The sequence below is a fragment of the Bombus pyrosoma genome, linkage group LG8 (assembly GCF_014825855.1).
Source record: "Bombus pyrosoma isolate SC7728 linkage group LG8, ASM1482585v1, whole genome shotgun sequence".
NCBI classification, from domain to species: Eukaryota; Metazoa; Arthropoda; class Insecta; order Hymenoptera; family Apidae; genus Bombus; species Bombus pyrosoma.
Window position 1 is genome coordinate 2,322,861 of NC_057777.1, and position 72,089 is coordinate 2,394,949.

At 37.7% G+C, this 72,089-nt stretch overlaps 1 protein-coding gene across 4 annotated transcripts; it reads left to right on the forward strand.

Moving 5' to 3' along the window:
* Positions 1-643: 643 nt before the first annotated feature.
* Positions 644-59,230, forward strand: LOC122570200 (ras-specific guanine nucleotide-releasing factor 1-like). 4 transcript variants are annotated; one of them, XM_043732220.1, is made up of 27 exons: positions 644-3,175; positions 6,436-6,658; positions 8,522-8,652; positions 9,348-9,464; positions 32,325-32,431; positions 34,381-34,528; positions 35,520-35,827; positions 38,023-38,252; positions 38,413-38,609; positions 40,049-40,174; positions 40,306-40,408; positions 42,086-42,337; positions 42,754-42,814; positions 42,901-43,036; positions 43,269-43,651; positions 43,819-43,928; positions 44,043-44,162; positions 44,882-45,103; positions 46,213-46,392; positions 46,499-46,812; positions 47,120-47,247; positions 48,432-48,452; positions 50,370-50,748; positions 50,860-50,957; positions 51,125-51,407; positions 51,488-51,685; positions 51,856-59,230. In XM_043732220.1, the coding sequence occupies exons 2-27, from the start codon at positions 6,631-6,633 to the stop codon at positions 52,072-52,074; spliced, it is 4,599 nt and encodes a 1,532-aa protein (XP_043588155.1). In that variant the 5' UTR covers positions 644-3,175; positions 6,436-6,630; the 3' UTR covers positions 52,075-59,230. The 4 variants fall into 4 exon arrangements, with proteins under 4 accessions (XP_043588155.1, XP_043588156.1, XP_043588154.1 ...); XM_043732221.1 differs by lacking the exon at positions 42,754-42,814 and having other exon boundaries at positions 645-3,175; positions 42,876-43,036; XM_043732222.1 differs by lacking the exons at positions 644-3,175; positions 6,436-6,658 and adding an exon at positions 8,187-8,359.
* Positions 59,231-72,089: the final 12,859 nt, after the last annotated feature.

The following is a 72,089-nucleotide window of genomic DNA, read 5'->3' on the forward strand; positions in this document are numbered from 1 at the left end:
AAAAAAGAAAGAATTCATACTCTTTTATATCAACCAACATTTTGAAAGTTCAAGGTAATTTGTATTTGAATTATATCAGATATTACGAACGATATTAATTCAAAAGTCTTGCAATAATTTCAAATTCTAATACGATACCTAATACTATTTTCTAAGGAAATTATAACAATTTATAAGGAGAAAAGATCTAAAAATAATCACAATATATCTCACGATACGCAACGTTAAAGCAAACGTGCTTATCGTTTCATCATAACACATCAATGCGTGAATGATTCTAATGCAACCATATTAAGAGCCTCAATCGAAATGTGAGCAGCTCAATAGCTTCGTAGGATCATATATCAATGGTACATGATCAGTGATCAGCTCTGTGCAACTTTGCCAGTTGCACCGGATGAAATGTGTTTCCAACGTTACGGTGAAAGAGTTTTAGATACTTCATAAAGGTAATACTACTGAGGAAACGCAACGATTATTCATTAACGCAACGCTAATGAAGAACGTAATTAAGCAAATAACCCATGGTAACCGAAATACAAAGTTTCTCTTTGACGTAACCAACGATGAAATTCCCCGAGGATGCGAAATTGCCGACGGCGTAATTAATTTTTCCGTGTGTTGTAGAGACGTTTTCCCCGGTTTGAAATCGTGAACTTGGTCGTTCGAACCGACAAAGCAAAAATCTGTTGGAGTCAGGCGGGCGCGTTCGAGATTCCTTGAATGAGTCCGTCGAAGGATGTTCGGTTAGACCTCCTCCTGATGCGGCGACCCGACGTGATCTGGATCGTTGTTGGTATCGCAAGGAGGGGAAGATCGGCACGTTGCGTCGCGTCGTGGAACGGGGGATGCGAGACACGGATATTTAGGAGAGTCGAGTTGTCGGGATGATAGTTATGCAGGGTTGGATACCAGAATTTCGGAGCCTCGAGCTAATTTCTCTGCCTGGTCGTCATTATCACAGGGTGACTCGATTCACCTTATCAGCGGAAAGGATATCGAATGGAAAAAGATTGAACGCGGAGCTTTACACAGGAGGTTCGAAGGGTTGGCGAGGATTATCGGGATATTCCGGAGACGAGTAACTCGATCAATGAATATCTCCTTTTTCCTATCCTCGCCGATATTGATATAGGGTGACTAACTGGCTTTTTGTTTATGAAGAAATTGTAGGGTCTGTTGCGTTCTTTCCTTTGTCAGATATCGTGCAATTTTCAGAGTGGAGTTCCGTTTGATCGCGCGGCTTAAGAAATTAAAGTAGAGCAAGTTTCGTCGCGCGATAACGAGCTTCTTTCTGGAAACCTGGTTATAATATAGAATAGTATAAAAAGTAGCGTTAGATATCAGCGGTTTTTATTAAAATTCGATCGGGTAACGGCAATTTTAGGAAAAGGTGTATTCAACGCGAAAGCGGTTATTTACTGCTTCAGTATCGTGTAGCATCTTAGTCTTATCCTGCTTTAGAATCATGCCACCATTAACGCGGTACTTTCCTTCTAGGGACACCCTATAAATTAAAATAGGCCATCCTACATGGACGCGGTAATCGAGAAAATGTAACGAAGGTTTGACGTATGAAGGAAGTATCAAAGCCTAAGAGATACAAGCATTAAAGTTACTCTCACGTATATTAAGCTAGCGCATCCCGAAAACAATGCAAACATTCTTTTAAAGTTCACCGATTTTCATTTCTTTGTTCCATTTGCCGTGTTAACTTCATTTAGTGCTCAATATCGTGAAAGCGAAGGAAAGGTGGTAAATGAATATGTCTTCAAAATTCTCTGACGTTTCACAACATTCTTCTCGTTATTCCCAGTTACGCGCTAATGATATTTTTCATATCCGATCGCTTTCATTTATTTTTCCAGTGTTTTGCTGCTTTCGAGTAATAACACTCGTTTCTTTCGCCGAACGAAAATCTTGGAAAATATCTACATGGAATTCGCAGCATATACACGTCGCAAGTAACGTAGCTGTTTCATGTTTGTAAGAAATCGTTTGGTGATTACCATTCATTTTAAAACGTATCAGACATCATTTATCAAAATCCTTGCACGATAAATATTCAAAATTTATGTCTCCTTATACACGATAAATCGGTACACCCAGTTCCTGATACGAACACTTTATCAGAAAGATTCTTCTTCGCATCTTCATATGCATAATTCAATTAAAACATACATATACATATACATATATATTTCTGAACCTTGACAACGTATAAAGTATGGTATAATGTTAAAAGTCTGCTCTCGAATGTCCATAGATTTTCGCAACTATTTCGAACGTTGTAAAAAAATATCCGACCCATGCCGTTGGCAATAATAATTCTGCGACGTATGCCTCGAAGAATGGTTGGTCGAACCTTATAAAATATGTTTTCTAGACGAACCCATAGCGAGAGATATAAATGGATGAAATCCGCAGATCGATTTGGATGGGTAATCGGTCGATTCTTTTCCATTTTTAGGAAAAGGGGCAGAAGGAAATCGATGGAACGATAGAAAAAGGGTAGAAAGATGGAATGACCAATGGCCGAATGATATTGCAACGTTGGAACGAGCATTGATTCACCAATTCCGGCGCGACGTCGGTCGTATTGAACTTGATCCCATTTCTTGCAGCCCAATTAGCCCACATATAGATCCGCCCATGCCGTGTCGTGTGGGGTGGCTTTCAGCGGGAGTGTGCGCAGTGACAGGTAAGCGCGCAGCTTCTGGGGTTGGAGAAAAGGCAGAGCAGAGGAGGCAGCCCCGTGAACCCGTGGCGATGCCTCAGGATAGGCACGTCGCGACTCCCGATGCCGAAACATCCTCGACCATGTCGGGTGCCGGTAACGGGCCACCAGTTTCCACGTTCTTGTTCGTACAACGGCCGTCCTCATCCTGGTCACCTGGCCCGACCTCGTTACTGCTGCTCGCCGGACCAACTCGATTAATAATCGTTTAATCGGTCCTCGCACCTTCTCTCCAGCCGACCAGAGACACGCTCGTTCGCGCCGGATCCGCCTCGACGCTGCCGCCGCATCCTCGGACATCCGTGGCCGAGGGAATACATATATATTTAGAGAGGCAGACTACTGTGGAGGGGGGACTGTGAATCTGGAGCACGAACAGGTGGTGCAACATCAGTCGAGAACTGGAGAGGATAGATATATCGGGGGAAGAAGTAACAGGTACTGTGTCACCAAAATCGCTACGCTATACTATACTTCCCTCTTCCTTCGTTTCTTCTTCTCTTTCTCTCCTTTCTTCAATTTCTTCTTCTCGTTTTATTCTTGATTTATGATTCTTTTTTCTTTTTTGGTCATCGATTCGTTTGGAAAGTACGATGCGGTTCGAACGGTGCGAATTGCGCGCGATTAATCCGCTGAAGCATCGTTTGCCGCAGCGAGCGCCTCTTTCGTTTGATGCGGTTGTATTACGGCGTCGCGTCGTCGAGTGGATGCTGCCGCATGGTTATTCCCAATGAGTAGTATACCGAAAAGGAAGCTGTATCCTTTGATACGGCTGTCGGTATGTCGCAGGGTGTTCCGTTACACTTCGGCGTTCCATAAACGTTATCTATTCGAGTTGGAACGTGTTTGATCTTAGACATTCGCGAAGCGTATACGCACGTACTTCACGAGTTTCAGAGTTGAAATCGAACAATACCAAGAGTCACGTATAAAGACTACGTTTTTAGTCTAGCGACTTATGTCTCGGTGGATTTTTTTTTTTTTTTTTTTTGTAAATAGTCGTGTAGATTTTAATGCGGGAGACGAACATGATTTAATGCACGGTCAGTTAGCAACGTTATTTGTTACATCGCAAAATGTGGAGTTAGATAAAAGTTGAAATAATAAGTTTTGAAAAATATCACGTAAGATTTCACGCAAAATTTGAATCTATCCAGTTACTTTTTCTATTCATACGAAGAGATGTGATCTTCGCCAAACTTCCACATTTTATTTATACTGACACATATAGAGGAACACAGATACATATCTCGATTTTACGCTAAGTTTCGTCAAATTATAAAGTTACAATCGTCGGACAAAAATATAGTCCTCCGCAGATTCGGATGGAAATTTTTTGATTTCGAATGATAAAAATCACAGGATAACGAAAGTTTAAAATACTGTCTCCAAGCAACGCGCACATATGTATGTATATACGCGTATGTAGATATGTAAATACGTATGGACGTAGCGAACGATAGTGTAATATCCGGCCTGAAGCAAATCTCGTTTGTGAAACGGAACGTAAAACTCTGGACCGCGTGTCGACAGCAAAAGATAATGATGCGCGTGTAATGAAATTCCATGAATCACAGGACGCGAGCGTGTGGATTTTCTGACAAATAAATGAATATTCCGATAAATAAAAAACCGTTAATCCAATACGTGGACATTTCATTCGTTTCCCACATCGAATAGCGTTAAACGACGACGACGACGACGAGCAATGTGAAATTTTTAGTTGGCTCTGGAAAACAGCAGATGAGAGTTTTAAAATAAACATTCCTCTGTTTTAATTATTTAGGCGTCTCGCTATAGAGGCGACTGCGTTTTTAATCGGGTGTCTAACAGATTCTATCACGATACAATTAATTGAAACGATTAAACGCTAATGAACTGTCGAGTTTTTATCTAACGCCACTAATATTCTCTTTGGAAAAAAGATTTTTCTGGACATTGTGTCGTGTCTGAGTGTTATTTGATCGAATAAAAGTAAATACATTTATTATGGTAATAAGAGAAAATGGAAGCTGGAAAAACTAAAAAATTCGGCCGAGATTGAATTATAGAAGTTCTTTCTGAATTATTATAGAAGAAATATTACGCAGTGATATCGTCATTAATAAATATAAGCTTAATCTACAAAATAAAATATAATGATTTAAATGTATCATTTGTAATATTGTTATATGATGTTGTTATATGACGAATAATGGGAAATCCTGCCGTGTATGCGCAATAATACTAAATCCAGTTTATTAAAATAAAGGTTTAATTAATTGTAAATATTTAATTACGCGCAAGTATACATATATTTGTTTATATTGTAATTACTTGCCGTCAATGACAATTATATAAAGAAATATTGCTCCGCTGATAATATTTCGATATAAATATACGATATGAAATAATTGACGTATTAGACAAAATTGCATTTACATGTACTTTACATAACGTTTGAATATATTAAGCAATGTTTATGAAACGTGTTACACTACATTAGAAAGTACACATTAGATTAAGCTGTGAGCAATCGTCTCGCGTGTCTTTTTATACTTTTTGCGCGTAAGAAATAGAAGAGTAAACAACCTTGAGGCTACATATTTCTTTGTTATAATTTTTAGATTTATCCTTATACCGTGTAATTATTTTGACACGTTACACCGCAGTATTTCACGTTTCGCAAGATTCAGCCTTACGCATAAATTTCTTGCATCTTAAATCGCGAATGAAATTATGAATTCAGCTATAAATAAACTAAACGTAAGTTGCTATAACTTCAAAGAAAGTTTCGACTAAGAGTACTTATGCGACGTCCATTTACCCAACTGTATGTACGTGCTTGCAGAACCAACGTTAGATATTCTTGAAAAGTTATGTACAATCAACCGCGGATCTGCCTCACACTGTCTAAACACTCAAATTTTATGCGATTTTTCACATACGATTAATTATGCATTCGGTTTTAAAATATTCTGTGGTTTCTATCATTACGTTCGTACGCGTATCACAGACCTAGAAAAACAATGATATCGATGGATAGGAAGTTACTGTTATCAAAATACCGTTCCTCGTGCGCAAACTGTCTTAGATAACATACGAATGCTATTATTCGCGTATTTTGTTTCACAAGCTCGAACATAGAGAAAAAGCAATGGAAGATAGAACTGTAGAGAGGTAGAAGGTATGAAACGCGCACAAGATAAAAGCGTTAATACGAACGTCGAAAGTTCGATATAGGACAAATAAGATTTTACAAATAAGATTTTTACATGCAATTTATGCGATAGTCGTATATTTTTCTTCTTTGTTTGATAACACGGTATGATTAATCCTGTTATAACATATTGCTCGATATATTAATTAGAAGATGACGTATTTATTTAGAATGAAGCTGCACTTCACGTTAATTTGAAACGGATAAATAAATACACCGATTGCTAGTTCAATTTGTTTGAAATAAAAGTAAGAAAGAAAAAGTTGTTAAGGAGACGCATTACCATACTAGTTATAAAATTCATGGCCTGTTCTATTATTACTTTCATTTTGAAACTTCCTTTAAAACTTGATTGTAATCTATTTTACCTATCGGACCATTCTATACGTATACATGATATTGAAAAAGGAGTAGAACAACAAGTTATTATAAAGTGTACGTAAGTTTCTGATAATTCAAGAAGTTGAACAGTTTCTTTTCTCCTACTTGCCTTGTTTAGAACCGTGGTGGGACGCGTTGTTGAAGAGGCTGAAGAAATTGGAGTTCCTAAGATACTTATACCACGATAAACGTCCGTGCGCAACATCGCGACAGCACGGTGCTATTTTCTACGTCACCCTATACAAGGTATTCTGGACAATCAATATTTATCGCGTGGATCGTCGAAAAGAAGCTTCGCCAACGACCTGTGATCATGCTCAGCCCAAAGATGCAAAGAACTGGTAAGTTGCGAGCGAAGCCATTGCTATTTTCAACATTCTCGACTCAATTTATGCGTCGGTCGATATGTCTTTCGAAAGCATTCGTTGCAACTCGACCGGAACCCTTTTAAAATATAGCAGTCTGATAAAACACGAATATTAAACTGAAAAATTTGTTTCGGTTGAATATTTAACATAGAACACGCGCGATTCGTTTGACAGATATTCGAAATCAGCTTTTCGGAAACAAAAATTGGCGCAAAAAGTCCATGGCTTCGTGGCTCTTGTTTACTAAAAAATAATTCGTTACACTTTCAAACAAAAAAAAAAAAAAAAAAGCCGTGCATGTGACGATTCGGTCAAACGTTTTCGTTTCCTGCTGCCTCGAAATTTTACAAATTCGTCAAAAATACTATTTTACGTACATCGGATTACAAGAAGAAATACGATCAAGTCCCTTTGTTTTCGCCAGTTTTCTATTTTTTCAACTTCAAAGGGTAACTCCTGTTTCACGTTTCCACGGCTTTTGGTTAACGAATGCTTAGCGATTTTTCACGTAAAGGGTGAAGACGCGTTAGAAAATAATTTTCACCTGTTTCGGAATCAATTCGGTGAAATATCATTCGTCGATTTAAATAAAGCAATTGCCAGAGAAGCGAGAATAACTTCTCGTCGAACGAAGAAGTATACTTGCAGGTCTACCGAAAGCAACTTGCCATGATGGATGACTTCTGTAAAAATCACATCTGTCTGTCGACTCACTTTCACACACGAGAAAACTTTTCCTTCGCTTGTACCGTAATAGTTTCGGTTGAAGTTGTGCTGCAACAAATCTCGGTGTTTTTCAGATTTCAGTGGATCGAGAACGTGCAAGACACGCGTCTCGGAATATCCTTAACTTTACGATGGATTGCTCGTTGAAAGATCGGCCAGAAGGGATCGCCGTTAGATCTTTCTCGTTAATTGCTTCCACGTTTGTAAAGTTTGTTTCAACAGAGATATTTGATTTAGGATACTAGGGAACATTAGAAAATCGCATACTTTCGTCTCGACTGCAAATTCCAAATTTCAAACTTCAAATCTTTTCTTTCGATGCTTCTATAGGTGAAAAAAATTGTATCTAGAATATTTTACCAACGATCCTGATTTGTTCAAAGTATGATATAGTGTTACTACCGCGGATGTAGGAACAGGAACAGCGAACATTCCATGGCGCATGGAATTCGATATTCAACGTTAGTGCGTGAAAACTTGTCACAAGTTTGTATGCCGCGTGTTAATTCGATGCAAGAATATTCAGATTACGCGCATGAGTGATAGACCTATTTCAAACTCTACGCCAATTTAACCCATACGAACATTTGCGTTATCGAATAACGCTATTCACATTCATATTAACAACTTCTAGTCGCTGTAAATTCTACCGAGCCATTTGCATCTGTTTTTACAGGAAATTAGTGACGTCAAACTTTCTCACGGAAGCATTATTTATGCTAGAATACGCGCAACGGATGCATTATTTAAAAGAACGCACAAGAATTAACGACTGGTCGTTTTGCATTTTCTACTAATCGTGTAATTTTCCACGTATCTTCTTGCGAAAACGCGATGAAAAGTTTGAAATTACGAGAAGTTTAATCGTAAAATGCAAAAAGTTGGTGGCAGAGAAGATCGACGAGGGCGAAGCGTTTTTCCAAGTAAACTGTCTCGTTGAGTCGACCGGTAACGTGGCGAATAAATTCATCAGAGAAGAAAAATGACACGATAACTAGGCAGCATCAGAACGCGTACAACGCGACTGAGAACGTTGCGTTCGAACGGCTAAATTACGGATTCGGCTACAATTCCTACCATTTCACGTGTGATATTTGTTGTGTGTTTCAGTGAGGGTGAACGACTCGCAGCTCATCATGCTCTCGGAAAAAGCTCATTACGATCACTCGTTCACTGGATATTTGCACAAACGAACCGCCGACTCGGCCAAGTGGCAATTACGATGGTTCGTTTTGTATCAGGTGAGTGACACATACGTCGATTTTCGTGTTGATCATCCTTTCGAAACTTCGTATTTAAGGGGAAAAATCCGCGACGTGGTCGTCTTTTTGTTCCGGTTCTTTGAACGAATCAGAGAAACTGTTCGTGTGGAAGTTGCATGCGCGTGCACGTAACGATACAGTTTTCCACGATAACTGGTGGTTTAGCGCGATAAGTAGCTATACCAGCGTATCCGAAACTAATTTGGACAATCTGCCTGGCTGAGAAATTTTGCATATATTAATATTTGTATATAAAAAATATATAAAAAGGTAATTAATACATATATTAATTTTCCTTTTACGTACCATCGCTTTTAGGTAAATACAATTGCAAATTTCGTAGAAACGAAACTTTTCGTTTAAATGCAGTTTCAACAATGTTTCCTATCTTTTCCTTTTTTTTTTTTTTTTTCGTTCTTTTCCGTGGTCCGTATATTCCGCTTCGTTAAAACGTAACAACAAACATAGTTTTTCGAAGCTTCAACTCGTGTTATCGTATAAGTACTTTTACATTTACCCTATAGAAACTGTTGCGCGTAACACGCAAATGAAATTTTCACGTCATCAGGCGAGCTCTTTTTCCCTCGCTTCGAGAAATAGTCGAAAGTTCGCTTTTAAATTTAATGTCGTTATATTTCGTTCTAGACGTATGACGATGGCTATATATGTTACAGAATTTGCTATTCTACTACGAAAATGAAAGCTGCTCGAGGCCCAGCGGTGTTGTTTTGTTGGAGGGTTGCTACTGCGATCGCCTCATTACCGCCAAAGGCAAAGAGCCAGATAAACAGGTAAGTGTATACCGCTTTTACTAGCTGTGCAGTGTCAGCACTGTCTGCGTGGCTCAGTTACACGCGTATTATTCGCAATACGAACCTACTTCCCGACATTTTCTTTGAACAATGATGTACAACGTGCTGGGTTATTAATCTCTGTTCTGCACGAGCAAACATGTAGAAGGGTATTTCGAACATTTTAACAACGCGTATCGTTTTCATTTCATTTTCCCCGCGTCTCGAATTTCTCATAAAAATCTCATATTCGTAATATAGTACGTAAAATTTCCCCCCGTTCTTAAACTGACACGATAGGCAGAGGCGTAACGATATAGTCTCGCATCGACGACCAACTATCGTAGCGAGAAACTGTGCGCCTAGCTACACGTAGCTAATTCCATTTGTCCTTTCCCCCAAAGTACAGATAATTTCGCTGTTCCTTTGAAGATTACCGAGACCGGCTGTCATTATGCTTTAAGCTTAAACCCATGCATTTCGCGTGCACGCACGGAATTGGGGTCAAGTATCGTGCAAAACGAGCCACGTGTAAGTGGAGTACGCTTTTAGAAAAACTCGTGGACGCAAACCCTGGTGCACGAGATTCGGGTTCGCGGCCCTTTGTCATCGCATTAACGTGACCTCACTTGTCGACTTGTGCATTCACGCAGAGTCGATTGAGCAGAGACGATGCGTCATTGTGCAATTTACGCGACCTTTAGTGTATCAAAATTACGCGTATAACTTCCGATACACGATTTAACTCGTTTTACGTTTAAGCGGTTGCGTTTTAAGCGGCACTGTTCTAGACTCGCCGGATAATTGCGCAACGATGATAAAATAATCGCGAGAACGATAACATTGATATTTAGAAAAGAGAGAATTTATAGACAGCTAGGATCGGCGGAATCGGTGCCTGGATGCAACGACAGGTCGAACAATGGACAGACGTGAATAAGTAGAGTACATAGCACGATCTATAGCAGCCACTGAGATAAAGAGCCGTGTTCTCGATAACCTGATATCTGATGACATATCTCCAACGACAACGGTATACCAATGTAGGATATTCGTTAATTATACTGTCTGATAATTTTGGAATAGACGTTTGGAAGAAACTACGAACATTCGCATCGTGTAGCAGAATGATACCTTCCTTCTCGCTATTCCCGAACGTTATCGATGAAAATGCCGTTTCATGCTTGAATTTGTTTAAAGATTAATCTTTCCGCTCACTTTTCACATACTGCGATGGAATTTGCGAATACGTTGCACGATATCTTTTATCCTTACATAAATATACATGTAATGCATAAATTAAATACGATAAAATGTATATGTTGTATTTCTGTAGCGTGAGAATGAATCGGTGAAAATATCAGGTAGGGAGTAGGAGCAACCATGAATATTTTGTTCGGCAGATCTCCCTTTGTCACGGTACTACCATCGTGAAAGTACTTTCCGACGGTCGTTTTACGGTACCCTGTTATTTGAAAGTTAGGTTGCGATTTACGAAAAAGGGATGCTCGCTGCAGAGTATGTTGGAAACTGATTGATACGATTCGTTTTACGTGACTGTTTTGCATACTGCGTTTCTTCTGTCCATTGTATTTGTTCGGGACAACATTGGAATTTCGAATGCGATTTGGTTGGCTTGTATAGAACAATGTAACAACTGTTTCTTCTCTCGTGCCGTCGTAAGAAATAAACGAGAGGTCATTGTTGACAGAAAGTTGGAAAGCATTGTCTCTGTTCGAGGAACGTAATAAATTTTGCAAAGACTCGATTAATCTTGAACAAGTTGTTGCTAATTATTAAAACGCAATCTTGGTCTTTAAAGTGTGTTAATAATTTATAAGGCAGCTAGTTCACGATATTACGATAGGGACGTTTATTCGATAATTCTTTCGTTATTAAATAATTCTCTCGTTATAAAATAATTCTTTAATTATTCACGTTACGTTCTCGTATTTATCAAGGGCGATACGAAAGAGAAAACAATACGAAAAAAAGCTTATTATCGTCAAAGTTACATATTTATTTTCATTTATACCGGATAAAGCACTCTCTGACTACGCGCTTATGATTGTAAACTAATTGCACATGACGTATTAATGCGTAAGCCGATCTATCGATTTATTCAAAGGTCGCTCGACCTCACCGGGTCAATCCTTTTTTTATTTTCCTTTTTCGACATGCGTTGTACGATATTTTCATCTTTAAAGGACGATTACGAACTTAGCGAATCTCTCGCGACGCTTATCATCACACCGTTGTTACACTTTTTATGTTACACTGTTTCGTGAGCACGAACGTATTTGCATATCGTACCTTATAAAGTTCATATCCTGTATTTTTACAGCTACTGACATCACTCAATTTAATTAAAATTGGCAATATTTCGTGCAAAATTTACCACCTAAATAACCAGACTGCTATATAATAACTGTTCTTTATTAAATCGGCCGCTCATCCTATCAATCACTTTATCGCGAGATCGTCGTAAGAACGAAAATCTAACGATACTCTATGAGTAATTGAGTATTAATTAATTAAGCAACTGTGCTAGAATTATATTTGTTTCGTGTCATTCGCTTAATGATAACTGTACGTAAGTAGAATATTCGGGAAAAAGTCGTACCGCCATGCAGAAAGCGAAACGAAACAGTCGACGTATTTAGGATCTTTGATCGTCACGACAAATGTCGTTTAACTTGTTCAAATAATCAACGTATCTGCGAGTTTGAGTCGGCGAACAAACGGGTCCTTCCCTAACTATAACGTAACACCTGTTTGGCTGTTAACCATTCTCGTGACTGAGCGATCGAATTCCTGGAGCAGCGTTCTTCGAGTCCAATAGTAATTTAACTTCGATGCATCTGTGGTGATGATCACAACAAGGACTTCTCGTTGCTTCCTGACGCAACTCTGAAATCCGCTTTCAAAGAATAAAATATCGAGGGAATAACTTGCTTCGATGTACAATGTATATATGTATGTATATACCATGATCGTTGCCTTCAGCCACTAGAGATCGAAGTGTAAATTAATCTCTCACCTCAAACAAGTCCGTTTCGAGGTGGAAAAAGTTTGAAGGGTACTACTGCTGGGCGATAATTGAAAACACAGATTCAATTTCTGACGAAATTCTGTTCCGAACAAAGTTTGAAACGTTTTAAGGTTTCACAGTTTGATCCTGTGAACTGCTTTGAATTGACATTGGATTTTTAACGCTATTTAGTAGTCCTTTTTTGGTTGTTGTAGTTGTCATGTGTTGCACAGAGGCAAAGTCTGTCGTAGCAATTTCTTTTTTTGTAGAGAATATTTTAAAACCAATTCTTATGAAATATCGCCGTTGTTAGATGATCCAAGCTAGAAACTTTCGTCGATCTATCGATCCATGTATTTCATATCAGTGGAGAAGCTATGGCAAACAAGTTGCACTTCGTTCGATTAACAAACGAATTGCATTGCTATCTTTGAACGAACGAGTTCCATTCCAAGCATCGATCAACTCATCTGCATTTTAAGCTGCAAACTAAACACGTATTTACGGATAAAACAAATAATCAATTTTTAACGCGTGACACAAAGAAATGAATGTCGACTTGGGAACAATTTTATATGAAAGTAGAGAGCTGTTATACGTACCTACGATAAAGGAAACAAACGTCACTCAACTAATGGCTAACGGGATATATTTTAACGATAATTAATAGCAGGAGAAACCGATGTAAATTGAGGATGTAAAATATTGGGATGGGATACGAGAACCGCAACGAAGATTAACGCGGTGTCATGGAATAAAAGGAGATGACGAAGCTTGTAAAATTCATGAAATGAAATACGACGAACGAACAGAAGCAGAGTAACAGTGGAAATTGGTAAATTATTTTGCGATTGTCGAGCAAAGTACCAGACAACAAGTTTTGTTTCCATATGTAAAAATGTGAAAATTTCAAAAGTGTAGATGTGCGTGCTCGTGATGTGTGCGTGTGAGAGAGAAAGAAAAAAGAGAAATAATTGAGAAAGAAGATACGGCAATAGTCTTTGTCCAGCCATAAATAGGATTTATTTAATAGATCGTTTTATTTCGATAAATCTCCTCGAAGCTCTTTGATCGAACTGGAATTACCACTTAGTTTAGCGTTGGTGTGCGCGAATTCCGTTTGCTCGACGAGCTTTGAGAGGTTCCTTTCAAACGGAGGATCCTCGCATCCTCCACCGAGGAATCAATTGCAGCCGTTAGCCTTGACGTGACGAGCGTTCACGAAACAATGACTACGGCGAACATCGTCGTTCTTACGTCGAAGTGCTCGTCCCGTTTTAGCGTACCATTGTCTCACGGCTAGCATTGTATCCGTTTTACTTAGTCTCGAAAGGTGGTTGAAACTACTCTCTCGATTTCGTCTTCATCTTTCCATCCTGGCTGTAACGTTTACGATGGGATCGGAATGGATATTGCGCGTTTCCTTTGAATTGCGAAATCTGACGATTTATAGTTTAAACACTGCAATCTTTGTTCTTCGCAGAAGCGGGTTTCATACTTTCCATCGATACATTTTTATTATATGTTAATAGCAGTTGTGATAGCAGCAAGTACTAACGAAAATTGTATGTGGAGCCTGTCTTGTCTCGAATTTAGCAATTATGTAGCCTATTATCATATATACATAGTTTTGCGCAAAATTCTGTTGGTAAATGAGCTCGTCATTTGTCCGAGTGTTCATACAGAGTTTATAACAACTTTGTTAACGAGTTTAGATTCTATCGGTAGTTAATACGACCTCCTATCGAGGCAACCCATCAAATTTTCGAATTGCCAACCTCGGTTACAATGGCGTTCAGAAGTTGCTGGCTTCAAGATTAAAGTAGAGAAATGAGAGTAACAGAATGGCAATAATCGATTGATATGATATCAGCTGACCTACTCTCTATACGATCCGTCTAATATCTCTTTTAATAACTGCATTGTATTCAGATTGCCATGCTGTTTACTATACGTTTAATTCCGTCTCTACGTGACACTGCAAAATACAGCTGTCCGCATCTCCACTCTGTATTTACCCTTGGAGCGCAAATTAATTAAACGTCTGCTCGAAAGCAGCTGCCGCAAGACTCGCAAAACCCGAGGAAAAGGTCTGTGAAAAAATTGCGAAACAAAAATACAGCTGCTTTGGCGGTGCACGGCCTTCCCTTTTTCGCGTTGCTGTACAAGTTCTATCAGCGGTTTACTCTCTCCATCTTGTACATCGGATCTAAAACTTGTCATCTATTATACTTCGTTAACGTCGGCTGTTCTTTCGACGCACGAATACGCCAGAGAATTATGAACTTGTTTTTATTCTCGTCCATTGCTGTTTCATTCGATCTGATGGAAATCAAGTTACGCCTGATGCGCAGCTGTGCGTTTGGATGCGCTAAAACGTTAAATGGAATTTAATATTCATCGGCGTTTGTTGCAGTAGCATCGGTAAAAATCACTTTTACAACTCGTTCATGAACAGGTATACGCGAGCATATTTGAATCGATAGCAATCGAATTAATTTTACATGGCTGATAAATAGCATTATTATTCGTTGATACGACAAATGAAAACTTCATAAATACTGTATCAACTTCGTTGTCGATAATAGTCGGAAAGCAGTGGAAAAGGGCGTGTAAAACATCGGTAGATGCGGATGGATTTTCTTTCGCGGTGCTGTATTTATCGAGGACGACGCTTTAAATATCGGAAGATAACTCGATCAACCAAGCTGATGACCTCGATACGTGGAATTTATGAGGCACTATGGAACAGGTACCAATAACAAAAACTAACCAATATTCTCTTTGTAGACATCTCGAAAAATGTACTGTGTATTCTGTAACGATACTTTCGTTCCTCATTTTTTGATAATAAGTTTAGTAATTTTCTATGCTGTAAGAACAAGAGATATCCGGCGCTCATTTCTGCGAGAGATCGCGGCTTGCGACTACTTTTATTTGTTTTGTAAATACGTATTTTTACGTATTTTAATTTTTACGAAGATTTCAAGTGAATAATCGAGCAACGGAATCGTGCTACAAAAATACCTTTCAATCGTCAGTGTTTGATTTGACCGTGGAATTTTTAATATTTTTAATAACAACGACAGTGTCTTAGTATCTGCATCTATTTTATTCGTTTATTAATTATTCGCTAGGAATCTAATATTCGTAAGCAACTAATGGAGATAAAAGGAGAAGGGAAGGAGAAGAATAACGCGTTTCTCGTCTCATGGTCTACTCGTGAATCCATCGGTAAGACTGGCAGGCTTTTGTTTCGGAAGCCGAGTTGGCAAAAGCCAGGTCAAACGATCGTACATACATATTTGATACAGACATATTTTGTACGAACGAAATATTATAGTTTTAATGTACATCCCTTTGGCAGCGAGTGTACTCGGTATAATATAGTCACTAACTACTCGCTATAAAGGCGACTATACATCTATGCACGTTTTTGGGCTGCACGTTAGAAATACGTGATTCGTAAAAATCATTTCACGGATACCAAAAGAAGTTGAAAAGATACCGAGACGCGTGCATATACATACGTTACGTACATATACACATACGTACAATATACATAAACATTGGGAAAATTATTCTCTTAAAAGCAGTGGAGAAACAAACATATGGTACATACGTACTTATACCGACTTTGAGTGATTTCCACATTTTGCAAATTTTCCCTTCGTTTGTATGAATTCGCGAGTACCGTAGCACGTGAATACACGATCTTTTTAATAAATGATGCTCTTCAACGAATGACGTGGGATGAATATTTTCATTTGATCATGTCGCGGGGCTGAAGATACGGAGATACGTATTTTCGATCAAAAGAGATTGCTTTCTGGAATTCACAAACAGCGCAACAATTTCTGTTAAAACGAACAACTTTTTCTATAAAAAAAAAACGGCTTCTCGTTGACGGTATAGTTTAATTATTGCAGACCTAATTTTAATATATCTCCTCGATATCTCGTATCTATCTTTAATATATAATTCGTAATTTTTATTATATTCCAGCGTGGAATTGATCTTTTCTACGGGTCACGATGGCTATAGTTGCTGTATGTTATTATAGACGGATGTAAATGTGTTTCACAGTTTCAGAAATCCTAAGGTACAGATAATTATGATACACAACTTATTCGTGAATAAACAAAGGACAGTATTCGTGTTGTTTATTTAATATTCCGTTTGCGGGTTCGCGTTCGTTAGCCTATTTAGTATTCACAAAGAGGAAAGACAATTATTTCCATCTTGCAATGTCACGTGCCGTAAAATGTATTTGTTTCTCGTTCGCAAAGCTACTTTTTATAGAGTGGAGCAGCTTACGTTATTGAAAGATAACTAGAGTGATAAATGAACAGTTTCTACTGGCAACGATTTCATTGCAGTTCGTACGTTCATACGTGAAATTGCTAGCAATTAAAATATAAAAATTTCATATCGTACCATTTGATTTTTACGTCGCTGTTCGAACACGTTTGTTTTTTTCTTTTTTTTTTTTTTTTTATTCTGCCTTTGAATCGCTTCTCCGACTTAATCGAGCGATTTAATCAATTTCGTTTATAACATTAATTCAAGCATTCTCAAAATATGGAAATTATATGTAAGCTTATATTTTAAACATAATAATCATGCTAACAATATAAATATGCAAACAACGGCTCATCAGCAAGCTTACCGTTGCTAATAACAATGCGTGTGGATATCGATCGTCCTTTCGAAGCGGTGCAAAAGGAAGTCGGTAACAATTTTTTATTTTTAAATATCGAAAGTACAGGGAAGGTATATCAAGATATTAGATTTCTCGTGAAAGTCGCCGATATTAATAAGTAAATTTTATTGCCATTTCATCACCTGACAAATAACATTTTGAAACGCCTTAAGAAATACGAGCGATAAATACTCTTTTAAATCATATTCCTGAATTATTTATTGCTACATAAATATATATATATACATATAGCAGGATGAGAAGAAGAGTAAATATATACACGGATTTCCTATTATATACATATTTGGAATAAAAGGCGATACCTGTTTCATACAAACTTTATCGAACAATAAATTTGCCAGGTCTGTGACGCGCGTTCAGCCTGGCAGGCTGAAAAAAATTCCTCTATCGATCTTGGAGCAGTACCTTTCCTATCCGTTCTTATAAGATACACAGATATAACCATTGGATAGCGAATGCGGATACCGCGATAATGTATCACGTATGCACAGGCGCCGCAGCGTTCTCGTACGATGCTGAGAAATTTTACAACAGGGGAAAATCGATAGATTTCGTTAAAGCGATACTATTGCGTTCCTACGAAGAAAATTATGGTAGTGGTTGCACTCGATGAATGGCTAATCAGAATACTCGTTGCCGAGTATTTTGTTTTACAAAGATAATCCATTTCCCATCTGTCTGCGATATATTTATGCTTAGAAAGTTGTCGTGTTACTTTCCTTGATTTGTAACAACGCTTCTGACTTGTCGTCAATCTGCTAAGTTCCAGCATGGGTTTGAACGACTGCCTGGCTGTTGTTCGAGAAATTTGTTCCGCATCTGTTATGGTTGTTACACACGACAGATGGAAACGGGACAATCGATGGCTTTACGATTTACCTTTGACCTTACGCTCAGTAAACTTTCTATATAAAAACAGATGAAATGGAAAAAGATTCCGTACAGGTTGCTACTTTTCATACGCAGGTATCTCTCTTCGATCATGCGTGAAATTTCATTGTTACCGTGTCACGAACAGAGCTTCTTGTATCGTTCTGTACAGCTTGCTTCTTGATCCTCGTAATAGGAAGAATCTCGAACTCGCGAGGAAAGGGTTTTAGTTTCGCCATGCTTTGCAATAATTACTAAACTTTATGTTACTTGTTGTTTGTAACATTGACCGATTACCTCAAAGCTTTCTAACGTGTTTAACTTATCCCTTGGTTTATATCGCGGAGGCTGACCTAATTGGCAAATCAGCGACGCTGTTAGCCTTTGGACAGTCCAGCTAGTCTGGCAAGATATCTGGAAAGTCAGCTAAATGGAGGTGCGGGTCGCAAGCCAAGAGGCAGAGTTCCATGTCCATTGATTGCCAATGCGCCAGGCTACAAATTTATTACACACGGTTCTTGTTATTATCGAGCGACTGCCCAATAATTTATCTGGCAGGCCATAAAGCGCATAATTAGGACTGCACTTGTGACTTTAGTGAGAGAGCAAAGATTACAAAATTCACGAAAACAGTAAATAGTTTATTTGCGTTACGGAAAGTTGCGAGGAACGTTTAATTTGTTGCCGAGATTATTATCGTTATTATTATTATTTAGTCGCATTACAGACTTTGTAGAGTTACACGCTATTGCATTTCGTGATATTTGCATATTTATTTACTTCGATGGTCATCGCCGACTAATGTAAATATAATATCTGCTGTTTACATAATAAGTTCTAATAAGTTCGACGAACTGTTAACGTTCAAAAGCAATATTATTATGTTAATATGATAACATTTTGAAATATCGTAGTCCGTTGCAAAATTGCTACAAATTGAAATTGATTCGAACGCTATATATATATATGAAGTCTATAAAAAATACCATGAGGTAGATAAATTAGATGGAAGAGAATTATTATACGATATTACTATACACGGATAGAAACATCGTAATAAAAATATGGAACGTGAAAATTTAATACGGCTTCTTCCTCCATTTTGATATAAAATTTCTCTGTTCCGCTATATTCTATCTTTTAAAAATATAAGGTCATTTCGTTTGATCATAATTACTCCCATAAATGGTAGTATAAAAAGAAGCAGTATAAAAAGAACTCAAAATCACCGTACCGATAGGAAAGATAAATATAAAGAACGTAGTGTCATGTACTACAATGCGCTTGAAAAAGATTGGCTTTCAAGAAATAAATCCACCGTTTATAATAATAGTATTAATCGTTGCGTACGATATTTCGTTAATTCGAAGAAACTAACAATTTAGGAAAACCGAAATGATTAAATTGCTTGATTAAATCTACCTAATACCTTTATGGGAAACGTATCGTATATCAACGTTGTATACAGTGTAGTATTGAACCGAAGCCAGCTGTGGTGTCACTGGGAAAACTAGAGCCAACCTAATGAAAATTTTGCTGAAATTTCGTTCCAAAATTCCTAATTAATTAAACTTGTCGCAAATTCTGTCATTACAAAGTTACGAATAAACAGTGAATGATATTAATTGTCGTGCAGTCAGGCAGAAGTCAAATTATTACAGACGAATAATTATAGTTTCTACGGAATATGATGAATATGATTTGTAATAGATTTAGTTAGCGTCTGCCACGATATACGAAGTTTCAATTTACATTATAAAACAAAAACTTTGAGTCATTCAATTACCATAAGACGTCTTCCAATGCTGCAATTTTAGTTTTTACAATAACGCAGCATATTCTTCGCCATACTATTTGTTGTGTTTCGCTTTTAATATTTTAATTAAAACTCTCGAGTTTCTAAAGCAATATTCTTTCAACGTTAAGGTTACTGCCTTTCTTAATTTATATCTTATCAAAAGTTTGTACGCGCGCGCACGAATAGAAGGTACTTCTTTATTAACTCTTGATTGTAGTATTAAAGGTTGCTTGGAAAGACAACGTTATTAAACAAGTAGATTTATATATTCCATCTTTTTCATTTTAAGCATTAATTCGCGCAACTTAATCGAACGGTCAAAGAGGAAGGAAAATTGCTGTACAAAGTGGTAACGTCGTTTCCGCTTCTACCAAACTATTAATTTTATTATATCGATTGATATTAATTTGATTTAATATTATGTTTCCAGCCACGAACGTGTGGCAAAATACAACTTCGGAGGAAAATCATCGGAAAAGAAGCAAAAATTCGGTGACTCGACGTAACGAAATAATTTTTTCGACGCGGTAACGGAAAATAATCTGTATGGAAAAATGGTGGATAGAGGCGAGGTCGAATTAACGGGGATAGATCAAGTTACTTTTAACTTGCCGTTTATTCGTCGTATCTAGCTGCTACATTTCATTATGTATGAATACAACCCAATATATTTTGTAAATACCGTTCTGTTGTATAAATATCGAAATATCCACAAATTTCTTACGACGTAATCGTTAAATTGCATAGAAAGTATAATGTGCAAACCATGTCACGCGGTGAAAATAATAGAAGAAGGGTTAAAGGTGATGGCCTGTAATACGTTTTAAGAGCACAGTGTACACGTAAAAGTCTACCTTCGATTTAGACTTTTCTCGCATGTTTTACTTCTTACTTGTTTCTTCCTGGCTTTTAATATGCTTTTTTTACGCCATTATTTAGCCACTGGTATCGAGCAGTATATAAATATTTCAGTATGAAATAAATAATACGTAATATATTCATGAAAATAACTATATTTCTTTAAAATTTATTTTTATATGTAATTTGATTTATAGGGGAAATCGGACAAACTAATTTCTTCACAGTTGTAATTTCGAACGTAAATAGAATCGATTAGCGTCGATCGAATATTTTGTTCTTCCTTTTTCGCAGACTTTCCAGTCGTTCAAATACTTCATATACATATACGTATATCTCTCTAATTATATATAGACACTTGTTCTTAAGTATTATGCTCCAGAAATATCACCCTTAATAAAAGCCTTAAGATTGAGGGAAAAATTATACTTAGATTCGTATTGATGTAAAAATATATTAGTAAGGTAAAGGGATAAAAATATTAGAAGGAGGGTTCATGTTCGTTGGCGGAATTAATTTCGTACGTTTTGTTTTAACCGTTTGGTTAAATAATTACTATTCTTCTCTCCTTTGTTATTCTCTTGTTGCTTGCAGCCACGGATGTGTTATTTTAATATCAGGTTCTTTCGACGCGCAAACACCACATCTAAATTGAATGCGAAATTTGGTGGTAAATGTGAAACTATCGAACCGACTAATGAAAATATTTTTACATCGTTTACGTTTAATTTCAAATGTTGCAATAACCGCGCTAGGTTTCAAGGTATTGGAATTTGGTTGCCGCAGCAGAGACCACGTCGAGAAATTTATTTCTACGTTTTATAGAAAATAAGTCCAATATCTTGAAATCGTTCGTGCATTTATATAACAACTTGGTAAGAATTTTGTTTTCTACGCGGAAACATTCTGATCCGCTTGACAAATATTCGCGTTTCCTTCCGACGCTGAACACGGAAAACGTTTCTAATAAAATTATTATAAATCAACTAACATCGTTGGAAAGTATTTTCAGGGGAAAAAAACGAACGATCGCGAAACATTAAAAATTTATAATGCGTTTACAACGAACGAATAAGTTCGGAATAATAACGCAGGGATAAACGACGTTTATCCAGTATCATTCCAGTCGATCGACGACAATTGTATCGCGAATACCGTATACATAGTCGCTTAATTAAAATTCGCATCTTCCTACGCACGAATATCGTGGCAAGGAATTTGAATCGCATTGAATACCTGCCACTTGTCCACGTCGAAATTCTCACTCGTATACAATTTCAATTTCCACGCGGTTGGTATCCTCAGATGCATCGGATCGCTTTTTAACGCTCGATATCGAATGAATGCGAGCCGCGAATTGTATTATGCGTTTCAATCTCGCGACCATTAATCCGATTCGCTTCTATTATACGGCGGATATTTTACGAAACAGGGTAAACGGTATCCGTTTTTGATTCGCGTATGCGAATTAATCGTAGGTATAGTTTTTCTCTGGCTGTTGCTATTTCAATAGAACCTTTGATAAAATTGTGTAACAGAGGAACGAACGTATCCGATGTTTCCGTGTGTTTTGCCCGATGTAATCCATATGGGATGAGTCGTGAAATTGAAAGAGATCGTATCACTCGTTTTCATGGAAAATAGAACAAATGATGGAACAGGAAACATCGTGCTACTGAAATAGGTTATTAGCTACTCGGATGACCCTGTTGACGTATAATTTTACGATCCACCGCGAAGCTTCATCTATTTGAAAAAGATTTAGCGGCTTGTAATACGATATCGGAATTGCTGAAGTTCACGAGAGGAATTTAACGTTCGAGCGCAATCTGTCGCTAAAGCTTTCTTTTTTTGCGGTTTACGATTCGACAGGATTATACGAGGAAGTTCAAAGTAAACATCCCAAGTTCGATATCGAATGCCTCGAGTGCCTTTGCGTTCGACAAAGCGATCTTTGTCATCGGCTTCATAATTTATTCCCGGATTATCGGGACATAAAGCGTTTGAAATTTTCACCAAGAAACGACATATGATATTCGCGAAGGAATCTCACGTTACGATATTTTCCAATTACACGGTTTAAAATAGCGTAAAAAATTTCTGATTTATCTAATGGATCTTTTAGAAACGCACGTATTCTCACCTTTTATTCGGTCCCGCGAAAAAGGATAAGAAAAACGTAGAAAATCAACGTGCCTCGAGTCCAATCGCATCGCTGTAAAATTTCTAGCGGTTCTCCGGTCAGATATATCCTTAAATCACTACAAAATTCTAGATTCTCAATAAAGTTCTGTTTTTATGAACCAAGGCCGGCATATTATGCCGCTAAAACAGCTCGTTTCATTCCCTCTTGTTCACGTTCCTTTCATTTCTTTTTCTCGGTCTGTTACTCGTTTCCCTCTGCTTTTTGCTTGCTTTATATTTCATGCGCGCTGCCTGCGTTTCCCTCTGGTTTTCCCTTGTTCGCTCGTTTCTTCGTGTGCAATGCCGGCCCGAGAGGCCACGGAAGCGTAGTGCCAGTCGGCGTAGCATCAGAAGGGATAAATCGATTTTGTTTCGAGCTAAAAATAAGCTTCTCATGGGAGCTCATCTCGCGAAACTGGCGCGCAGTTTCTTCACTTACGCTTATCTCTTATCACACCTACAGGACGTCGGGGATCATCAAGGCGTTCGTATCAGCCGCAGCCGGTCAATAGTTTCCTCCTGTCCGTGGACTCGCACGCCCAACGATTACGATACAAACCGATTCTCAATTTTTCTCGGCAATCTCGTTTAATAATTAATTGCGCGGATTAACTGATCGCTTGTACCGTGCGCCGTCTTCAACAATCAGTCGCTCGTTAATATGCCGATTATGTAAACCGCACAATTTTGTCACGCCACCTCGTGCTTCAACGCTAGTATTTACCTAGCGGCTTGTAACGTACGTAGATGTTGGTCTTGTTCGATTAAACAACCGAAGTTTACCCTTTGAAAACTCATAATCGACGCGACTTGAGAAAACTTTTAGATTGTCAAACTTTCTTTGCCAGATAAAAATAATACGCGCTTTTAATATCACCGCGCGAACTAACGATTTCCATTATCTTCCACGGATTCCTCATTTCTACCGTGTCATCTTCAATAAGAATAGAAATGAAATACAGAAATAGAACACGACGCATAAAGGTAACTTAAACTGTTTGCGAAAGTTGAGCGACGGTTTATAAAATACTAGCAATCTTTTTAACATTCCACGGATTGCGTACACGCAGCGATTGCTATTATAAATTACACTGCGCATGTAAAATAAAAGCTTGGAAATTTTATCGTATTTGCTTGGCAACGTGGATATGGTCGTTTATTTCGAAAGTTTGCATTCGGTTAACTCTTGTGGCGGTAACAAAGAGAAAATTGCTTCATTCGCGGAATTCCACTAATACGTATCATGTAATGAAGGGAATAATCTGCATAAATTAATTTTATATCGAAGCGGTTTAGTAGACGTTCATTACAGAAGCTTTAAATGGCATAACATTGAGCGGCGTTCCGTAAGTCGTTGCAATTGTGGCTACGGTACAGTTCTACGAATGAGAGAAGTTGTGTAGTTTAGTTTCTAATTAAGTATACTTTATCGTCATTAATTTACCACCATTGTCGAAATGCATCTGCTAATTCGTAGCTAATAATTACGTAATCTTCTCTTCCACCTATCTCTCTTTACATATTTTCTTCGTTAAATCATCGAGATCGAGAAAGGTTTTTCTCTTTCGATAAGAAATCGAGGATGGAATCAGGCACGACGCGACGCCTCCGCTAAATTTATGACTGACGCAATATGCGTAGAAAATATATGTATGTAGTATCGAAAAAAGGGTGGTATACGCTTCGTCTATTATATATTTAAGGTATAAACTAAGAATCGCAAGAGTGCCGGAGAAGAGAGAAATAAGGAGAGAGAGAGAGAGAGAGAGAGAGAGAAAGAGAGAGAGAGAGAGAAAGAGAGAGAGAGAGAGAGAGTGTGTGTGTGTGTGTATAAGTAAGAGTGTATGCCTTGGTGACGTCAAAGCTAAATGAGTAAAGGAGTGGGAGAAAGATGCGAGGGTTGAGGGTCAGCAATTTTTGACCTGAGAAGTCAGAAGTTGGGAACCCAGCGTTAGGGTAAGACGTACGAAGATATTGTAGTCAATTTTTGTATTGGGTATTGCTTGTACGGATAGAACTAAACTTAATTTCAAATAAACCATCCTTTCTTGTCCTTGCTCTAGACCATATTTTGATACTACATGTATAATCGTACATCTTAAAAAATATTTTAAGCACGAAAATAACATTTCACGTGCTCCTTTGTGACAGATTATGAGAAGGTTATAAATAGTAACGGTGTATATGAAACCGGCAATGGCGTTGTTTTTCACAAGAGAATTTTCAAGTGACAAAGGCTTACAACAGGTCACGGGATATTTTTAGTGCTCGGTGAAGTTATTCCAAAGAAAATAAAAGTGTCGTAATACCCTTGAATATTATTATCGATTAATAATTATTATTGAATAAAAAAAGAACCACTGGCACGATATTCTTCGTAAATAAAGTTCACGTAGTTAATTCGTTCCTTTTCCCGCAGATTAACTCTCGATCGTTCGTTTTTCATTGAAAAATTTCAAGCGAATCCCCGTCAAATCGTTTGTCCGTTTTAACGTAAACGATGCAAGTTGATAGATCGTTACGAACGAATTGATAAGACTCCAACTCGGCATCGAAGCCGAACCAACCGACGCCTGTGGTACAGCGACACGTCTTCTTCAGGCATCTTCAAGATCATCTTAAGACATCAAAAGCAAAGGCACTTTCAGCGGAATCAAGAGCTCTTCCATCGAAACGTTTACTGTTAACCCGTTTTGTTTCGATTTCATTCGTATATTATGCCAGGTAGATTACAGTTGTACGTATTGGCAATTCCGTATTCGGATCAATAATGATAAGTGGCATCGGCAATCCCCGTGAAACGCGAACGTCTCAGAGCCGACGTGGCTTCATAACGTCGATTAACTTATTCCCCTGTGACTTTCTGCTTAACAACGGACGATGCATCGGCATGTGAATCGAGTCTCGGATAGTATTAGCGTTTCTAGTTTCTACCGAACGATCTTGTTAGTATTCATTGTTTCGTGACGTGGTGCTGTTATGCTTGACGACGTGATCATCGATTCGATGCGCATCGAAATGTTTCGATAAACGCAACGCGCTACAACGTAATAAATTAATTACGTCGATTAATTCGTTTCTCGTGTACAAGCAGATGTAATTCTTAGAAAATTACGATACGTTATATCGATAAATCATCGGTACGTACGAATCCTATTGAAATTTTCGTTTTTACGAAATAATTACGTTACCAGAATTTCGGATACATAGCGCAAATCTATTTTTTTTTTCGAGAAAACACATACACACGGAATTTTTAAATACAGCCAATTTAATTTATTTATAATTTATAATTCGTTAAAGTAGGAATAATTAAGCGAGAAACGAAAAGTTTGTTTGACAGTTACTTCGTAAAATTCAAAAGCAAAATGCGTACTTCGTTAATTTCTTTGATCATTTTTAACGATTTTCGCTCGTTTAATGGCTTTCAACGAAACGATTATCCATGAACTTTCTTTCTTGTCTTTTTGCGCTATCTATAATTTCAGTTTGCCCAGTATCTTCATATAAAAAAAAAAAAACGATCGTTGGGATTAAACGTTTGCAAGCGTTTCGATAAAACATTGATTTTGCGTAAACCGTCTAAATCTTTCATAAAGATATTTCATTTGTTCCAATATTTCGAACCTGTGTATTATTGATTTGTATTCGCGGCTAAGGATTCATATATCTTCCATTAGGTTGTCCGAAAAGTGTCTTTCCTTTACAGACACGTCCTTTGCAACGACGCATCTTTATACAAACATGAAACCTAATCTATCGAACGTTGTGATCTTTACCTTGATAGAACAAAATGGATCATACGTAATTCGATAAAATAATATAAAACGGAAAATATTGTGCGTCCATTATTTCCTCATAAAACGAAAGATACTTTTCGAACGACCTAATGTTTATAAATTATTATTGTTATTTTACATCAGGTACATGTACGCTACCATTATTTTTCATACATACTTGCGTGTATTTGTTTGAAATGGACATATATTGAATTAGCACGGATAATGTTTTCATTTATACGAAGAATGAAAGATTCGATCGATGTGTTTAACGTTTCCTATATTGGACGTCGTTAAACGTAACAGTTTATCGATTAGAAATAGATTTTCATATTAATTAGTATGATGCGTTATAAACGATTTTACATCTCGAAAGTTTGTCATTGAAATCGACGTTTGAACACGATTTCTGCGTCATCGAAGCATAATAACGTGCAGAAATTAACGCGCGCTAATTTACGCAATTCACACAATACGCAGAGTAATTTAGCGCGAAATATTCGAAGTGAATATCATCGGAACGAAACGGGATATAGAAATACGGTGTTTCAAAAGTTTCGTACGTTCGTAAAGACCGTGTTTCGTTATTTCGCTTATATAGTTCGCGGAATGTGAAATATTTCTACACAGAAATAGCTCGTATTGATTCGTTTGCCTATACAAAAGCGCAAAACAAATTGCTCAAAGCCATTGAAATTATTCGCAGTACCTTTTCCTCGACTTTAGATCTGAAAATAAATTGACATGTCCTACGTGTTTCGTTTTCCCTGCTGTAACGATAGGTGCGTACTGTTGCACGTTCCACGTGTATACAAAATGTCACCGAGTATGTGTGCGCAAGATTAACGATACTCGCTGGAATATCTACGATTTCGATCGTTACGTTAGAGCGAGAAAAAATAAGCGTGGAAGAAATAGAGGAAAAGGTTCGTCAGACGATTTATCGATACCGTCACTCGTCCTACGTCTGACCGAAGCTAATCTCTTCTACTTGAAACGACCCGATGCTTCCTTGTCGTTTCGCTGATTTTCCTTCGATTAATAGACGTTGAGATTAAGTAAGCCGTGACGATATAAGTAAACGATTCATCTTGAAAAAGAACTCGCACGATATTCCTCTCAGCAGGTGCGTTGGCAGGTTGGCAGGTTCGTGGCAGAACTCGTCTCCGCAGCATCAATTCTTTATATCGTCGGCATAAACAACGTCCCTAGGAAGTTGTTCTTTCCACCAGCTAGGGAGCTGTTTTCCTCCTCGCTTCCGTTAAATATTTACACTCGACGTCCGTTCCAATTTCATCCGGCTGTACGAGTGCCTGGCCCGTATCTGGATTTGTACTTCGTACACTATACTTCTGTATTTGTTCAGTCGGATTCGACGGCTGAAAAGGTATGATTAGCTCATCGAGACGGAAAACTGCTGCCCCTACGTATCGCTGCCTCGTTCGCTTCCGATTTTCTTCGATACCAATACACGCAGGAGAGGATAACGTCTAGCCGATATTTCGTAGTTTAAAAACAGAAAAACGTACGTATGCTGTGAAATCTGTGCTGGATTTAGTACGCGCTAGAATTAAAACAGATCAAACGAAGCTGATAGTTTATATTTCTATTTCCACGTATCGTCCACCGTAAAATCTGTCTTCGTTGCTGTACCTTCGCATTCTTTTTATTTGTCCAGTTGCGTTTCGTGGTTAACCAAGCGGCGGTGAAAAAAAGAATACAGTATTTTCGTTGGAATCTGGAGTACCTTTCGCGCATGAATTTAAATTAGCCACAGAAACAGGCTGAAATATTAATCCGGGAATACTCGCGAAAATTCTACGAACGAAGAAACACCGCTGGTCACAAAGATATTTCACAAATCGAGAAAGCGTTCTCAGAACCTATGCATAAAAGGAATAATCTGTTGTCATTCTTTCTTATGCTCGAAAGAAATAATAATAAAAACATTGTCATATCGCGAGATTAATTATTTCGTGTTTTTCATCATTAAGAGACAGGGAAGGTGTCCCTTTATAATTGGCCAGGGATTTAGCTCGTTTTGTTCGCGAGTCAATTCTGGCTCCCAGTCACGGGTAACAAGATACTCGCATAGCTAGCAATCAAAGTAATCACTTTTTCTTGTAAAGTGGATACAGATGATCCAGCAGGTAGGTACCTTCCGCTATCGAATTTCGTCAGATCTGATTCGTTCTGTGACAATTTCTGACTTCGTCGGATGGAGGAATTAAACGGTTAAGACGACATGGTCAGATTATAATAGTCGATGAAAGTTAGAGTCTCGTTTAATGGCATTGAGCAACGAATACCATACGATCGGATATCGAATAATTAAAAATTATCCGCTCAAGGGAACAAAGGTTTTTATATTCATGATAAAACCTTGCTTGCTGATGCGCTTTGTAGGATAATTTTATTAGAAAAGTCATAGCCGGGGAACATTTTTCAGAGAAAATAAAGCGTTTAACGTTAATACCCTTAATAATAATAATCCTTCACCGAGAAAAGACGATATTCGCGAAAGAATTTTGCCAAACTTTGCGTTCTTACTAATATACTTAATGCAATTAGAAGTTGAACGATATTATAAAAGTTGGACGAATTGAACGTTGCAAAGGGAGCGATAATTCGAGAACTATTTTCTCGTACCAACATATCGCATGTACGCAGAACGTAATTAGACGAATGAAAAGATAACGAAACAAGCAGAACGACGCGAATTAGGCTAACAAATGAGAAAGGTAGGATAGAAACACAGAATGGCCTTGGCCGCATATCCCCTGCAGAGTATCAAAGTTAAAGGGTGTGGTTGGAGGCTGACTTTAATCCACGTTGGCCAAAGGAACATTAATTCCCTAGCGATGATTACTATTAATAGTCTCTCTTTCGTCGAAACGACGGTATACCTACTCGCATATTCGCGCGTTGTTTGTCCTGAATTTCGATTGAATCGTGACCTCACAGCTTAGACAAACTTCGAACGATGCTCTACATATACATTTACAATTCCTCGTACATTTGACTAGTAAATTGGTGGATATATCACGCGTCGAACGCTTTCCCACTGTTCTGCGATTTCGACGAAAAATCGTTCGGTTCCTTTACCTTATCGTACAGCTAGGTGTGATCGACGATCGTTCGAACTTGCAATCCCACGCTGAAACGAAATTATGATAGATTGCCAAGACATGGAACAAATTATTTCCATTTGCCCGAGGATTTCTGTGATAGACCTAGCTGACTTTAAAACGGAGAGCAATTAGCACGACCTAAATATAAATGGAGCAAGAAAAGTTGGCGTTTGAACGATTTTGACGTTAATGAGAAACATTATTCGACTAATGCTACGTTTCTAAAGCCTCGCGTGCGAATAAAAAATTAGGAAACATTCGATATTTATTTTCTTTCGTACCGTTAGCTTGTATCGTATCATGCGATCACGTTTCGAAGATAAACGCGTAATTATTTTCGCGAAGGCAGAACGTGAGAAATTATGAATTTCAAGCTATACGAAATCATGGCGAAGCCGTGTGAGGCTTTCCGCTAAAGATTATGTAAAGCAGAACAGATCTTTGAGGCGGGTAACGCATGAATAAACTGCGGCAGTCTGAGAATTTCGTGGAGAAACAGGAGAGCGGCGAAAACACTGACGTAATAGGTCAAGTGAGACAGAAAAGGGATTATTTCCGCTCTTCTCTAGGGATCCTATCATAAAACTTCCCTACCTTAATTGGCATCGCAAAAAAAAAAAGAAAAAAATTGAAACTCGAGCACCGGGCGGAAAGGCGAGAGCCAAGAATCGTTTTCTCCCCCGAGAGAAACTTTCGTAGCTGAGTCGGCGGCAAATTGTCTGTAAGTAACGTCTAATATGCGTCCTCGTGGTGGAGAAAGTACGTGCTTGACAACCGCTTGATGGATTACTGGCGTCCCGTTGGCTCGCCTTGTACACAGGACCGTAATCGACTCGATAATAAGAACTTCTGGTTCCGATGTTTTTCTCTGTCGAGATATACCGATGTCGACGACAGATCTCTCAAAGATTTATTAAACGTCTCTCTTTTTCATCACTTTGTTTCGACGCTCTCGATCATTTCGGCAATCTTTTACGCAAACTTATCGCGCTACCTTTGTATTCGTTCTTTCCATTGAAACGTACCATTTTTTAAGCAGCGAACGTATTTGTCGTGGGTTTCACAGATGTTCGGTTAAGTCGTACGTGTACGGAGGAAACGAAACACGATGAAGGACGTGTCGCAACATGGAACGTATGGAAACACGATTTCGCAGTGTGAGAAATTAGAAGGTCGAGGCAGAAAGTGTCGAGCGATACTCAAAGTCGAGACAGTAGCAACAAAACTGCTGTGCGTGCGGCGCGAGAATCGAAACGCAGTAAAATTTGTGTAAAGCGGACTAAATTCTTCGTGCAACGCAACGCTACTCGTCGCATCGACAGATCTACGCTTTCGTTTATTGATAACATTCGCTTTTGTATTAATAATACGCTTCTCGCGTATAAAACGCATAATCTGCTCGTAACATGTCGTAAAATATTTCCTTTCCACCAGAGTACCACGTTCTCATCTTCGTGCGTCTTCATGAAATTATTATTACCGTTAGAATAATTCAGTATGTTTCGTAAAAGCTTTTCATTTCGTACAAGGAATATCGTTTTATTTGTACGCGTAAATACGGTTTGGAATTGAAAGCCTATTTGTTTCGATATTCGATACGAACAACCAAGCAACAAATTCGAAATCTCTCTCGCGAAGAATTTCCCATCTTTGCATCTTCTAACCACAGTTTCTCGAATTAATCAAGAATTCCGTCGACATCGATTTCGTCGACCTAAATAGTTGCATTAGTTGAATCTACATTATTGCACGTGTCACTGAAAGTTGGAGCGGCTTCGAGTTTTGAACGCTCTGTCAGCATAATTTCATTGCAACTGGCCGTACACATCTTCGATCGTTGACAAACACATTGTACGGTTCACTCGTTGTCGACCTCGGACCGGAGGTTTCGTTTACAATAGGCCACATGCTCTCTCGTGCGTCCGCTCTCTCGTGTAGATCGTACGCTCGACAACGTACCCGCAGTACGATGTCGCGGGTTATAATAAAACGCTTGAGTCAATACGGCGAAATGTACAATTACGAGTACCTGATCGGTCGGAATGTGTTTAACGCCTGACTCGTCATGGCGCATATTTTATTACGCCCGCATCTCTGCCTTTTGTATATTTGTTTCTGGTTCGTTAAAACTGTTCGATGAATTTCCGAGGTTCGAAGCTGCCACGCAACGACCCTATCCATCACTATGGTCGCCGTTGGAACGATTTATATTAAAACACGGTTTCTTCCAGATTTTTGTCGATCTATTGGCGAATAATAAACGAGTAAGCTATCAACTTGAAACCTGTTTAGCAGCGTAAACCCGTTGTTTGCTTCGGACGAGATTTTCTTTCAAGTTCATACGCCCGTTTTCGTAATTAACCGTATCACTGACAACGAGTATAGCGAATAAGTTAATTTTACAGGAACATCGCCATAAACGCGTCATTCCACGGATACGAAATGGAATTTGATTAATTATGCTTTTGCTACACGATATGTTTCAGCACTGTTTCGCGATATCCTATAGAAGGGAGAATCAACGATCATACGAGCTAAAAGCGGCTACAGAGTCAGACTGCAAAACGTGGATCGAAGCTATACGAGAAGCTAGGTAACTATATACTGTGTGTGTAATTTATAGGACGAAATGAGCGTGATTAAAACGATGATATCTTCGCATAGTTCGGGTCCAAGGTCTTTAAAATATCAAAAGAAGCGGAGCTTAACAATATGAAAAGAGTGGAGAAATAAATCATAAAATAACTTCTTGCGCCTTGTCCTTTCTCGTATTTTGTAAAATAGCAATATGATTACTTTAATTTTTTTTATTTCCATAGCTCGCACGGCTGCCATAGATTTTTAGATCGTGGTTGGCTTGTCTGTTCTTTTTCACGTTAGTGCCTTAATGGTTTTGCCTATGTGACAAACGTGATCGCGCTGGCAATGCCTCCAGGTGTGTCAAACGACCATAACGTTCTCTACGTGCGTCACTAACATCGCATGTTGTTCATCGTCCGTTCTTTTTTCTTTTGCCAAAGCAAACGGGCAACCAACCGTTGCCCCTGATCCTTCTTTTATCGATTCCCAACTATTATTAACAAAATTTGAACGAAACTTCAACGATCAGAATCGGGTTTTCCTGTATTTTAACATAAAAGTAATTTTATCCGTGTTCGAATAGGATCAAGTAAGATCTGAAATGGATAGAGAGCTGGAAAAAACGTTCAGGCTTATATTTTAATATTGTTCTCCCTTATCGAAGCCGACTTTTATAATCCTTGCAAAGGATACGTACGAAAAGGATATCTTCTTCCTTAGATCAACGTGGACTTATATTACCAACATATATATATATATTATATACAATACGTACGTTTGCTCTTTTGAGTTATTGGTTTCTCTGATTACTGGCATTTTACATTTTACGACTCGGCACGATGTAATGTTACTCGTATTACGTCCGCCAATAGCATGTTTTTGGGATGCTACCGAGTTTGTTGTTTGTCATCGCGTGAAAGGACTAGTGGCTATCGATTAAATTTCAGTCGGTAGGGGAATTGGAGTTATTTGCACTTGTACTAATAAAAATCGTTTGTTCCAATCGAGATATATGATACGGAAAGATATTTAAATAGAAAATGTCGACAACTTTCATTTTCATCGGAAATTTTAATATATTCTAAGCCATCGGTGCATACGAAGAAGAATAAAATGAAATTACACAATGGACATATAAAAGAAACAAACCATTTAATAGCGTACATAGAACGCTTAGACTCTGTTGTCTGATCAATTTCGGTTCGATACTACTTGAAACGACTGCACGCTTTTCTAAAGTGATTCTTAACTCGTCAATGTGTCAAGCTCGTTTACACTTGTACTGTCTACAGTCACTCGCAAATTCTTTGCAAATTTGAGATTGAACGAGTTTTTTAAAATCGTGCCAAACGTCTTGAAGCTTCTGCAGATTTTAGGAGAATTAGCTTACTAAATGAGGTATAAAAGAAATTTGAGAAAAATTGCAATTGGAATGAATACTATTTTAAGCATACGATAAGAAAGTTAAAGAATGCGACGTTTGCTTTTTCCTTTCGCGATTGCGAACAATTGCAATTTTTTCAAAAATATTTTTATGCGTCATATGGCAAGCTCTAATCCTCCTAACTTTTAAATAAAAACCGATCCGTTTGGTCCGATTTTAAAAAAGCTTGAGAGGGTTGCAACAGTTTCACGAGTCACTGTAGTATCTAAAATCGGCTTTAACAAGATGTACAATAACAAGTCAGATGGAATGCCATTCTAAAACTACTACATATAAATATCGTAAAAAATATTGCAAAGACGAACAACGCTAGCTTCCTACTTGCAATTTCATAGTTTAACATCTGCTATAGCTGTACGTTGTTCATCTGACTAAATCTACCAAGGCTTATGATAATCAGAATTGTATTAAAATCTTTTGCTTGGCTGGAATTACGATGAATTTTGACCTAATTAAAACGTAAGCACGGAGGCAGACGTGTGTATCTGTTCCACTGGCAACTTGATTATTGATTGCAGTTTCAACAGATTGCTGTTGCAAAAGGAGGAGCTCGAGCAGAAGCATTTGCACCTGTTGCAGATTGTCGAGTCCGAGAAGACGGCTAAGTGGCAGTACACACAGCAATGCGAGGAGCTCGCATCAGAGATAAAGAAGCTCCGAGGGGAGGTATGTTAAACACTAGCTTCGCCTAATTTTCAAGTAATGGAATTTGAGCTAAGATTATTCGAATTAGTTAGGAAATTTGCCCCGAAGGGTGTTGTCACGATTCTTTGTAATGTGACACGATGTGAAAAACGTCAATTTGCATAACAACTAAAACGACTGGATACGTGCTTATTTTCTACATAATACAAACGATACGACAAAAGAGACAAAATTGTTCACATTGTTGCAACTATGACGGAAACGTAGTTACTCTCGAAAGATTATTGTCACATTCGTGGACAGGTTCCTGGGTTTCGTTACGGTTTAACAATGACGGCTATGGGAAACGTCGTAAACGTTTCCTAAACTCCGATCGTCCCTTGCGACAACAGTATTTCGTGAGATAAGGATGGTTCGTTATGGTTACGGTCTGCTATGGGATAAGCTTTCGTTAAAACTTTCTCCGATGTTGTAACAACGAATCTAATTTCGCATACAAAATGAATTACCTTTTTTCCAAGAAACAAAGCACTACGAAGAAGGTATTAACAGTGATGACAATTGGAATGAAAAATGTATATATACATCATATACGGTATAATCTCACCTTTACATTAATTTAATTAACTGATATCTATTCCTCTCCGAGTATACGCATATAAAGATCGTCAGAAGAATAGGTAGCTCGATGTTACAAAAATTCCTTGACCTGAAAAGTCCCGTATATTAAATACGAGAATGTCCATTCTAATTTATATCTGAAAATAAAAAAAGAAGAGATTCACGTATTCGTATCATAATGAAAATTCTACTTTGTCAGTTCCTTTTTAATTAAATCGGTATAGTACATTTCAGTATTCGTCTATTAAAGCGATTTAAGGGCATATCACGTATTATACGTGATATTGCGACGTAATCTAACTCGACACATCCGATAACTTCGAAGAAGGAGTTTTTGAAAGTTTCTCTCACTTTATTCTTACGTTATCTTGTGTGATTCGTGTTCATGCAGCTGTGCGCCCTGAAGAAAGAGTTAAGGCCTGCAGCTTCGTCGTATCCAGGAAGACCGGGAGTTCAAAGGACCATGTCCCAAGGCACTGGCAGTTTATACATGTCGGGATCCTCTTTTGGATACGAGGCGCATGGTTCGGGAATTTCAGCGTTTGGATTACGAGATATCAGCGAGGGCTCGATCGAGATGCAGAAAATTAAAAAGGTTCAAAGCTTCTTCAGGGGTTGGCTGTGCCGCAGGCGTTGGAAGCAGATCGTCGAGCAGTACATTAAAAGCCCTCATGCTGAGAGCATGCGTAAGCGGAACAGGTAGGAATTACTGTCCTTATTCGTTCAATCTTTAGCATAAACACATAACAATCACCTAAGATAGCAACGGTGCTGAAAGCTTTCTCGAATCTAATTACGATTATTAGATCAAATTCTTAGAATGTGAAAACGTTAAATATTTTTGTAAAGACGGCGATGGAAGATGGAACGGGGGATAAATTCAAATGGGATTAATATAGCGTCCTATCCTGTAGTATCTTAAACATTAACGCTATCTTACAGGGAACAGGTGTGAGTTAGTTCCAATTAATTAATTGATTTAACTTTGTCCATGTTGGTTGTACGATTATTATACGTAATGTGTATATATACATTGATCTCGAAACAGGTGTACATTGAAATTGATTTACTTGCAAATAAATAGCCTGTCGAGTAATCGAAACAACCGTATATTGTATCGATAACAATTACGCTTTAATAAGGATAATACGACGCGTGTGTATCTGTGAAATGTCAGCGATAATATTTGTGGAATATTAAATGATATTTAATTACTAAATAGTGGTTTAACGCGACGTTGATTATGCAACATTGTTCGTTTCGAAAAGTAGTTAGACGAAACGTTTATTACCGTACATGTTTGTCGCTATCGAACTTGTTACGTTTGTTTCGTGTTGCTCGTGTATTCTCATTCGATTAAATACTCTCCCGAGACGTGCATTCGCTTAATAAATGTTTGATCGAGGAAAAGAATAGAACAAACAGAGGCAGCACTCTGTCCCTCGAGGTGCCACAGCAAAAACAATTTCAGATAGCAAACTTTGCTTCGATAAATAATATAGAGCATTATTTGCCTGGTAGAATTTTGTACTTAGTACGCTTCAGTTTCATTATTAATTAGTCATCCAGACAATTCCCGCGGTTTTTGCTGTAATTTTAATCCCGTATACGCAGACATATTTGAAACATTATGCAAAAGTAGCGAAATGAGACGATACGTTGTTAAATAATCATTTTCGGCTACCTTATTTAAACCGTGATCAAACAGCTGAGTTTAATCTAAAACTATTACTTATCGTCGGAATAATTTTATACTAAATTACACCTGTTTGTGTTTAGTTCGGATTTGGTGTGGGAGCACGGAAAGATGAACAAAGCTTTGTATAAATTATATAAAAGCCATTAAACATATCCTAAATTCCTGTTAGACTTACTTTCTCAAAGGCACTTTGAAATTGACCTTGTTGGTATTCATCTTCTACCACAACATCGTACACGTACATATACATGTACCTTTGCGCTTGTCTGCTGCCACATTCTCTCTGCGTTCCTCTGCTTCGCTCATTCAAACCAGGTAAACTTTGCACCTATTCCCAGAAAATGTTGGGACGCGCTCGTCTAGGATCACCAAGTGCATTCTTTCTTTACATCCGGCTCTGTATTCACGTTAGTCTACTAAGTATCCTTCTTGCCACACATAGAAACATTGTAAACATAGAAACTTTGCTACTGATTACTACACGTTTGTACCAACTAAAGACGCGAAGAAACAGAAATAAGCTAAACTATGTATATTCGCGTTTAATTTCAAACGTCTGTTGCACTCGGTGCTAGGATTTGACGATTACGTTATAACATATATCGATCGAAGGAGGAATAATTACGATCTAGCTTTTCGCTTCTATATTTTCTAACGTTGCGATTTTACCTACGACTCGCTAAAAGCCACTAACGTACGCAATATTAGGTAGCTTTGATTTCTCTTTTGTCATTCAGAATGACATCTCGGTGTGATATAAACATCGAAAACATTGTTAGTTAGTTACGACGTGAAACGATAATCGCCAGAGCACGAAGCGACAGTAATTTTAGTTTCACGTGAAACACGAAGATTCATTGGCGAACGCTGCGTCATTTCCTTCCAGGCATATTGGAAGTAATGATCTCTCGAGGCGGAAACTCATTAGCTTTGAGTGGGAGGCCGATTCGCTAATTGTACTATGCCTTCAACGTGCAGCTGCGATAATTATCCCAACAACTAATTAGAGGCAAAATGAAATTAATATCCTTGACTGTTCTTCAACCTAGCGGGCTAAATTATCATAAGTGGAAATATTCGTTCATATATTCGATTAATTCAAAATATGCGTGTTCCGTTTCCCCGTGTATTTATCCTTTGCTTTGTCTAGCAGGGAGTTGGCCAGAAGACAAAACGGATTTTCTTAATATTTCAGCTTAGTGTTTCAAATGGTGGAAGCCGAAGAAGAATATACGGAACAGATGGAGATATTAGTAAGCTGTTTCTTGAGGCCTTTTAAGATGGCTGCCAGTTCAAAGAAACCCCCTTGTAGTCACGAGGATGTGAATAGCATATTTTTGAATAGCGAAACAGTGTTGTTCCTTCATCAGATCTTCCTGAAGGGTCTCACTTCTCGTATGGAGAGCTGGCCCACTTTAGTTTTAGGTACGTAATTTCATTTTTATTAAACCATTCGATAACGTAACATCTTACAATCTTATGAGATTATGTAATAACATGGAAGAATCAGAGTGTTCATTATTATTATAATTCATTAAAATGTTGCTGTGCTAGCGATAGAAAGAATCATGCTCGGTGATTTCAGGCGATTTGTTCGACATGTTACTACCAATGTTGTCAATTTATCAAGAATACGTGAGGAACCACCATTACAGTCTTCAAGTGTTGACTGAATGCAAGCAATCGTCACCTTCGTTCGCTGCATTGCTCACTAGATTGGAGAACAAGACTGCTTGCGGAGGACGTTCACTGGAGACCTTTTTAACGTATCCTATGCATCAGGTACGTCACATTGTTATTATTCAATTTGTTTCAATAAACAAATTGATTAAACGTCGATTAACAGCGGTAAAATTTGAAAATCTATCCGTCACTTATCGACAGCGATTAATTGAGCTTTTAATTAATGGCTTTTATTTTGATTTATGTATACAACATGCCTGGAGAAATATTTCCTGTTTTCTATTTCATCGGCCGATATTTGCGTCACGTATTGCGCAGCTATTGACCAATTAACGATAAAAGAGTGTAATAATGTTACGAACAGTTTCCGACTAGTTGCGATCACCGGTCATAGATCTAGAAAATTCTGCGTGATCAGCAAAATTGTGGCCCGTACGTAAAAGACTACTCGATGTGGAAATTTCATTTCGCGACAAAATAGGTTTCATTTCTTTTTCAGCTTTTCGTTCAAGCGTTGGTGATTAAACGGTGCTGCGTCGCGCGTCGTCTTATTTTTCTCTTATAATGCATGTAAATTTTTGTCACCGTGTGCTCGTTACGGTATCTGTAAATTGTAATTACGCGCGGAGAAGTTTATTTTTACTAACAACGTAAAAAAATGCTAGGGGTTAACATTTATTATTAATGGCTGAATTGTTTCGTTACTTTATAAATCAATATATACATAGAAACTGCGCCGGCCACTTTCCCACGCAGCGCACATGAAAAACAAATTTTTAAATATTTTGAAGGTAAATCTATTTAGAGAGATTTTACGTATTAGTATATTCCAAATTTTTCCTTATTTCTTCTACGCTAGTCCTTTTTTGCAGCATGCTGTCTTATCATTTTTTAATAAATATTCCACAAGTAATTTCCATTATCGCACTTGAATTATATACGTAGTGTAATACGTCCTTTCTTTTTTTTTGTTTCGTTCTTTTCAAGGATTATACGCGCTTTATACCGTATTATCGCAACAACTCTTCATAGGATAAGAAGAAAAATCTCATTAAGTATTTTTTTATACGCGACGAATGAAAAAACGGCAAGAGAAGTTAGGAGTAAAAGAGAACAGTACAGAAGAGGGACAATGAGGAGTACCAAGATATTCTAACATTCGTACGAATATGACCTTACCTCAAATGCGATTAATCGGATTAAAGAGAATTATCTGCAGTCTCGTGCATAATACACGATGTAGTTAAATTTTGCAAAGCGATAAGCGATTGCCATCGTTGAAAATGAATACCGCAATCACATTTTCAAGGCCTTGTTTCATACGTGTTTTGCGTTTAAATACGATTAACCACGTTTTAGGTAATACCATCCTAGAAATTGCCTGATACGTGCATTAATATTGTAATTTATCTCTGAAAATCCAATAGAATTGATCGATGAATTCTACTGCCAGCGACTAACGTTAAATTGGATATTAATTAAAATAATTTCGAGGATAATAAGGTGACCGGACATCATTTTCTGCATATATTTTTCAGATTCCAAGATACATTATTACGCTGCACGAATTATTGGCCCACACCCCTTACGATCACGTTGAACGAAAAAGTTTACAAAATGCGAGGCAACAATTGGAATATTTATCGAGACAAATGCACGACGAGGTACTAATCGTATATTCGATTAAACTGTTGGTTAATCATTCCAGAGCAACATATTTTGATTGCTTAATTCCGTAACATAGTATTAACTATTGATTATTGATAGAGGATTTAATATGTTCACGTTATTTCAGGTCAGTGAAACAGAAAATTTACGAAAAAACTTGGCCGTGGAACGAATGATCGTAGAGGGCTGCGATATTTTACTCGACGTCAATCAAGTGTTCGTCAGACAGGGTGAGCGACATTACTCATTTCCTCTATGCATCTAATTTTTATGGTAGTGCGAATATCTGTGGGAAGGATGGAAGAAGTTGCGAATTAGCTACTTTCAATTTTGTCGATCGATAATTTCCACCTTCGAATTAGTATACGATTGATATGGTCGATCGGATGATAACTAAAAACGTATCTAAATTTGACTATTTCATCGCTACTGTAGTTCGTTACAAGCACGTCGTACGTACATTTTTCCTTTATTTCGGTTACTGGTATCACGGATTGCTTGACCGAGTAGAAATTTACATTTTCCTTTGCCAATGACGTCGGTAACGAGATCCTATCGAAGCTTCGCTTTCTCTTTACCTTGAACCGAGAAAATCGATGGAAAATTCTTCGACGCAGTCGGTAAAGTCAACTCGGTCGAGTTGGCTACACGTGAACGTCTCGTCGAACGTTTTACCGGAATGTCCATGAGAAATGAAAATTCGGAGTACGTGGCGCAAGCGCGTCCCTACGTGCCCCAGAATCGATGGGGTTGTATATTCGTATGCACGTGATCTACGCCGAAACTGCTGGATCATGCGCAACAAGTATCGTCAGGGCCGTCTTAGGAATGGCAAAAATTGCTTAGAAACATTTTCAAGATATTTAGAGTTTTCAGTCTTCTTTAGAGATGTTCCCCAAACAACGTGCTTGATAGGGCACAAGTGCAGACACGTTTTGAGGTAGAACGCGACTCTCGTCACTTGGATCGTCTCTTGGATCACTTTCACGTCCGAATGAAAGATCATGCAAATTACTTGCTATATCTGTAAAACGATATTCGTTGAAAAATTTTCACGCTCTAGTGCATGGTATTTTCGTTCTGCACGAGTACACGTTCGCGTAAATTGGAATTCTCTTCGAGTAGGATGGATCGTTTGTTAACACAGCCCTGATCCCTCGTGTTTCATATCGCATCACATGGCTACCACGCAAACGTCCTTCCGTCTTTATAGCGTGCAGGAAAAGCCCCACCCGCCGATAGTTTTCTCCTGACATTCGTATCGGCAAAATTGTACATTTTCTACGTTTGTAATAACGCTGAAAGGAATTAGAGAAGGAAATTGTAGCTTCTAGAACTACCGACTGATAATTTGAAAGTTGTATCATGGGGTTAGCAGGACGAGAGTCAAATATATGTGTATATATATATATATATATACGAGCACATACGAGCACATACGAGCTCCATTTTGCAGTTCGATTGGTGAACAATTCAGCGTGTGTTGAAAATGTGATCACGTAAATTCTATCAAGAGGTGACTCGTAGTTTTTGGTGGTATTGTCGAAATAACGGGGACCAAGGAAGTGTACAAATGATAGTATTAGGGATCAAGGATATTCAGATACATCGAAAATACTGGTGGATAATTTCCTGCCTTTTGTTGTTGTTGTTCTATGCCGACTTATCAACAAAATAACTCATATACGTATCGAATCGAACAAGGTACGAGTAAATAACAAACTTTCGTGATTATTTTCCAGGCAATGGTATTTTGCTAAAATTAATTATATACATTTACGTATATACATTTGAAAATATTATTGCGCGCAAAGCTTTTGAACAAATTAATTTACCGATTCCTGATATTTCGTCCATTCTTCGATAAAAGCTTCTTTCCTATTAACTTACTGTTTTATATTTTTCAGGTACGCTCATCCAAATCTTAGATAAACCAAAAGGGGCTCGAAGTAGATTGAGCGCGACGTTTGGAGGCAAAGGTGGTGGCGATAAGGAAGCAGTCAGACAGTGCTTTCTCTTTTCCAATCATTTGTTACTAACGACGCGTCAATCGGACGACGATGGCCGTTTGAATCTTGTCCCACAAATAGGAAAAATACCTCTTTCCGATGCGGTGTTAGTGGAGGACCCTAACGACCAGAGTACCGCAGATGACGATGGTATTACAACATTATTATCCTTCGACTAAGGCTTTTTAGTGCTTTACCTTGTAATCTCATGCTACTGCGATCGACTTAATCTTTTACACCTAGTAGGTGGTTTATTACTTGTAACTAAAAGTAAATTCTTGCGAAATTCTAGCAGCTTCGAACGGCAACAAGTATCATTTTTTGTAAAAATTGATTTCCACAGATTTGTTAAGCATTTAAATGACTAACTTAATCAGCTGATTCGACACGAAGACTTTTTAACGCTCCTAGCTCCTAGTAGTAAAGAAAATAGTCAGCTATCGTCTACCTTCCTTTATAAAATGTCTCATTTTTAGATCTCTAAGTAGACCAGCTGCTTCCCTATACGTAGAATGCTCCTTCCTTCTATTTTTAATTTTTTATGCATTTATTTGCAACACTTCAAGCTTCTTCGACTTTGGGCCTGCGGCGACATTCCAAGCAGTGGATGATCTGCCTTGTGCAAAAGTGTGTTAAATACTTTACACATAATTAATATAGTATTGCCGTGATTGCAAACTGATTTTAGAACTGTCAGTATGTTCGATGTCCAGCGGCATCAGCGAGAGCAGCGGAAGTGGTAGCGGAAGTGCCAGTAGCCAATTGCAGAACCGTGACTTCAAAATCATACTCGACTTAAAATCTAGCGGATCTCAAGTTACCGTACACCTCGTAGCTCCTACTATTCAGGTATAACGTAGAACGATTATAGCAACGATTGTTACCCATATGATATATAATTATTATTTATTAAGAATCATCTGCGCGAAATTATATTGCCATGGATACCTACATTCTTGTTCATTTTCTCTCAGAAAATTCACCCTTCAGAATCTCTTGAATTATCTCTCTTTAATTACATTTTATATGTTCCATCTGCGAGGATAGGGAAATTAATGAAATTTTTGATTAACAAATGAAGGAGAAAGCTGCTTGGATAAGCGATATCAGCCAGTGTATGGACAACGTTCAGTTCAACGATTTAGTTCGAGGCTCGTTGTCGGACACCAGTTCCGTCACGATGCCTCAATCCATCAGGAACGACCCGAAGCTGTTCAAGGATGACGTAGACATCAGATTCAGTAGGACCTTAAATTCCTGCAAGGTGCCGCAAATTCGATCAGCCACTCCTGAACGACTACTTCAACGTCTGACGGATCTCAGATTTCTCAGTATAGATTTCCTCAATACGTTTTTGTTAACGTATCGAGTATTCACCAATGGCGTCACTGTACTCGAAGCTTTGAAGAAAGTGTTTTACGAGGCTGAGCCACCCGATGCCGAGATGCCCACTGGTTCTCTGGTGTAAGTTTCTGAATCTGTTGCCCGTTCTTGTTCCTTACGAAAGTACCCTTCTGACTGAGCGTACTGAATAGCGATAATCCTGTCTCTCCTGAACAAGTTGTAGCGTACGTGTGAAATACGAGGAACTTTGACTTTTCCAATTGGATGTAAATGTAAATGTCCACCAGGTCCTTAGACGTATTGGGTGGAAACGCAGCGGACTCGCAATTGCACGTGGACGATAGAAGACGAAGCAGCGTTTCACCACGAAGAACCAGCGGGGCTAGTTCAGTTTCTGGTATATTTATCAACTTGTAGATTAATCTTACGTTATTAAAAAGTGGTTTCGCGGAAGAAAATATCGATAAATTGTCGCTGAAAAATTCACCTTTCATCTTTCTTTCGTATATAGGATACGGATCGGAAATAAGCGACAGCCGTGAAGCGAAGAGTCACGGTTCCTGTGACTCCAGCAGCGGCGGATACACGCTCAATTCAAAGGGATATTGGCGCAGTGGCGGATATAAAAAGGGTAAATCGTTTATTAAAGTAAAAGAGCGTAGCATTAGCTTTCTTTGCGTATGCAGAAGCGATAAAACGTACTTATATGGCCACTGTCTTGAAAAAGTAAAATCTGGTAGCAGAGTTAGATAAAGTAGCTTCATAGATTATGCGTATAAATAACGCTCTTCTGTTTGTAATGTATTGTCAAATAATTACGAATCACGTACAAATATTTTTCGATTGTTGCAAATCGCACAAAGTATGTCTATTTATAGCGAAGCATTTAAGTTGTTCAAGCGGCAAATTATATATTAAAATAATATATTTGCAAATTATTTCTTTTTTAAGTAGCTCTGTTTCACATTACGGTATGCAATTAAGTAGATCGCAATTATTTTGAAGATTGTTGCATGACGCAATAGCGTATCTCTAGTTTTAGAAAAATGATTTTAAATGATGAGCATTTTCTATTTTACTCGAGCGATATCCTTTTAACACGTTAACGTTATTATATTATCAACGTTAACGATTCAACGACTCTGTCTGCTGATAAACGATTACGTATTGCTAATGTCTATTGAAATATGCGTCAGTCTTTGTGATTAATAAGCGCACGCTATAGCAACAAACTAATATAACAAACTTGCCATTATTAATACCACGAAATATGCGTGAAAGTTATTCTATGAGTTCTATCAGTCCGTGTCATTAAAAATATTTGTAATTGTCGATTAATGATTATTTTAGTGGACGAAGAGCAGCAACTAGGTTTGATTTCGGAAGCTCCTTCGATTATAAAACGAAGTCCTACTATACAATCGTCCACTGCGTCCATTGGTTCTCAATCTCCTGCAACACCACGAAAAATCAGCATTCGCGTGGACAAAGAAAAGAAGGAAGAAGATGATGGCTGTCATTTAACGATACCAAAGGTCATTGGTGTTTCGTCCAGCTCCGAGACACTCACGGGTAAGACCAAATTTCGGAAAAAGCGTACGGTCTTTTAATCATATTCAGGGAACAGGTAATGGAAATCATAGAATAACTGCAAGTCGAATTTTTGTTCGAAGAAAATCATTGAAGCTAAAAGATCTACTTTCTTCTTTTATAAAATTTATTTTAAAGGCTAGAATAGACTGGGGTACAAGGAAACACTTAACTTTAGATTGCAAGAACAAACCATCATAGGGTTCCATTAGAAGTCTTCACTAGACCTTAAGCTATGAAAAGATGAAACATCTTGCGAAGAGAAGTAGAGTTGATCACGACAGAAAATATGATTTTTCGGATGTATTGAAATATCCGCTTCGCTCAAGTGGTGGGATAAAACGGAACACTCGTTTAAAACCAACATATAGGTCGATGTTAACATAGTGGTCCGCCCTCTTCTTCCTCTTCTCCTCTTTTTCTTTTCGCTACCCTATATTTTCTTGACGAACACGCACTAGTGTCATTTCGAAGAAATATATTCTGCAACCCAATTGCAAGAAAGAATAACACGTGCCAAGAAACGTCTCTATTCTTGCCTATACGTATTTACATAGGCAGTTTATTCCATAATGAAGCGTTTCACCGTGCATGAGGTAATTCAGTAAACATTTAATATACTTGACGTATTAAACTTCGACAGCGGAAATTTTTCCAACTCTTTAAATTCTAAGTCAAGAAATAATGTGCGCACGGATCTATGGTCGATCGTGAATTATTGCGAGGAATATTTAGTCTCGTGTCGCGTAATGGCACCTCATTCGCAGTTCTCATCAAAGAGAAACACCGACGTTCCGTTTTACACCACTCTCCCCTGCATTTTACTGAGGCCTTTGCATTGATATATATATTAATATTGTTTAAACAATTCTCGTCTCACCTATGTTACGCATGCAGTATTATTAAGCGGCGTTACTCTTAAAAAAGGTAATATTTTCCAATCTATTATACCTCCGTTGATAACTAACCGGATACTGTAAGAAATTACGTCATTTGAAGGAAAATTGATTGTAAATTATTTAAAAAATTCTTTTTATCATATAATATCTTTCGCGATAGCTGATATTAAATAATAGCGTAATTAATTTCAGATAATACGGTGATAAGCGCACCTTCCTCTCCGAGCAACCTGAGTTCCGTCACGTTGGTTGGGTCAACTGGTTCAGGGTCAGGATCAGGATCGGATCGAAGTCCGCAGGATGGGGTTACTTATTCGCGTGGCGTCTCCGAAGAAACGGATACACCTGTAGCAACGGATCCGCCAAAAGGGGGTACGCTGATTACGAAATTAAAGCTTAACATGCCACTTGTCGAATGGCTCCTTTACACAGGCCGTTCCATTACAACTTTCTCATGCAATTATTTCCAAATTGTCAGAGGAACAGTTTATCTATGAGGATGCCGAGTCTGAAACGTCGAAACGAGCGAAAGAGGAGACACCAACGAAAACTCCTACAACGCCAAAGGCGACAGCCATCGAAACAACCGAGAACGAAGCAAGCAAACACGAGAAAGAGAAACAGCCCGCGAAAGAAAGTGAAAGTGGCTGTCCATCGGCCCAGCCGCCGTCTCCTCAACAAAATCAGCCGAATCAACAGAGGCAACATCTGCATCATAACGAACATAGAGCATCCATCGCCTCTGCTCCTGCGGCTACCGCAAGAAGTAGCTCGATTTCTACGATAACTGGAGTATGTGGAGAAATACGTTTCTTTGATACACTTAATGTTATTCATACACACAGATATATGCATAACGTACATAACGTGTCATAGTAATTGAAATAAGTAGAACGTATATAGGGAAGCATAGCGTACAGAAGGCCGGTGATAGTACATTTCCTCTAAACGAATAATGTTTTTAATCGAGATATTATTGGCGAGGTTACAAAGGATTTAACGTACAACGAGCTACGTATACGAGGACGTAACACTAATCGTATTTTTGATGCGATATCATTGATTGAAATATAAATGAAATATTGAATGCGTTTTGCAGAATTATTGGATGAGCAGGCGATCGATTCAAGAAATCGAAATGTCTTCCCAACAAGGCAACTTCCAACATGACCAGGTTTCCAGCAAAGCTGGAGTAGTGATTACCAGCTTTCGGCAGAGTCATCGAAGGTTCGTTCGAGTATTCCTGACGTGTTTAACTGTCTATGTATATCCATACGTTGTTGTACGCATCATAAAAAAGAGTGCGCATGTCGATCGATCCGAGGTTTTCATTTCCCGAAAACTATACGATATCGTCGTCTTTATACAGAAAATACGATCGAACAACATTTATAGTCATCTACCGTATCCATTTGAAGAAAACATTGGCATGCAACTTCGAGGATATGTATAAATTGTATCGAGCTAATTGAGATACTATGATATTACGTTAAAATAACGATTAATCATTCTATCGAACGTGTACCGCGAATAATAATTAAGGAACTAATTTGTACAGACGTTTGTATCTTGAAACAGAAGAAAAAAAAAAAAAAAAAAGAAAAAAGAAGAAAAATTATCTCTATTTCGTTTCACGGTATCGCTAATGAATGTTGACTGTAATAAAGGTATTTTTCACTTTCTTACGCATGAGTGCTTTGTCTCGGTATTCTTACGTGTTTTCTTCCGCCTACAAATAAATCTTCCTTGTTTTTCTTGTAGACAGAGATATTCGTATTTTTCTATCCTCGTTTAAACAACACTATCATCTATATTCTCTCTATTATTTATGAAGTACTGCATACGTAACGATTGGAAAATTTATGTGTATCTTATTATATTATTTTTACTACAAAGTATATAGCTTTTCCTTATTATAATTAACGACCATCGTATATCCGATATTCTTCTACTTTGATATAGTTTCTTTTGTCTCTGCGTATATCGTTCATCCTTAGGAGATTAAGTGATACATCGAAATTCCAAGATTTCAGGTTTGAGTTGGTAATTAGACGATTGTATCTTTTCGTCAGTGACACGAACGAACGCGTTTGAAAGTATACGTATTGTAATTTAGTTATAAAATCGATTGTTCAAGCTCACTTTCCTGATTTCGTGCGCTTCATACGATATTTATTATTCAACACGATAATACGCGAATGATATTGTTTCGAAAGAACGTAGCGTCGATTTCAACATCGATGTAAATCGTTTCTATTCGTAACTCGACATGCTTATCTAGTACGCATTTGTCCGTTGTTTCGAGTACAACATCCCTCAAATATTTCACCAAATGAATTTTTCAATCCAGGATAATACTTTAGTTATTTTAATGCAACTGTATTTCATATGACGTTTTGTGTCACTTATAGCGTTGGACCTGTACCTATCTGGTAAGTGTCATCGTTTCTGCTTCTGAAACACCGCTATTTTTCACTCTATGTGGCGCATGATGATCTCTATCTCTTTCACAAACTCACGTGTATGCTCTCTCGTTGTTTTGTTGCTCGCGTTCACTCGAAGCACATTGCAAAATTTCAAAATTTCCATACATCCCGAACGGTATCTGGCTCTTCTTAAATTTATTACAAACAAAATTCACCGGGTACGGAGAATATAACGTCAGTCTTCGTGCAATTCGACGTAGTTATTTTTTAAAATTTAACTCGCGAATAATTTAAACTACAGTAACGCATAATACGAATCGTAAGACAGTATGATGTCCTATTTCAGACGAACTATAAATTGTACAGAATCTTTTTACAAACCTACTTTTCTCAAATAATGGACGAGATTTTGAATGCATGAATACCCGAACCTGATTTATTATAAATATCGACTATCTCGAAACCAAGATTCTATATTATAATCGCATAATATTTTTTCAAGTATTTTTGGTTATCTCAATATCTATTCTTCAAAGGAAATAATCAAAGCTGTATCGATATCTTGTAATATATTTCTTAAACATTTGTTATGTTTCGTACTACCTACTTTCATTTTATTACTAATTACCCTGCATCATGGGCGAGCTAAACGAAATAGAAATAGTTTGAACTGTTTAGACGTCTTGTATTAATTGATATTCGCGGTAATAGTGTCTCTACCGCGGTTATAGTTTAGTACAGCAACCGGATACAGCTATTGCATTGTCGGTATTTGTTAATCAACTAGACAGCAAGGCGCACACTAGTGCACATTAGATTCTAGATTAGAGAAATCATTCGCAATAGGCTGATTTATTTATTGATCGGTATTTTTGTATCGTAAAAAATTGTATAATGCATATACATATACAGCGTTGATGTTAACAATATTAAAATTCAAATCTAATTAAAGTTTTATTATCTTTATTTATGCAATTCGTCGTACGCAATATGTACGTGATATAAAAATTTAAGGAATAAACTTGAAATAACATTTTCCTACGTATAATTCGATGTTCAAACGTTCGTCGATACGTTTCACGATAGTTCATTTCACGATAGTGGCGGAAGATAAATACGGTTGACACTGTAAAATACAAATTCAAGTGACAAAAGTTGCAAGATTCAGCGTATTTCGAATGATCAGTAGAGAAAGATATGATTTAGATTTTTCTTTTCTTTTTTTTTCGTAATGTGCTGAGTAGTTTGTAGATAACAAAGAAAGAAATATGTGTCTTTTAATCGTCACACTTAGATGTTCACTACTGTCTATAAAATGATAAACGACATAAAGTTTGATATTCCGTCGTCTTAATTAGTAAATTTATATTTTAATATTAGAAATTATAATATGTAAATTTACTGATTATTGGAATATTGTACGAGCTAAAGTTGATGGGGAACAAACATGTTCATAAAAAGTAATCATCTGATTTTCAACGTAAAAGATAGTCGCTTAAATTAAAAAAAAAGCCTATCTCTGGAAAAGAAAAAGCTTTGATTCGAATCACGATAATTCTCGAAAGGGAATTTCGTAAAAGATATGGTAGAATAAACAATATTATGTGTATCAACGAATATACTCGAATAAGCAACAGTATGTTAATCAATAACAAACTACTAATTAAATAATATACTTTATGATTATTTATTTGAATAATACGAGGAATGATATATTAAATGGCGTGACAATTTACAAATGCTAAAGATATGCATGCTATGTAACGAACTATGTGTAATGTCATAGCTGAAACGTTTCATGCTATTCAAAAGAATAATCATAACGGTAAAAAAATAAATACTATGTGTCCATTTAATATGTACAAACAGCGCAAGAAGAAATTCAAAGCGGAAAGGGTTAACGTTGCTAATCTATATATCTAGGAGTAGTACCTCGACGGCTGCAACTGCATTCGCAATCGCAACATCTGCGTCGAGCAACCCCCCGGACAAAGGCATTGATGGAAATAATCGCAGTGGTTCTTGTCGAGACAAAAACAGACGCAAGGAGTCGGTCATGTCAACTGCAGCCACGATGCGAGTGTTAAACGTTTTGAGGCATTGGGTCTCGAAACACGCTCAAGACTTCGAGTCCGATCAGACGCTGAAAAATCTGACGATCGAATTTCTCGAGGATATCATGTACTGCTCGAATCTTCTTCCGGCTGAACACAAAGCCGCGAGCCAACTTCTTCGATTGATCACGAAAGAAGAGCCAGAGAGCAACAAAGTGGACCTGAAGAAACTGTTGGCATCTCCCACTGTACGTATACGCGAAATAGACATAGTTTATTCTTCTTTCATATTTTTCTTAGTCGAAGACATTGTGCTGCAAACCGTAATATATTGAAAAAGGATTGTCACGCGATTTCAGGTGCAAACGAAAGAAAGCATCGAGACGCTATCGGCGCTTGAAATCGCAGAGCAGATGACGTACTTGGATCACAAGATCTTCGTGTCTATTTCAAGCGAGTAAGTTATCCAAATGTAGTAGTAACTCGTTGCTGCGCTTATGAATCGTTAAAGTTTCACCGTAAAAATAAATGTTTCTGGATAAAGAAGATTCGTCCGACTCGTATCCATCGATACAGGAACGCTGACATGCAAGGTATTTGTAATCCGGTTCTATTACTGCGCAGGGAATTTCTTGGACAGGCGTGGATGAAAACTGACAAGGCTACGCGCGCACCGCATATTCTCTTGATGACGAAGAGATTCAACGAAGTGTCGCAGTTGGTCGTTTCCGAGATTATCCGGCGTTCGAATATGTCAGCGAGAGTTGCGGCGATCGAGAAGTGGGCCGCAGTCGCGGATATCAGCAGGGTTTTGCACAATTACAACGGTGTGCTACAGATTTGCGCGGCTTTTACGAACAGCAGCGTCTTCAGATTGAAAAAGACTTGGGAAAAGGTTTCGAAAACGGTAAGGGACAGTCGCACGAGTTCGACGATATTAAAATGGCGAATGACAAACATATACGAGCTGTTCCGTTTGTTTCATAGACGAAGCAGACGATCGAGAGACTACAGAATATCGTGTCTTCGGACGGTCGCTTTAGAAATCTACGGGACGCTTTGCATCGATGCGACCCACCTTGCATTCCTTATCTAGGATTATATCTGACCGATCTTTCCTTCATAGAAGAGGGTACACCAACTATGACCGAAGATGGCCTTTTAAACTTTTCCAAAATGAGAATGGTAAATCGGTCTATTTATTACTCGGTCATGTCGTAAAATTGTTACTGTAAAAAATGAATGAGACAAGAGAGAGATATATCGCGAATTGAAAACGTATAAATTTGCCTAGCTCGAGCCGATTCCTTAAATCCAGTTTGAAACTCGGAGGAAATTTTTCGATTTATTTCCAGATTGCCCACGTGATTCGAGAGATACGACATTTCCAGCAGACACCCTACAAGATCGAACTGATAACGAAAGTTACGAATTATCTGCTGGACCCGTCGTTGATGCTAAACGAGAAGGATCTATATCGCATGTCCTTGGAGATCGAGCCAAGAACATCCAGGCTAAGTAGTTCAACCTTAATTAATCTGCCACCTTCTGTGAGCCATACATCCACAAAGTAATCTTAAGTATCGAGCCACTTCAATTATCGATACGTAATTATCCTTGTCTTATCCTCGGGCTATTTTCTAGATAATATGGAAAACATTAAAAGAGAAAAAAGAAAATAAAAGAAAAAAAAGGAAAGAAATACTCACACTGAGCGTTGAATCTCAATTGCTCAATTGTGATTATGAGAAGCGTTTACGGGTTTAAATGTGCACTCAACTCGTTGATTCTATACGAACCGTACGAGTAGCATTCTCGTTTTTCATCACGAGAAAAGGACGAAATAAACGTCTAGGCGAAGTTATAATCCAAAGCCTAACCGGCGAGCGTATCCTGATATTCCCCAAGTTTCTTCGAAAGTAGATGTCCAATATTTCTTGCAAATAGTACGAACGGCGTCGGTTTATGTCGGACACGAGCCAATGTGTTTTCAACCCCGTCCATTTCTGTCCAGTCTCGCTCGTCGTCACAGTCGCAGTAACGTCCGTTTTCCCTATATTTCCACTCGTGAATTTCAATGTGTGTTTACGTGGAATCCGAGAAAAGCGCTGTTCGCTGCTACTTGAACGAGTAATTTAAACGAAGGAGGAAAATTTCTGAATATATAGATCGCGCTGTGCCATATTCGCGTACGACGCGCGATCCAAATTTTCAACATTTTTGTTGGAACGCTGGATCGTTCCGATCACAGGTACACGCGGAGGAAAAGTTTATAGTCTGTACGAACGTTACCAGCATATTTCTATTTTATTTAGCAAACCGTATCGATCACTGTCGTCGAAATGTACGAGACGTACATTTGGTCGAGAGACGACGTTAAACTGGTGGACGATGCCGGTAACATCATTTATTTCGACGGAGTGTAGGCTAGCTGACGAAACCGGAGAGATTTCGATCGTTGGTTTTTAGTTAACGTCGCTCGATCGAGCAGTATTAATTCTTGAGACGCGCCAGTGCAAATGAATATTAATATTAAAAATGCTAGCGACGGAGATTAGCAGCAGAGATCGAAGATTGTATTTGACAATCAGTAGAGTAACGATATAATGCCTTCGATCGGCTCCTAATCCTAATCTAATTTTTATTCCCATTTTCCAAACTTCCCTATTCTTATCGTTTCTTAATGTCGTTACAACAATATCGTAGAGGTATATGTAGTGTGTGCTTAATTTTACATCTCTTTTTTATTTCTTTCTCCAATAGTACTATATTTTATAAGAAAATTTGCCGAAGAGTTTCGTTAGGAGAGCGGGACCCATCATAATTTCCATCGTATCGATATTTTTCTCCATCGAAAGATTGATCGATAACAGTGCGAAGTGTGATTTCCATTTCGTGTATTTCTAACACAATTGTCGTGTAAAGTCTACTCGCATATTGAGAACGCGCATATCAGTAAAGATGTATCTAAATGTAATCCAAAAATATTTATTCCGCCATACTTGGCGACACTTTTAGCGCGACTATTCGATGATCGTATCGTTAAAGTCGTCGTGGCGGATACGAAGAAAATTAATATCCGTGTCATCTCGCTGAAGCAAACGGGTTATTTATCAAACTGCATAGTTTACGCTTTGTTACGTTATATTATATGTTCAGTGTTGCTTTATTTATTATAATCAATCAAGAACAGAGGTGCTCGTGTTACGAAAATTACTACGTTATTAAAGAATCGAAGAAGAATGAAAAAGATTTATAACCATCGATTTAAATGCGGTATTTTAACGCAGTAACGAATTCAATGACAAAGTGCTTATCAGATTGAGATATACAATATAATACGTGCAAGATAATAGAATAAAGAAAGATGTTCTTTACGCAGGAATCATTAGCCAAAAATATGCATAGAATAATATTCTCTGTCTCTTCTTCTTATACTCTTTTTCGCCTTTTAAAAAGAAACGATGTTAGTGATAAGCTTCGGTGATCAGCTGCATCCTTCGTAATCCTTTTTTTTTTTTATCCAATTGTCAAAAGGACGTTCCACGGATAATCTTCATTATACTTTCCTCGATGTAAGATTCCACTTTATAGTTTATAGCCACGTCGATCTCGGTATTGGCTATGCTTTATATTCGAAACGTTTCAGTTGTTTTTAGGTGTATCGCGCATCGTTTCGTGAATTTCTATTTACCTCTCTTTTATCTAAATACGATATTATATCAATTCTAGTCAGTCTGTACACCGAGAATGAGAAACAAAGGAACATGACGTATGGACTGCGTGAAACATATCCTCTAGCCAGCACGTTCCCCGCACGAGTTTCACGCGAGTAAAACAATCAACGGGATATTATAGCGAGCCACTTTTCCATAACAATTGTAAATCCTCAACTAGTCGTGTTTTTTTCTTTCTGTTGATCGTAGCTTATTTGATTGTAAATTTACATTGTATAAATATCTGTGATGGAAAAGAATAATAGTTATTGTAAATACGAAGCGTATCAGCTCATAAATGTTGTTGAAAGTCAAATAGACTATAACCTGCGCGATTAACGTGAACCGTGCGTGAAATTTTAACACCGATGTTTTCGTCAACGTCGAATACACTCGTAAAACAGAACTATCGATTCCAAGAGATTATACGGGAACAAATGTATTCGTCTGTGACAAAATTCAAAATGAAATATCATGGTGAAGTACACAAACGCAATCCTGCATTCTTCTCTTCTTTGGACGTTTCGTGCAAAGGAAACGTATGTTCGATTAATTTTCTATTCCATTACTTGCTATACCAATAACCGTATGATATTTGATTCGATACTTACGCGGTTTACGTAGGTCGTTTCGTGAAAATCTCACGTGTTTCTGTTTCCCAAATCGATTACTTTTTGTCGTATCTGTTAACGCCGATCGAGTTAAAAACGATCGAATTTGTGTACCTTCGTCGAAAGTCATTTCTTCCTGGAGCTTCTATATTTTAAACGTCAAATACTCTTACGGGTCAGGAATACAGTACCTGAATACAAAGCCCCGATCTCGTTATTAATTTTATTAATAACAATGTATCGTCGCTCTTAAAAAGAAAGATACGAATTACCTTAACGAATCTGTGTTCATGCGCGACTTTCTTTAGCAAAGGCTTCTGTAAAAACAGAATTATATTTAAACAGATTCCGGACGGAATATAGAGAAACGTCGGAGCAAACGTACTTGTACAAATTGATACATACTTGGATAATTTTGCGGAGCATATCATTCTCATAATCGAAATGTCATCGATTCTCTTTCGCGTTCCAGAAGATTTCGTATCTTACGTTGCAGGATACATCTCGTTACCTCGTTAAAAGTATCGATCGGCTTTGTTTGAACGTAATTTTAACACGATTCTTACGTATCTCGAATCACCGAAGGATCACGAGAAACGAGGGAAAAAGATCTTTTACTTTCCCCATATTTATCGATATCGAAGACAATCCACGGAATTTCCAAAAATGTATCGTTGTTGATCGATCGGGACTAGTAAAAATATGTGCCAATTTCTTTTCGAGACGCGATAAACCGTTAGAAAGCTGATCCTATGATCGATTTATAGCGAAGCTCGTGTAACGTCGTAGAAAGATATTCTCTACTAAAGTTACTTATTCATAGTCTGCCAGTGATTTATCATTTATCGTATTTATAATTAAATTCCTTCGCTCGTACATTATCTTACATACGCTCTTTCTAAACCTAGAGCTATATTTTCTTTCCACGGACTTGGCGAGTAATTCCAGGTACCTTAAAACGAATATATATTCAATTTTCGAGCAATCTTGCGCACAAATTTGCACGCTCAGTCACGAAGCGCGTTTCATTTGCAGCTTTGCATAAATTATTTGAGAGACTAATGTCGAGTTCACTGATATTTTTCTGTATACACAGGCACGCGCGTGCACGCACACAAACACACACACACACACACACACACACACACACACACACACACACACACACACACACACACGAATACATAATATTAAATGATAATTTAGACAGAACTAGATAACTATTACTGTTATTGATAAATGCGGATGTAAATGGATTATCATCTATATGACAAACGTTATAGAAATGTAAAATTAAACGACGTTTCCCTCTAAACATCGAAGCGAACGATGTCTATAGATTCTATAAATTGTTATGCCACTGTGTCGTGTGAACAATGTCGCATAAAATCTTCTCGATAACGGGCACTTCTAAGATTATTAGTAAACCTTAGATTAGTACGATTCTTTAATCAGATAAAAAGAACGTGACAGGAAATTGTCTATCTCGTACCTATAATCAGAACATAGATGTATAAAGAGTAAGAGCTAACGAGGATTTAAAAACATTTGACGAAAGAGCTTTGACGAATCCAATATCTTTATGAAATTCTTGATTATTAATTTATTTAACGTCAATAACCTCTCGATACCTTAAACGGTCGACATTTAATCACTCGATAAATATAGCTTTATCCTTTTACTTTGAGACTCGTTCGAAAACGTTAAAAGTTCGCATAAAAAAAAGAATTGTAAAAGTCTCACCGATGGAATGGAACGTTGAACGTTTCGACTTAAGGATAATGTTCATAATGGGAAAGTGGATGACCTAGAACAAAAGTATCGTGGAATAGTTTTGTTACATAGTAACACAGGACACTCGTAAGGATTACATTATTCGACCGAACGAATTTCCGATGGCTCGCTGCTGTACAAAACTTTCACAATCAGAGATAATCAAAACAAATCCGAATACGTACTCTGTAGCGTAATGAAAGAACTCTTAAACACGTATGCACATGTATGTACATGTGTGTAGATGTATACGTGTAAAGTGTCCAATTCTATTTAACGTTGTTTAATTTAACGTTCCTTTAAAAACGTTAGATCTTGTAACGATATACGTTGTAATCACATGTACTTAGTTAACATTATGTTTCGTTTGAATTTATTTATCGCAATTACGTACTTCATAATCTTGAATTGTACTATATCGAAATAAAGCAATCAAATATTTTCAACGTATTTTGCGTTATAAATCTTCAATTATTTATTCTGTATATCACAGACGTTGTTTCAGTTATTCGTAAAGATAAATTCAATACGTCTGAAATTTTCGTCTATGGATAGCGAAAAATCAATTCTTTCGCAAAGTAGAATATAACAATCGATAAATTTGTATATTCGTACTTGATGCAAACTTTGTATTATCGTAATTATAGTTTGTCAGTTATGTATGTCTACGAACGAATAAATTAGCGATGGAGAGTAAGCTTCTTTTACTTTCCTTTTATTTGTCAATTTATTATATTTTATTTATGAAAGTGCGCGCGCTAATCGTAAGAAGTTCGAATTTATTCGATTCATCCAACAATAGTATAGGAAGGTTAAAACTAATCGAGCTAAATTATCAAATATTTCACGTAGTTACCGTTTACGTAGTAACGTTGAAAACGGATACAGGCAAGCGCTCAATCTATGGGAAGGTACATGGGAAACGTACATCAACGGAATAAGCATCGTATACTTTACAGAACATGGAAAGCCTGAATTCCGTGCAACACACGACTTTCTTTTAATGTTTTGAATCACCATAACTCGAGAATATTTCATCGGTATGATACTGCGACTTAGGTCGTTGAATTTCTAGCGATCCGCGCTGTATTTTTTTATGAAAATGGAAACAGTCGTGTTCCAGTTAAACATCCCGGTTAAATTCACGAAACGAGTATACAAAGTTTTTCAAGCGCGTTATATATATATATATATATAACCTAAGAACCTTTAGAGAGCGAGTTTCATTCGTTAGAAAGAAGCTTAGATTTTCAAAATGATGTATAACGATTGGCGTCGTTCCGCGAATTTTCAGCAACGCAACGATGAAGATGAACAACTGTTAAAAATTAGAATTTACTCGTGGACGGTGATCAGATTGGAAATTTCGAGCAGCTATCTCGATTAGAAAATCGATACGTTATCTATTTAAGATTACGTTTAAGACGTTCGAAAATATCTATAAATTATAATTGCGCGTGGATGCGTGTGCACATGAGATACGAACGAGTGAGTTTGCGTGATAATTGTACATTCGTAGCGTGCGACCACGTTCCTTTAACATAGTTAAACTTAAGCGGAATATTATCGATCACAAATCATCAGCTGGTTGTGAGTAAATGTTAATTACATATCCACCGTTGACGTGGAGATTTAGATGTACGATGTCAGCAATTAGACCGAGTAGTTTACACCGATGCAAGAATTACGATGCGTTAACCGATTGTCAGAGGAAATCCTTAAATTATAGCAAAGCAGAAAATCGATACAATCGCAATGAGTATGATCGAGGGCACCTTTTGTTATCTTAACTTAAAGTTATAGCCGTAAGAGCTTTTTTACTTTGCCGTGAATAACTGGGCTATAACTTTATCCTCTTCTTTAAATTACACGCTCAAAGTTATACGCGGTATTTCATTTAAATCGTGACATTTTACGAGGAGAAATAACAACCTCTTATTAATCGTTGTACTTAAAGAAACGTAATTGTCCCAAATTTTTGAATTTTGTTTGCGATCGAGTTATGCGTTTACCGTGACTTTAAGATCAAAAGATCCGCTTCATATCTCTTAACGTTGCTTCGATTAAGAAACAATTGTCGTAAATATAAATTATAATCCGATCGGTATTTCTTCCAATGATATCGCATAAAATCGGATTGCATATCATTTTGATAATTATCACGGATCAATAATTTTCCTAACGGACAGACGTTAGGCATCGTGCGTGAAACGATACAATGTAATAACTAACTTCTGCATTAAATTTATCGCAACGTTCAATGTAAATATCGTAGAGTTGCTATTGAGATTGCGAAAAGTGGCTCGCAGGATTGAGTCAAAGAACATGCAAGAGAGATGATACGTATGTTCTGTAGGCGTGTAATTGCGATCTCACTCGTTGTAACACTGTATGTCATCTTTGATTCAATCGAGTACTTCGATGTCACATATGTTTTTATAAACTGGTGAGAAGCAAATACGACGAAGAAAAGAATTTCCTTGTTGAAGAATAATTAAGAAAGAAGGCCAACGTCTATTCAAATATCAATTTGAATGCTATACATTAACCGTTAATGCTGTCTATTATCTATCAAACATTTTATATCTCTTCTCTCTCGATCTGTATACATTAAATAGAAAATATTCTTCTGTAACTCGTTTCCATTTTTATTACAATTACCCACTTCCTGAATTATTTTCTAACGTTTCCGTTAACCTCTTTTTTCTTTTCTCTTTTACCGAGACTAGTCGAAAAACGAGAACGTTTTCGTCGGTGTCGTGTACGCAACGAAGTACATACTCGGACAAATTACAAATACGCGAAGATGATAACGAACCTGGTAACATTGTATCGCTGCTGACTGAAAACTTTCACGTAGTTGCGCCAGTAAAATTGAATGCCGCGGCACAATTAAAAATACCAAGCTAAACATCGTCCAGAAATAAGAAAAAATATTTTTTTCTCCGTTGTCGCGTTTAAACGAATCCGACGAGAATAGCAGCGGATGCTCTTTAAAGAAAACTTCCATAGATTATTGCACCTCGGTTCTCTTTTCCCTCTTTCCATAAAAAAAAAAAAAAACCGCCTTTTAACTTCAGCTGCTTTTAAAACTAATGGCAGTATCGCTGTTTTCAAAGCGATCTCAATAATTCTTTCGGCCGAACACACCGTCTTACGATGTTTTCTTTTCACGATTTTCACATTTACCTACATAGCATTGTTTTACACACAGTACGACTACTCGTCCGTGTGTTTTTATTCTTATGGAGCCACCTATTGTCCGCGATTCCGATTGCTACGCCGTTTTCCACGTCTCCCACAATACGAGTACCTTAAAATCGCTATAATTAATTATAATTGATTATGCTATAAATTGCGGCATAAATAAAACTTGCTGTCGGCAACGCGATAATACAAATTTGATACCTCGATTTGTAATCTGTTGTTTGGCGGATGTTGAAATGTCGTTTTCTTCTTTTTAGGAAAAAGGCGTTCGTTCATTGTACGCGCGTTCGACGACGTGACACGACGACGCGCTGCGTGATTTCTTCTTTCGCTCTCGCCGGCATCGATAAAAATTTCAATTTCTTCGTCTGCCTAATAACGCCATGTGTAAATGTTAAAGCAACAGTTTTGTCGCTGGTACTCGGCCAGCCGTAACCACGCGAAACAAACATTTTTATAACTTGTACGTTAATGAGAACAGTCGTGAATGTAATAGACATGAATTATACTTACCGCGGTATTAGCTGGAGGGCTTAATACGAACGAGTAACGGCCATTGCAATTATATTTTCTGCATTATTTTACGCCTGCTGGAAAACGTATGGTGGCAACAAAAGTATAGAGAGATTATGCTTACAGTTTATTTTCATGCAAAGCGTATGGATTACGGAACATAATTTTCCAACTTTAATCGAGTTATCGAAGGAAATAATAACGGCGAGCCTAATTTTACTTCCGCGAATTCCGCGCGAATATCGTCAATTGCTCGAATTTGTGTTCTAATTGTTTAATCATTTGCTGCATGAACATTTCGATTAAAGAATTACCATGAAGCGATCTGTTTGAATCCGCCTAGGCAGTGTTTTATTCTTGCGTTTCGCGAATAGGCGTGTCCTAATATTTTTATTCAAACATATATTTGATAAGTAGCAAACTACTTTTATTCTGCAAATACTGTTTCGATTGCGTTTCCTATCTATTTTGCTCTAGTTTCTAAATAGTGGCGTATGATTCCGAACGCACGGTTCCTATGGGCACGCAATTGTAGGTTCAGGTAATGACAAAACCAATTAGTATAATAATTTAACGCGTACTGCTTACCGCACTAGCACAATTTACGCGTAATTTTCCTCGGCCGATAACCTGGTTGCCTCGCTGCTGTCTCACTACTTTACAGCTTCGTTATTGTATCGGCTCGTGTGCCAACAAATATGAACTCTGTTACGTGGATAGAGAGGTACGTACAATGTTCAATCTATGCATCCACCTAACACGATGTCGGGGCGAATTTGAAAATCTGAATATCACGTAAGAATCCTGCAATGCCAATGCATGGAATATCGGAAAGCGGACGAATGTAACGTAGCAATGGAGTAAATGTACAAAAGCTTATGATTTAGTTGTGTATTTATACGATACATGTAGAACAACGGCATAACGTGATTCATTCATAACATGGCCAACAGTTAGCCTGGTGTTGTATCGTGGTGTTGCGTGTTTGCGTTTGAAATGATGCGCACGGTTAGAATCGCCGCATTTACTGACAGCTTTTTGCCCCTTGGTTCGTTAACATTGTCAATACGCATTGCTGCCTTTGCACGTTCTGGCAGAAATCATTACATCGCATTGGAATGGAAGATAATTATAACACAACTGTTACCGATCCTTTGAATGCCCATATTGATCAGTTTGCGAACCAAATCCCTGGATTACAATGGTTTTCGTATTATATACATCAAAGGGGGTTGCTTGGCGTATTGAGCCTCGAAATCTCTACCATAACTATAACGGTATAAGATTTCATTATTATTTCCGATTGCGTTAATGTACCTACCATTACTTGCCGGCAATATCGTTTATTATTGCAACAACCGTTAATTAATTAAGAATAATTCCCTTCGAATACGATTCAGTTAAAGTAAGATGCTATTGTAGTTATCCAGCCTCTTTGAATATGTATAATTCTTCCACCAGCTGATATTTTTCTTTTTTTTTTTTTTTTTTATGTACTACGTACCTTCGTTACTTTCCAGGAGATGTTTAATTACGCTAATTATCTTCCTCTTTGCGTATCTTCCTCCTTTCCTTATCGGTATTCATTAACGAAGTAAATTAATTTCCATGGTTAATAATAAAAACTTGGCCAGTGAGGAATATTTACATGTAAAAGTACATGCTACGTTAATTTCGACGATGACTTTTAGACGAGCAGAATAATCAAAGTCAAAAGACAAATATCCTTTATCTACGGTAGTTTAACTCTCCGACATGTGTGTACCTTTTCAAAGTTTCACTCTTTCGATACTACGCGGAAAATTACCGTAAATGAAACGAAGTTTTCCGAACTCAGATTTTCCATGTTTATCTTATCAGAACGTGATACGTTGTACGACGGAGCAAAAAGGCAAGGGACAGTTTTTCATTGAAATTTCCAATTTATATCCGACGACATCGTTCTTCGTGCGATTCGTCGTACGATGACATATACACATACGGGTGATACTGTAGAAGTGGGAATTTTTTTACGATTCTCGCTTTTTAACACTCTTGAAAACGTTAAATTGTATTATATTTGCACAGCAGAGGAAAATAATAACCGTAACTTCGCAGGCACACTACGATGACCGTCGATTTAATTCATGTATATCCAAGAATTATCTTTTATACGTGAAATTCTCAGTCCTCTGTCATGTCACAGCTATAAAATTTATTCTACGATCCACGCTCGGTGAATGAATTTCAAGCTATTCCTTCATTCTCCTTTTTTACATATATTTTACCATGGACGTATTTATCATTCGCGTTTATTTCTACTTTAACCGATTCTATTTTATTGACAAAAATTATCTACAGTCTTTGTCGTCGCTTTAACGTCTGAAATCCGTGTGAAATTATTTCTAAAGAGACAAAACGATATCTATGATATTAGGAAAGGAAGCAGGCGAAGTAAGTGAAAATTAATCGAGCGAAGCTAATGCGCTTTTTACGTTTTGCGGCCATTTTTTGATTAGCTGACATTGAAAATTCTCTGACAATCACCTGTTGCAGTCAATTAGCTTTTCGGTCCTCTGGTTCGTGTTTTATTCCAAGTTTGTTAGTTTCGACAAATTTTATTTAATGTAACGCAAATATAACATTGGCATTCGTTTTAATATCGTAACTGAATCGTAATTGGCTGGAGAATTTTTAGCATTTTATAAAATTCTCAGTTCTCTGGTCTCGGCCCTCTGTGAAATAATAAAAAGTAATAATAAAATATGATAGAACATTGAGAGAGATGTACTCAGGGACCTGATAAATGCGTGTCGACTGTATTTATATTACATAGATACTTGAATATTACACCATGTAGATACTTTAGGTAAAGTTACAATTCGGTCTTTATCAGATCGCGTTTCGTTATCACCGATGAATGAACCAGAGCTAAATGTATCAAAGTTCTACCTGTAAAACTTCTTCATGAATTAACACACCGTTATTCGAAACCTTTTGTATTTTGTTGATTAGCCCACTTATCTGTCGTTTAACGAATTAATCGCTATTCAGAACGCGGATTCAAAATTCAAAGCAATGGCCTTTACATAGCTCGCTCTATGTTCACGAATAATTTCGGCACTTTGACTTCTATCTCGCACGATCGATCGTTACTCGATCGATTGGACGTATTTTCAAACGTACTATATATCGTACAAACGTATCTCTAAAACATCGTATGTGTAAGCAAATTACGGTACAGGTCATCGGCCAACACCGAACAAAACTGTCTCCATTACGAACCTGACTTCTTCTTTTTATGTCCTAACTCTCCTTACATTACGAAATTACGAAAAATTTAGAGATAAAGCGTCCTGTTTATAGTCGCGGTCCGTTTCACACAGTGTAGTATACCGTAAGAACTGTGAGATGTGATATAGCACGCCCCAATACCTACACCACTTTTGTGTAATTAAGTAACAGCCATAATATTATATGAGATCAAAGGAATGGATATCACGGCTGACGTGAACCGCAATCGGAGAAGCAACTTTGTACAGCCACCGTCATTCATAGCTTTTAGTTCGCACAAACCTTACGAACGTCGCGCTGCAATGCAGAAATCTAATGAACATTCTTTTGCATACGTTTGGCGGTTCGTTGTAAATGTTCAGTTGGCAGATGTGTCTGTACAACGCGTACACCAAAGTAATGAGAACAAGTTGGACCGTTATTAATTGTAATCGCGGCCGTGCACGCTTTTAATTAATGCTCTTTTAATTAAGATCATAATTATGAGTCGCCTACCACAGATGCTGTCCTGTGTTCAGTCGTATAAGAACCTCTACGATGCTCTTCCGCTTTCTGTACTCCTTTTTTAGCGCTTCCAAATCGCCTTAAGGTATATTAACTACCAAGGAAGTATGTGCCTCTCGTTTTGGAAACTACACGTGAGAACTCGAGGATGCAGCAGGCTGGAACTATCTGCAATTCGATTTGCGAATAAAACTACACAGGGTATCGTTATTGTTCGCAACGATGGTCACTGTTGAGAATTAAAAGCCGAAATAATAGTACAGAAACACTAAATTTACACTTGGAATTAATATCAGAATAATTATATATTTATTTGACGAGCGATTTCAAAGATATTCATCGATACGCACTTGCACGCGTCTCACCACTTTCTTCCATATTTGACTGTTGACCGACCGAACTGTTTACATTCATCTGTTTTCGAGACGCCGCGCACACACATACTTCCACGCACTGATACTCACATACAAGTATCGCATACTACGCATCTAACCCACCCAAACCAGCACACAAAATTATACATATCTCGATAGTCACATACGTGGAAGATGATTTTGTTATAACCGTGACGGTATATCTGAGACGTAAATATTTTAACTTGCAGTAATATTACGAAGAAAATTGGGCTGTTTAAGCGATAGTTGTTTCAACAACTACAATTACAATTCAAATATTTAATATTTCTATTCCTGCGCTGTGAAACATATAGACACACGTGTATATTAAGCACACGCCAAACGTAACATCGACTGTTCTCATAGACGTTGGAAGTTCCATTAATCTAATTTAATTAGCTCATCAAACAATAACCCACCGCGCTATCCGCGCGAAACTACCAACATTATCTGTTCTTTCGCAGGTAAAATATCTCTTTTAGAATAAGCGAAATACGAATGCGTAATTCTTTAACGAAATAATTTAACGGACGAATGGCTGTCTCGTTGAGAATATGTATATAACTTTATCGTCAAATTCGTTCACGTTTCTCGGGTAATCTCGTATCGCGTACAAAGGAAAACAGTTTCACGGAACAGTTTTCAAGAGATTTCAAGGTAAAAGAGATCACTTGCGTAAGCACGCGTTATTCATATAACTCTACTCCTCGATTCTCCTATAAACAGGAAACAAAGAGCAGAGAAAATGGTATTATGCTCTGCATCAGGCCAAGTATGTATGCAAGTACCCTGTCTAAGATCGTGATTCAATATCACGAGTCACTGCGTTGTACAGAGTGAGGAAGGTAGCGAGCAGTTTGATAAGCGGACTGTGTGATAAAGGACAGAGCAACACTTACGCCAGAACTTTTACAACGAAAATTTATCTAGTAACAGAGAAGAGATAAATAAATAAAACAGAAAGAGGAATGTCTAATACGTCAATAGCACATGGATGCAGTAAAATATTCGCTCAACATGTTTCAATTTCAATTTTATTTCAATGGCCTTGTTTAATCGTAACGCACACTGTACAATTGTAGGTACGAGTAGCGGTTAATAAATGAAATTAATTTTACGAAACCCGAAAAATTCAGCAAAACATAGTGGGTGGTGTGGATTTTTGTTGTATGCGCAACGTGTATCGTTATGTTGCTTCAATTATTTTGTATATTTCGATTTTCACGGAATAATAAACATTACTCGAAGAATAAACGTTATTATAGCGGAGAATTTTCGTTCAGAATGCGTTGCCGGCATATGAAACGCACGTGGTGCTCAAGTATTTCGTTGTTTTTAGTTTCTAGAGCAGCAAATCGCAAACTAACAAATTAGTAAGTTAGTTTTATGCAATTGTGCGCTGCGTGATACGTGTGCAATTTAAACCATTTCGTGCATCCGCACTCTGGCAACACTCATATTGCTTGTTCTCCCCAGATACTTCTGTTATCGCGGGATTATGCAGAAATTACTCCCTTGTAATTTATAGTTGTGAGTATTTGTGTTCACAAATTTGATACGCTCTGTACACGATTGCGCGTATAAAAATTGGAATCTATTTTTTTGTGAGGATTGCTAGCTACAAAAAAAAAAAAAAAAAAAAGAAAAAAGAAATAAAAGAATTAAATGAAAATCGACTGCCGAACTACTTTAAACGAATTGCCTTGATTTTAATCTAGATAAAACGATATTGAATAAACGATGGACATTTTAACGTCTATCATCGTGGATTAAAGTCAAATATGGTCCCGAATACGCATGAGATTTAACGAAATGAATGATTTATCAAGGTATCGCGTAAAATATGTATATAACGATTAAAACTTTCTTAATTACTACATGTGACACGAATTCTGATTGAACGACGAAGCGGACTAATATTCGTATATTAATTTTCCTCTGGTGTATTTGCGAATGTATCATAAAAAAAAAAATATTGTTCGCGAAACAACGCCGATAAATCGAATGGTTTTTATCGATGTTGCAAACATCGCGAGTTCACCGCTTTAAATTTTGACTCTGGACGAATAAATGTTATTATCTCGTGGACATTCGATACGTTGAACTAGAAAATTTTATGCGAAAGAGATCAACGTAAATCGTGTTTTCTAGAGGAACGGAATAATTGACGCAGACACGAAGGTTAATTATAATATGCGACTTTCTCGTTCATCTTCATTCGTTGCGATGTACGTACATATATACAATATATACGTAGATGCGTATACGGTGTTTTTAATTAAATTTGAATTAATTAACGATATTGATATTTTTATTATCGTTGTTTAATACGTTTTATAATTAACTATCTCGTTACTCGCGTTACTTTTACAATTTCATTTATAGTAACGTGCGCGTAGTACATTCTTCGAGTCAATCACCATTCGGCTAGTATAAACTACTTCATCCACTTTATTATCACGCCACGCGAATTCCTTCGTCCTCGCTTTCTCTAAATTACGATGCCGCAATTATTTACTACGAATCGCTATGCTATTTCACGATGAACAGGAATTAGTCATTAGCGCGTTGCGACAAGCTTGCTATAACGACGTGTCGTTTTAACGTTTAAAACACACTTGTGTCCTTGATGCGCGAATCTGTGCTTGGCCCTGATGAGTACTGATGACACATCCTTTGATACGTAATGCAGTGCTTACAGTTAATGCCGCATCTTGGCCGGTTAAGCTGACTTTATTACCAAAGTTAAGGTACGTAAGTTATTGCTTTGTTTAGAAATCGGTTGCGAAGTTTCCAAATTGACTCACGTCGCGATATAAAATTCTATATTTGGCGCGATCGGTCTTAATCTACTGCGATGGAAACGCGATCGCCTGCAAATGCGAATGCGAAATAATTCCAGAACTATAGGATAGTATAATAATTATTTCTCAATTATAATTAAAATTCAGCCAAATCGTTGCAAAAAGCAATCAGTGCTACGATGGAAATTTCGAATTAACTGGGTGGAATGAATATTGTCGATTAATCGATTTAAACATCTCACCTGCCGATATCCATATTAATTCAAATAGACATTAAACGCATAAATGAGTACGTAACTTAACGAACGAATTTATTTCCATCGCAAGTTGATCGCACCGTTGCGAGAGCCATATCGAAGAACCGAGCTATTTAGAAATTATCGTACGAATTACGAAATGGAAAATGCGAAAACGTGATTACAATTTCGAAACGCGTATGTATACAATTAGTGGACACAGATAACACAAAACACTAAGCGGAAAATTTAAGAAACGAGAAATTCAGATCTGAAATAGAACGTTGCCTAAGGTCCGTTGTTTTTTGCAGCGTTTTTATGGTTCGCATAGGCCTGCACGAGACACCTCTTTTTATTTCTATATTTTAATTTCGTGCAACGATGGTGCAATACGCGTCTTTTACTATTTTTTTTAATTGGTTTGTTACGTTAACTGCCTGTATCGTTTGTCGTTCTTGGACGAAACACTTGACAAACGAGGAAAAAGTAATTGCAGATGCAATTGCGAAGAGTTTCCACAAACAAATAAAAAAAGTGATCCGCCCTTAATTAGAATATCACGATATACTTGAATATGATCTAAAAATATGTATAATATAGAGAATTCGTAAGATATAATTTTATTTACCATGCTAAACGATGGAAACGTATTTGCGTTTAGCCATCCACATTTACCATCCTTTATAGACTTAAATAAATTTGCATATCGTTTCAAGTGTTCGTCTAACGGATATTATATTTCTTAAATCTTTGTCGCAGAGTTTGAGTTACTTTAAACACTTTTAACGGGATTAAATTTAAATTGAATTACTCGGCTATTTAATAAAGTATCATCCTTTTCAAAACGTGTGTTAACGAATTAATTTTATCTCAAGCTGCGCAGCAAATAGTTACATCAACAATTTCAATATAATAATTTCGTTGCAACAGAATGTTGCAGGCTTTATGTAATTTCAACCAAAATTTCACTGGAATTTTATTAAATGTTTTTTCACGCTGAACTTTAATATTTCATCTCGACGTAAAGCGAAGTGTGTTTAAACCATCTTGGCATCTCCATGGAAAATGTCGATTAATAAATCCATCATACGTAAATTCGTATGCTAGCAGGCTGTGCAACATTCACGATTCAACCGCATACATACTGTCTGATTACGATATTCCTCGGAGAGCGTTAAATTTCATTTCAGTGGGTAAAGGAGAGAGACGAGTGTGAGGTTTGACGTGCATTATAACTGTTTATACCGTGCAACTTCTACAATTTCTGTTATCGAGTTCGCAGTTCGAATGTTAACGTATTAATTGAGAAAATGCAAATATTTCGACTTGCATTATTTAGTAAGCTAATGTAACGAATGGATTTGTTTCGATGAAATATGTAATTTTTCTCATAGCAATGCATATTAAATTTATCATCGTCTGATTACTCTGTTTTGAGCAGTCCTTGACATCGTTCTATCTTTCTCTCGTTTTCTATTAATAATCGTAATCGATACTACTTATTTTGGAATGACTCGATGATTTAATGAAGATACATTTTAACGTTGTTACTAGCTGCACTAGTTCAGATGCGTTCGATCAAAGATTTCATCGGTAATTCGACTATAACTGTCGTGATTTGTGTCTGGATTGTAATCGATCAAATATATTAATGCGAGAATAGTCAATTATGGCACTATTAATTAGCTGTAATTGCAACTGCCATTATCCTCTAGACCTTCCTCCGCTTCTAGGATAGGTCGAATATATCGAATATATAATAGACAGATCAAATATCGCAGCGCGATATATCATCTACGACGGAACGAAATTTTATTCCTCAACGTCATTAGTAAGCGTACGAGAAGCAAGTAAAATTTAAATTATACAAATTCTCTTCGTGTAACAATTTGAGACAAGCAACTTCTCTTCTCTCGTAGGAACTAAATTTCTCAATAAATTTGTACTCCTGCAAAATATCACGTTATATCCGATCGAAACTACGACTGGCAAATATTATTCAGAAAATTCGGTATCCGTAACTCGGTGTCGCGTTGCCGCTCAATTGCAGGAAAAAAATGATTGCGCAAAGAAACTAAAGACGAAGTGGGAAAAATTCAAAGTATCAATTCTGGAAAGTAGACTAACCGTGAATGGTAATTGACGTATAATAATTTCCGAGGAATTGCGGCGGAAGATAAGATAAAATTTTGAGGATCGCTTATCTCATTGTCGGAGAAGAGAAATCCTTTCCGCAAATTCCTTGCACGCTATACTTGGAGATCACAAGCAGCAGGCGTTACATAATTAGAAAATCGTCCCAAATTTTCCGCCGCTCTCTTATACATACTCTGTTCGTACTTTATAACTTTGCAAGAATGCCTTTAAAAAAGAATTACGTTTAACCCTATTACTGGAAAAGCGGAATTCAGCGTGTCGGTAAATAAAGCCTCGCGCAAATTTGCTTACTCTATATGGCACATCTATACAACCTTGTTTCTAATTAAAAATAAATGGTATAAATTCCGGTATTCCCAGATACGTAATACCTCTCGGTTGGCGTATAATCCGGCCCATAAGCAGGATTATGCAGGTATAGGTATAGTTAACCGAAACGGACGAAATCCTTTTCTTTCTATCGATTTGGATGGTACAGGTGCCGACGGACAAGTTGGAATATGCGATTCAATTAGTCAATTAATGGTAGGTGCACGCCTCGCTCGGCTAATACTAATAATACATTTCGCATTACGGGAATGAGGATCGTGGCGCTACTGCATCTAATAACAATTCGCCAGGAAGCGCGTCGTTTTCAATCAGGTGCAGGTAATACGCTGGATTACGGCCGATGTTGGCGCTAAACCGATGTTCGACCCATTTTTCCTGTCCGTGGAGCAGCCGGTGAGTTCAGCAGGGGCCAACGTAGTTCAATGAATATATTAATTGAATAATCCTAAGGTTTCAGCTACTCAAAGACAGCCACTTATCCGGCCTCTCCTGTCTCCTCTGCCGCAGTCGGGTCTCTGCTCGTGTTATATATGCAAATTCCTGGGCGAATTCGATGTAATAGCCTCTCTTCTCTCCTTCACTCTGTTCTCCCTTTACCCCTTTCAACTGCGCCGCTCTCTTGTCTCGTCTCTTTCTCTCCGGGGAGCAATGGGTTAATGCGAGCGCAGTTAGGCGGCGCCGACCCCAATTCACCGTGCACCCCCGCAAATTCATTAAGCAATTGTGATTTCATCCGCCACCACTTTTACGACTGGTCCACTTTTACGTTCTCTCGTAAACCGACTTCTCGATGGCTGCGTAAGTACCGCTTTCATCAGCGATACGGCGCGGGCTTGCAGGATGAGCCCTTCTGGGCGACTTTCATCGCTATCATTTTCCATCCTGTCGAACAACGTTTTCGAACAGTTAACAGCGACCGCGAACAATCGTTTTATCCCAACTGGCGGAAATTCGGGGCAGCAGTGGGACAGTTTGCTTCTCGAGAACGCCGGACATACGTAGAACGTAGAACACTCGAGGAAAGAAAAGAAAATGCCTTCGTACGACATTCGCGATCGAGTTCTCAGCGACAACGAAAACGATTCTTGCCCCGTAGAATGGTCTCGTTCCATCGTATCGGCCCGACGCGAAGAAAAAAATCTCTGCCTGACGAGAAATTGGAAATATACCTAGCTGTATAAAATGAACGATTCGCCGTTCGCCATTTACCTATGATATGTCGGCCGATGTATTACCAAAAAGAAGATTTATGAGAAACGTAGATCGAAGAGATGTAAGAGCGTTAAAGAACAACAACACATTCGTAATTTCAGCGGATACGGCAACTCATATCTTGGCAATTACAAGCGGCCGGTTATGGTCTTGAGCCACGAAAGCACTTCATTTAGCCGTAGTTTCCAACTTTCCTTACAAAGCTTTCAAATCCATATACTTCAGCAGTGTATACCTCGGTTCGCCAGCTCATTTGTAAGATGCCTGGGAAATTTTCGTGCACGTTAATTCTAAATCACGCGCGTACGCTTGATTTATTAGATAAGTACGATCGTTTGGATCCTGTTGAATTAAATATTTTTATAAGATAGCGTGACCAGCGGAGTTGCCTGAGATATTTGTACAAAGTAAAGGCGGTAAGTTTTATCGTTGCTACGATAATCGTTGAGGTCACTGAAAGCTGAAAATTGTAGCGAAAAAACGACTGTTAATAATAAATGGAGCTACAAATGTGCGATGTAATACATAAGAAACGGGTACAGTACTAAAGTACACCGTGAAACATTGCGCACGTACTCTATAACGCGTAATGGAATCTTTAAATATGTAGCAATCCGACAAATGCGGTGCTAACCTAGTTAGCAGATCAACGCGATCATACCGTTAATTTGTCGGTCTCTCATTAAATATTTCTTATACTAATGTTAACTAAATACCGCTTATAACGATTGCAACGAATTCTACGTCGCTATTCTCTGCGAATACATATTTTTAACAAGAAAATTAGGTATCCACGAAGTAGCGTATTTCGTTAAATAACAAATAAATTAAAAAGTCCAAATAATTTCTCTCGATAAG

Coding starts and splice junctions, on each gene's coding strand:
- LOC122570200 (XM_043732219.1), top strand. CDS start 8,283: ATGCAAAAAGTTGGTGGCAGAGAAGATCGACGAGGGCGAAGCGTTTTT. Junction 42,815..42,900: donor ATGATCTGCCTTGTGCAAAA/GTGTGTTAAATA, acceptor TTCGATGTCCAG/CGGCATCAGCGAGAGCAGCG. Junction 50,749..50,859: donor AACTGTTGGCATCTCCCACT/GTACGTATACGC, acceptor ACGCGATTTCAG/GTGCAAACGAAAGAAAGCAT.